A 72,089-nucleotide genomic window follows, 5' to 3' on the forward strand; every position below is an offset into this window, starting at 1 on the left:
TCTGGCTTCTTCTGTCTGCCCTCTGATGGATGAGGCTAAGAGGTTTGTGCAAGATTGGCAGAAGAGAAACTAGGTCTTGCTTTGGTGGGTAGCCAGAGTGCTGAGTAAAACTAACCCAATTGTTGGCTGATGAGTGTGGTTGTGCTTCCTCCCTGTTAGTTGTTTGGATTGAGGAAACCCAGTTCTGGAGTCTGCAGGCTCTATGATATGGTTAATGGAGATCTCCAAGAGGGTTCACACCAAGGACTGGGCTCATCTCTCAGGACTGTTGTTGCCAGTACCCCCAGTCCCATGGTGAGCCACTGCTGACCTACATCTCCACAAGAGACCCTCAACACTCACAGTTAAGTCTGGCTCAGTCTCTTATGGGGTCACTGCTCCTTTCCCATGGGTGCTGGTGCCCAAAAGATTTTGTTTGTGGCCTCCATCTCTGTATCCCCCAGTCTTGTGGAAGTCCTGTAATTAAATCCTTCTGAACTTCAAGGTCAGAATCCCTGGGGATTCTCAGTCCCTTTGCCAAATCCCCAGAATAGGCAGCCTGACATGGGGCTCAGAACCTTCAAAACAGTGGGAGAACTCTTTGGTATTATTGTTCTCTAGTTTGTGGGTCACCCACCTGGCGGGTATGGGATTTGATATGGTTGTGAGTGCACCCCTCCTACCGCCTCATTGTGACTTCTTCTTTGTCTTTGGACTTGAGGTATCTTTTTTGGTGGGTTCCAGCATCATTCTCTTGATAGCTGATCAACAGCTAGCTGCCATTTCAGTGCTTTTACAAGAGGAGATGAGCATATGTCCTTCTACTCTGCCACCTTGAACAAATATTCTTCCCATTTTTAAACTATATTTACTATTAGGGAAACTTGATCTGTGTGCTATATCTTCTTCACCTTAGTTCACTGAATGAATTTGGATAGTCTAGATCATGACTGTAGAAACAGAACAATCCTGAAATCTCAGTGGCTCATTTTAAAAATGATTTCTTCTTTCTGGCTAAGAAGACCCAGTGTGAATTGCTGGGAGAAATCCCTGTTCTACATAGCTACTCAGTGATGCAAGTTGTCAGAAACTTCAGTATCTTATACCTTCTCCATGGTCTCAGTGGCTTCAATGACACAGGAAAAGAGAGATTAGGGAGTTAAACACTGACTCCTAATCATTTCATCCTGGAAGTGACCTTTGTCACTTTTACTCACAACACATGGACCAGAATTAGTTCCAAGGCCGTGCCTACCTCCAAAGATTAAGAAATATGTGGTTGTTATGAATAGCTAATAGCCAGTGATTGTCTCTGCCATAATCACCATATTTACTTGATAGGCAATATTCTAAGATTTTTTTTTTAATGAAGCCTTTTTAAATTAGGCTTACTCCTGGAAAAGTTTAATTTTGGAATTGAGTGTCATATGAGTTTATTCTTAAGAGTATAGTTCTAGAAGAACTTCAAGAAATATAGGAATTCTAAAGGAATTCATCTTTGAGTAGATTTCTACACCAGAAAAATAGATCCTTTTCTCAGTTTAATCCTTAAAGTGGTTTTAACATAATGAAGTTTCATTTTCTTGCTGATTTGAATAAATGGCAGCTATTACAAAATTGAAACTCACCAATTCCCTGTTACAAAAATGTATCTTCCCCATAATTATCTTAGCTTTCAATTACCTTAAGTTCATTGGCTTTAGACATGCCAGCAAAACTAGTGCTATACCTTTCCTATATAGAACTATAAAACCATATATATGTAAAAACTATAAATATCATATATTCCTCCACAGGACTTGTTATACATTTTAGGACATAATTGCAGCAGATTTTGTTTTTATTACAGATATAAGCAACACAAAATTAAATCCAAACATAGTGAATCAAAGTTACTTAAGTTTCCTATTTCCTTAGTAATACACAACAGACTTGAGGAACATAATATCATGACTCTGGATTACAGATTGTCATTTGATATTTTGGGAAAAGGAGGTTTCATTGTCTTACGAGCAGTGTCATGTTATCCCAGGAGGAAATCAGATTCTGTGGGATGATATTTTTCAGGTGGCAGAAGAGAAGTGATAATGGGTTTGCTATCTTTAAAAATGCAACACTGGCTACAGTCATGAGAAATTTACTAACCTATTTTGACAAGGCTGTCCAACTAGGCCCCTTGATGAATTATAGTGCTTCTATCTACGATCTTTGCAAACTATTCCACTTCAATTTTTATTTCATTCAAAATAACTCTACCCAAAGGGGAAAAATAAATAGAATAGTAAATTAGTATTATGTGACAATTAGGTAGTAAATTAATGCTTCATGTAGACTTTTAATCATTCATCTCCCATTCAGTATAATAAGAGTTATTTAGTATTGCTGATGCCTGTCTTTAATGTAATTACTCAAATATCAGGACTTGGAAAGGATCAAGAATTAACTACTCTCATCAACATTCAGTTCAGGATTTGTAGTACAAAACTCTGAAAACATAACAAAAGTCCTTTTAGTTAGTAATATAAATTAAAAAAAACAATATTTTTTCTGTAAGCTCCGTATTTTTTAAAAATATATATTCATCTAATGTCAACAGGTAGATAATAGTGTTTATCATTATAAATTTTTTAAAACTATAATTAGAAGTATTTTAATTTTCATTGAAACCACCTCAAAATGTCCAAAAATAAACTTAAAAATATTCAGAATGCCCACTCACTAAAAATAATCTTTGCATAGTAAGGTATTCATGATACATTGCAATATAAAAAGATGTGCTGCATGACAGTTTCTGTCAATCTATATTTGCATAAGGAAAGTATGTAAGGACATACAGTAAAGTGTTTAAAGAGATATTTTGGGTGCTGATCTAATTAGCTTCATGCTTATCAGTTTTTTGTATATGATGCATGAGTTTAAGGTAGAAATTATTATGACCTTTGTTTTAATCTCTGTGATATTAACTTAATAGAAAATACTTCATTGGCTCTTAGCAGTTTGTTGTGACTTAGATTATACAATTATTCAATTTAAAATATAAAAAGAGAAAGCAGCTCAGGAATACACAGTTAATGTGTAGATGCAGTTTGTGAAGTAGCAGAGATTTTTAACATAGGCAGTCAACTTGCTTAGAAAAGCATGCTTAGAACTATACTACCTACTATAGATTGAACTATACCATTGTTTCTTAGGAAATCAAAGTATGAAAGTTCAAGGGAAAATTTGACATCCAAAAACTCTTTCACATATAAGTTTATTTCTGAAAAAGCATATTTAAGGTTCAATATAGTGCGATAAACTTTAAAACATTGTAGATAAATTTTCAATGTTTTTCTACTCCTGGTGAATCATTATATAAATACATTATTTTTGCTTCCATTTAATGTGCTTATTAACTTGGTATCTATGTTAATAGTTTTTTTTTCTTTTTTAATAAGTAGAGAGGAGAGATAAGTAATCCTTTAAGCACACTAAGTGGATTAAGGGATACTTTTATTTCTTTTTTCTTTATCTGATTAGGTTAAAAAATAAAGTATTATAATTTACATGGATAAAGACACTTTTAAAACCTTCCTGAAATTAAAAAATAAAAATAGTTTCACTAATTTGTGAAATCTGAATATTGCATTGGATGCTTTACCATAAATGATATTATGAATATAGAAAACAAAAATAAAGTAAAAGAGACTTAAATATTCTAGCAAAAGTAACCTTGCTATGCAACTATAGTTCACCTAATGGACTATGTCTTAGAATATTTGGAATAATAATAAATCAAGAAAAACAAATGAAAAGATCTGCTTCCTAACAGAAACATTTTAATCTGAGTTGAAAACATTTAGCTAGTAAGTTATTGACTTGCATTTAATTTTGTAACTATTAAGGATATTGGTAAATTTATTTGACACAGATACGAATACCAGATCACCTAACTTGCCTCCTGAGACACATGTAGGGAGGTCAAGAAGCAACAGTTAGAACCAGATATAGAACAATGGACTGGTTCAAAATTGAGAAAGGAGTATGCCAAGGCTGTATATTGTTACCCTGCTTATATAACTTATGCAGAGCACATCATGTGAAATGCTGGGCTGGATGAAGCACCAGCTGGAATCAAGATTGCTGGAAGAAATACCAATAACCTCAGATATGCAGATGAAACCACCCTTATGGAAGAAAGCAAATAGGAATTAAAGAGCCTCTTGATGAATGTGAAAGAGGAGAGTGAAAAAGCTGACTTAAAACTTAACAGTCATACACAGAAGATCATGGCATCCGATCCCATCATTTCATGGCGAATAGATGGGAAAACAATGGAAACAGTGACAGACTTTATTTTCTTGAGTTCCAAAATCATTGTGGATGATGACTTGCAGCCTTAAAATTATAAGATCCTTGCTCCTTGGAAGAAAAGCTATGACAAATCTAGATAGCATATTAAAAAGCAGAGACATTACTTTGCCAACAAAGGTCCATATAGTAAAAGCTATAGTTTTCCCAGTAGTCATGTATGGATGTGAGAGTTGGACTATAAAGAAGGCTGAGTGTTGAAGAACTGATGCTTTCAAACTGTGGTGCTAGAGAAGACTCTGGAGAGTCCCTTGGACTGCAAGGAGATCAAACCAGTCAATCCTAAAGGAAATAAATTCTAAATATTCATTTGAAGGACTGATGCTGAAACTGAAGCTCCAATACTCTGACCACTTGATGTAAAGAGCCCATGCATTAAAAAAGGTCCTGACACTGGGCAAGATTGAAGGCAGGAGGAGAAAGGGATGACCAAGGAAGAGATGGTTGCATGGAATCACCGACTTGATGGACATGAGTTTTAGTGAGCTCTGGGAGACGGCGAAGGACAGGGAAGCCTGGCATGATACAGACCATGGGTTCATAAAGAGTCAAACATGACTGAGTGTCTCAACAACAACAGCAATCTTACTTGACAACATTCTTGTTTAAAAGACTTTATACCTCACATTAATAAAAAGTTAAATTTTCATAGAAAATAATTATAGTTGGTAAGATTGTTATCTCTGGTGTTAACCATGTCAAACTTAAAACCAAGAAGGGGGGAAACAGAGATATAAGAGAAACTTCTACATATGTGAGAATGAGAAAGAAATATATTAAAAGCAATCAATTAAAAAATTAAATATAACACAAGAATTGTATTGAATAGGCAGAACAATATTTATTGAGATTATCTTAATATGGACAAAATGAATGCCCTTAAAGACAATACTCATTAAAATCAAATACAGTTCATTGGAGATAAGTAGATTAATATAGATTTGATTGGAAAATTACTATATTATTAGACTAGATATTCTTATGACAAACCTAGATAGCATATAAAAAGCAGAGATATTACTTTGCCAACAAAGGTCCGTCTAGTCAAGGCTATGGTTTTTCCAGTGGTCACATATGGATGCGAGAGTTGAACTGTGAAGAAAGCTGAGTGCCGAAGAATTGATGCTTTTGAACTTTGGTGTTGGAGAAGACTCTTGAGAGTCCCTTGGACTGCAAGGAGATCCAATCAGTCCATCCTAAAGGAGACCAGTCCTGGATGTTCATTGGAAGGACTGATGCTGAGGCTGAAACTCCAATACTTTGGCCACCTCATGCGAAGAGTTCATTCATTGGAAAAGACTCTGATGCTGAGAGGGATTGGGGGCAGGAGGAGAAGGGGACGACAGAGAATGAGATGGCTGGGGCATCAACAACTCGATGGATATGAGTTTGAGTGAACTCCAGGAGTTGGTGATGGACAGGGAGGCCTGACATGCTGCGATTCATGGGGTCGCAAAGAGTTGGATACGACTGAGTGACTGAACTGAACTGCCCTGAATCTCAACTTGATAAAAGAAGACATACGTATTTAAAATAAAAAAAATTATTCTCAGATGTCATGATTAAGATACACAAAGTCCTAACAATCATAGAGAAATAAAACTAGCAGAATAAATAACTATGTTTAGTAAAGTTGCAGGATTTGAGATCTGTATCTTGTATACTTCCATTTATAAGCATTAAAAACTATGAAATGCAAAAATTAAATATCATGTACTATAAAATCCCCAAACATGAAATTGGAATAAATTTAATAAAATATTTAAATATATACACTGAAAACTATAATTTATTAATAAGAGAAATTAAAGACAAATAAAATGTGTACCATGATTATGAATCTAGAGATTCAATTCTGTAAAGCCATAGTTTTCTGCACATCTACCTATAGATTATAGGCAATGAAAATCCAGTAGGTTTTTTTTTTAATGCAATCTCTATCAAATAAGTCAGACAAAGAAGGAGAAATACAGTATGAGATACCTTATATGTAGAATCTAAAAAGAAATGATACAAATGAACCTATTTATAGACTATTTACCTATTTGACTTCAGTTCAGTTCAGTCGCTCAGTCGTGTCTGACTCTTTGCGACCCTATGGACTGCAGCATGCCAGGCCTCCTTATCCATCACCAACTCCCAGAGTATACTCAAACTCATGTCCATTGAGTTGGTGATGGCATCCAACCATCTCATCCTCTGTCCTCCCCTTCTCCTCCTGCGTTCAATCTTTTCCAGCATCAGGGTCTTTTCAAATGAGTCAGCTCTTTGCATCAGGTGCCAAAATATTAGAGTTTCAGCATCAATATCAGTCTTTCCAATGAACATTCAAGACTGATTTCCTTTAGGATGGACTGGTTGGATCTCCTTGCAGTTCAAGGGACTCTCAAGAGTCTTCAACACCACAGTTCAAAACCATCAATTCTTCGGCGCTCAGCTTTCTTTATAGTCCAACTCTCACATCATACATGACTACTGGAAAAACCATAGCCTTGACTAGACAGACCTTTGTGGCGAAGTGATGTGTCTGCTTTTTAATATGCTGTCTAGGTTGGTCATAACTTATCTTCCAAGGAGTAAGTGTCTTTTTATTTCACGGCTGTAGTCACCATCTGCAGTGATTTTGGAGCCCCCCAAAATAAAGTGAGCCACTGTTTCCACTGTTTCTCCATCTACTTGCCATGAAGTGATGGGACCGGATGCCGTGATCTTTGTTTTCTGAATGTTAAGCTTTAACTCAACTTTTTCACTCTCCTCTTTCACTTTCATCAAGAGGCTCTTTAGTTCTTCTTCACTTTCTGCCATAAGGGTGTCGTCATCTGCATATCTGAGGTTATTGATATTTCTCCTGGCAATCTTGATTCCAGCTTGTATTTCCTCCAGCCCAGCATTTCTCATGATGTGCTCGGCATATAAGTTAAATAAGCATGGTGACAATGTACAGCCTTTAAGTAGTCCTTTTCCTATTTGGAACCAGTCTTTTGTTCCATGTCCAGTTCTAACTGTTGCTTCCTGACCTGCATACAGATTTCTCAAGAGGCAGGTCAGGTGGTCTGGTATTCCCATCTCTTTCAGAATTTTCCACAGTTTATTGTGATCCACACAGTCAAAGGCTTTGGCATAGTCAACGAAGCAGAAATAGATACTTTCTGGAACTCTCTTGCTTTTTCCATGATCCAGCGGATGTTGGCAATTTGATCTCTGGTTCCTCTGTCTTTTCTAAAACCAGCTTGAACATCTGGAAGTTCACGGTTCACGTATTGTTGAAGCCTGACTTGGAGAATTTTGAGTATTATTTTGCTAGAGTGTGAGATGAGTGCAGTTGTGAGGTAGTTTGAGCATTCTTTGGCATTACCTTTCTTAGGGATTGGAATGAAAACACCTTTTCCAGTCTTGTGGCCACTGCTGAGTTTTCCAAATTTGCTAGCATATTGAGTGCGGTACTTTCACAGCATCATCTTTTAGGATGTGAAATAGCTCAACTGGAATTCCATCACCTCCACTAGCTTTTTGTAGTGGTGCTTCCTAAGGCCCACTTGACTTCACATTCAAAGATATCTGGCTCTAGGTGAGTGATCACACCATCATGATTATCTGGATCATGAAGATCTTTTGGCAAGCCACTCTAGTATTCTTGCCTGGAAATCCCATGGACAGATGAACCTGCTGAACTAGAGCTGATGGAGTTGCAAAAATGTTGGACATGACTTAGTGACTAAACAACAACTATATATCTATATCTATACCTATATATAGACAGAGAGAGAAAGAAAAGAAAACCCTCCTACACTGTTGGTGAGAATGTAAATTGGTGCAGCCACTATGGAGAAAAGTATGGAGGTTCCTCAGAAAACTAAAGAGTTGCCATATGACCCAGAAATCCCACCCTTGGGCATATATTCATAGAAAACTCTAATTCTAAAAGATACATGGACCCTTATATTAAAAGCAACACTATTTACAATAGTCAAGACATAGACACAACCTAAATGTCCATCCACAGATGAGTAGATAAAGAAGATATGGCACATATATACAATGGAGAATTACTCAGCTATACAAAAAGAATGAAGTAATGTATTTGCAGCTACATGGATAGAGGCAGAGATCATCATACCTACTGAGTAAGTCGGAAAGAGAAAGATATCATATGACATCACTTATATGTGGAATCTAAAATATGACACAAATGAACTTATCTATGAAACAGAAAAGGGCCCACAGAGAAAGAGAACAGACGTGGTTGCCAAGGGGGGTGGTGGTGGTGGTGGCTTAGTCGCTAATTTGTGTCCAACTCCTGCGACCCCATGGACTGTAACCCGCCAGGCTCCTCTGTCCATGGGGATTCTCCAGGCGAGAATACTGGAGTGGGTTGCCATTTCCTCCTCCAGGGATCAAACCCAGGTCTCTTATGTCTCCTGCACTGGCAGGCAGGTTCTTTACCACTAGTGCTACCTGGGAAGCCCATAGCAAATCACAATGGAAAGAAAACAAGAAGAGAAAAAAAAAGAAGAAGAAGAAGAAGAAAATGACCACGATAAAGACAGTGTGATACTGGTGCATGGACTGGATATATATTGGGAGCAAAATAGTCCAGCAGTATAATTTGACTGATGTGGTAAACTGAATTTCAACAAAGGTGCTAAGGTATTTCCAGGGTAATTATGTAGTCTTTACCATAGATTACATTGTCGTACCTGAACGTTCAGATTAGGAAAAACAAATGAGCCCAGATGCCCTAACTTATACTACACACAAAAATTAACTCAAAATGGATCACTGATTAAATATGAAAGCTGGTACTATAGAGCTTTTAAAAATAAATAGGAGAAAAATTTTGTGACCTTGAAAAAGGCATATAGTTCTTATATAATATATACCCACAAAAAATGAGAACCACAAATGAGTTAGCTTTAGTAAAAATTCATAACTTCTACTCTTGTAGAGACTTAAAAATGAAAAGGTAAGCCACAGATTGAAAAAATACATATGTATGACAAAATACTTCAATTTAAAATATACGAAGAACAACTCACTGTTAATTTAAAAAAACCATATATAAATAATACAATCTTATTTTCAGATTCATGTCTTCATTCATGCACAGAGGTCATAGGGCTCAAGTGTAACTCAGAAATTTTTACAAAGATGTCATATATCTTTTTGGTATAATATATGCTGACTTGATGCTCAACTTTGTCCTTTTGTTTACTATTATTATTCACTAACCAAAGGGCTGAGAAATAGGAACCTAGCACTATCTTGTCCAGGAACTTTATTTCTTTCTTGGAGATTCTTGGTCTAATACTGCAAGTATGTTTGGAAAATCTCTAGTGAACTGAATTTTCTGTATGAGAAGAGTTGCTACTTATCAGAGTGTTGATAGAAAGAAAAAGCCATAGTACTGCTAATTAAAATAACCAGAAAAATAGAAAACATAACTGCTCCCAAAACATTAAAACATGATCTATAGGATAGTATTAGATTGTGCAAGAACAGAGAAATATGAGCCTTCATGAGTTTACTTCTAATGCTGCTTTCATATTAAACCTCTTTGTAAACACCAATATTAGACCTCTAAGTTACTAGATTTCTTTTCACAGTGATGTACTTCTTTTTATGTCATCTCAAAATAAGCCACACCTCTGTCATACATGTTAAAATAACTTCCACAGTATCTCTTCCAAGTAATCAGGTAGATTTTGCCTAAAGGATTTCATAGAGGGGACTCACAGATGTTAGATCAGGCTGCATTACTGAAAAGCTCATATCCCATATTTTTAGAAAGCTATGGGTTTCTTGTCAAATTTAGAAAGTAGAGAATTATACTGGTCCTTATAACCATTGCAGAGATTATACCGAATGAACAAAGACTAGGAACAAGAATTAATGAAATGAACAATAGAGCTATATGTAAATGATTTTTATGAATTCTATTTAGAATTAATAACATTGACTATAGAAGAGGAAGAATGGTATTCTTTGTATTAAGTCAAATCTCTATCTCACTGTCCAGTGCCTAAAACTCTACCTAGCACATAACACTCAGTAAAAATATCGGGAAAAAAAATCAGCAAAATATTTGAACAGGTACTTCACAAAGAACCTAAGTAAATGAGAAATAAGTACATCAAAAGATGCTTAGTATAATTAGATATCAGGGAAAAGCAAATTAAAAACTTTAATGAGATACCAACACATATCTATTAGAAAGTTTTATTTCATATTGACAAAATGTTGGGAAGACTTATTTATATTACTAAAGTTTTATTGCATTTATTCTGATAGGAAACTGTATATTGTAGTATCTATTTGTTGAATATACTTCCTGCCCCTAAAATAAATAATACCAACTGATTTCAAGGCAGTGCTGAATACTATGCATAAAGCTATTGACGAGAAATCAAGCTACCTGATTCCTAATCCTGGCTAAACCACTGTCTTTGTGCCCGTGAAAATGTGATGCAAATAATTAGAGCATCAATTCATGACACTGTGGAGTCATTCTAAATAAAATTCTATAATATCTAAAATAATATTTTTCCATTTTTTTTCATTGATTTTAGTAGTGGACACACATATCAGTTTATCAGGACAGAAAAATTGGAGCTTAATGACCTTTTATTATGACTAGCAATAATGGAATAGAATATGAAGAAAAATGAGTATCAAGTTAAATTTGACCAATTTGAATTAATTATTTATAAAATATTGGGCATAATTCTTTCAGATATCTATTTTTACAAATATATTTACATATACAAACACTCACAGAACTAGATATAGATAGTGCAGTAGCATGATTTGTTAATCAAGTTTGTTGTGACCTTAAAATTTAGCTCTATATCATCTTTATAATAACTGCACAGTATTTCACTCTAAGAGTTGATTTATTAATTTATTTTTCTATTGATGGATATTTAATTTATTTCCACTTTTAGATTTATAACCAATATTGCAAAATATTTAGTTACATATCCATTGTACTTTTGCCCAATTATGTATTAGAAATTAATACCTGGAAGTATAATGATGAAATCAAAATATTGAAACATGTCTCTTTCCAGAAACTCGTAACAGATTAAGCACATTCAAGCACCACTTTCCCAGTATCCTTAATAATGCTAGGGATTATAATTTTAGCACTAGTCTCTAGTTAACAACACTGCTGGGACCAGTTTTACACTGCAATGATCATTTTAGTTGGTATCATACAGAAAATAATTAGACAATTGTACCTCCATTGCTAACCTACCCAGAAATGCTGTTTTTCAAATGTCAGGGCAAGGTTTCATCACTAAATTATTCAATCTGAATGTTTTGCTTATATTTGGACATCCTCCATGGGTGAGGGATTATTTTTACCAAATATGTATGAATTAACATAACTATGGAAGGAAAGTTATGACCAACCTAGATAGCATATTCAAAAGCAGAGACATTACTTTGCCAACAAAGGTTCGTCTAGTCAAGGCTATGGTTTTTCCTGTGGTCATGTATGGATGTGAGAGCTGGACTGTGAAGAAGGCTGAGCGCCAAAGAATTGATGCTTTTGAACTGTTGGTGTTGGAGAAGACTCTTGAGAGTCCCTTGGACTGCAAGGAGATCCAACCAGTCCATTCTGAAGGAGATCAGCCCTGGGATTTCTTTGGAAGGAATGATGCTAAAGCTGAAACTCCAGTACTTTGGCCACCTCATGCGAAGAGTTGACTCATTGGAAAAGACTCTGATGCTGGGAGGGATTGGGGACAGGAGAAGGGGATGGCAGAGGATGAGATGGCTGGATGGCATCACTGACTCGATGGATGTGAGTCTGAGTGAACTCTGGGAGTTGGTGATGGACAGGGAGGCCTGGCGTGCTGCGATTCATGGGGTCGCAAAGAGTCGGACACAACTGAGCGACTGAACTGAACTGAACTGAATTGAACATAACCATGCTGTCGGTGGTGCGTTAACAAAAATGATCATAAATTGTCAATTGCTAACTATACTAACTTCACATCGCCATAGAGGTGTGAAAGGAATAGAGAAAAAGCAAAAATAAAAAGTTTAATTAATGACTAGTAACTGAGTTCATATGAAATGCTAGAATGAACTATGAGTGTAGGACTGTGAGTGGGTATCATTCCTACAAGAAAAAAAGAAAATCACAGAAAAACAATTCTAACACTGTAATAGTGATAGGAGTAAAGGGATAGAGAATCACTATAAATGTTGATTTAAGAAAGGTCTACTTCCTGCCCCCTGGTTCCATTCCCAAGGTAGTAAAGCCTTGCTAAAGTTCAGTCTTTAATTTTTGGACCTTATATTGACCACCCTACTAACTGGTAAAGATTTTCACTATCCTTATCAAAATGTTAAACATCAGTATCCACAATAGAATAGTCATTTTCCTCTTGAGATGCTTTTCCCTTCTGCCATCCTGGAGAGCTGAGACAGTGCAGGGTCCACTCCCAGTCATTTGAAGGCCCTGTCCTTTCTTTATTCATTAGGGATTTTTCTTTTGTGGGCCGAGATCAAATGGTCTGGCATCTGTCAAGATTGGTTATTTTTCTTGAACTTTCAAGAATCGAGACTTTTTAACCTTCAAAACCTCCCCTCAACACACATATATATTTTCAATATTTTCTACTTGCAACTGTTTTATAATGGGCATGGAGATCCTTTTATTGAAAACTGTTTTCCATTCTTGCAAATCTGGAATGAAATGTCTAAACTGGTTCTGACCTCAGTACAAGAACAAGCTCTCTCTTTCCTATTTTTTGTTTTTGGTGATGTGATGAGATCTAAAGCTTACCTGTCAGCTTTCCACATTGAAACAGACAGAATAAGAAATTTGGCTGCATTGTATTTAAGGTTTTAATATGTTTACCTGAATTAAGCTTCTCATTTAGAACAATTAAGTGTTCTACATTACGGTTTGAAACTAAGCCATTGGCCCTTGTTCATCTGTTTTTCCCTTAACTACTTTGCATTATGAGCAGCCAAGATGTGTTTCTTAGGTTCTTATTCATTATACAAAAGCATCTTAAAGTTACCTTTTTGTTAAGTAGCATTATTTTATCATGTTAAGCAAGAATAATGCACAGGAAATATTCAGAGACAAACTCCTTAGTAAAAAGTGAGTTTCCAGTATTGAAAGAGATCCCTAGGGTTTCTGAAAACTAGCCAAGTAGACTAGTCAAGCCAAGTAGACTCCACCTCTCTTAGAGTCCATGGGAGGAAGCAATGTTTAGCTAGAATCAGGCTTCATTTGGGAATGTTGCAAGATAGCCGAGTCCAAAGCAAATCAAGCTTCAGGGTATTAATATTCTTACTTTTAGTTTGTTGGTGTCAGGCATTGGCAGATGATGCTAAATTGGCTGCTCTCATATTCTTCATAGTTAACTTAGTTTGAACAACTGAATTCAGGATCAAGGAAGTCCATAATAGGACTAATCTCTGGGGAATGGCAGCTCTTGTTCAGAGTTTATCTGTGTGCCCCAAGGGGTGCCCCCGAGTTGGCTCCAATTCTCTAGGTACTGGTCTCTGGAAATTTGTCCCTCCAAGATTTTCTTATACTTCATTAAGATAGTCTGTACCTTTGAAACGCCTCACTCAATACACCACTGGATATGTTAATCAAAAGGAGAAAGGGATAAGGTGCTGGGCAAATAATGAGAAACAAAGTCTAAGACCCGTGGACCTCATGATCTTGTCTCTGAAGCAGAAAACGTATACTGCTTAGTGAGTTGCTATTACTTATGGCAAAACCAAAATACTCCCCTATATTTAGAAGCTCTCCTGTGTTATATTTTGGACTTCAGTCTTAAAGTCACTGAAAGATATAAGAACCATGAAAATATAACTCTTCCCCTGTGCTTTTTTATTCTTTTTTACTCTTCTTTTTTATACTAATTCTGGTCTCTGACTATGTAGGAAGCCAATGTGGTAAAGCAGAAAATTAAAAAAAAAAAAAAAAAAAAAAAGCCTGGATCAACCTCAAGGAATCTGGAAAATAGCTCGACTGCGGACCTGGATTCAGAGCGATTGTGATCTCCATAAGGCACAGCTTGTTCATCTATAAAGAAAAACCATGAGTGTTTGTTGTGAAAATAATCCAAAGACAGTAATTTAAGCAGTTATAGGATATATATATGTGTGTGTGTGTGTGTATATATATATATTCATGATAAATGAATCACACAGTTTTTGCTAGGAAAGAAATTACAATACCGTTGTTTTGGTGATATATAAAATATTATTATCTTTGGTGGTTTGTTTTATGAGTACTGAGAAAATGTGGTCATATCTAGAAAAATAAATATGTTGACATACCACAACCCACTTTATCTTGCAGAAGTATACTGAAAATCAACCAACAACTATATGCAGAGGGTTTTTGTACTTATATCAATAAATAACTCCTTATATGGAAAAGTATTATCAAATATGAATAATTATGAAAGTGAAATAATCTGCAAGAGATATATTTAATATTGTAGAAGAAAGACTGTGAGGACAGAACAATGTCAAAACCAATTATTTTGGGGTGACACAAAAGAATTAGTGTAGTAAAAGTAGCACCCGTAAAAAAGGCCAAAATATCCATTCAGTTGCCAAAAGAGATATGGAAATATCACAACAGTAAGAGATTTAGGTCATTCACATAATTAACTATCAGGACAACAGCTCAAGAATTAAGTAAATATAATCATCAGAAAAATTATGGCATTACATTGAAAAGTACATTCAAAATGTAAGATGAACTACATGACTACTTCTGCTTCCTTCTAAAACCTCACAAAGGTGATACTAAAATGATTATTTAAAAAGACAAATTACCAAAAAAAGAGAACAGGATAAGATGTGATGACAATAGTATTTTTAAACCTAGAAAGCAGAGGGTCAAGAGACAAATGATGAGTTGAGAAAAAGGAAGGCTAAGCTTACAGAATTCAGGCAAATTGCTATAAATGAGCAAGGTGGTTACCTCTATGCAGAGGTGACTGATGAGCGAGGAGCAAGAGGGAATTTTCTAGGGTGATGATACGTTATACATGTGGGGTATGGTTACACAGATACTTCTTTTTACAAAATTCATAGGGCTATCCATGCAAAATCTATTCACTTTCTTAAATATAAATGTTCAGTTCAGTCACTCAGTCATGTCCTACTCTTCACAATCCCATGAACCGCAGCACGCCAAACCTCCCTGTCCATCACCAACTCCTGGAGTCCACCCAAACTCATGTCCATCGAGTCGGTGACTCCATCCAACCATCTCCTCTTCTGTCATCCCCTTTTCCTCCTGCCCTCAATCTTTCCCAGCATCAGGGTCTTTTCAAATGAGTCAGCTCGTCATATCAGGTGGCCAAAGTGTTGGAGTTTCAGCTTCAACCTCAGTCCTACCAATGAACATGCAGGACTGATTTCCTTTAGGATGGACTGGTTGGATCTCCTTGCAGTCCAAGGGACTCTCAAGAGTCTTCTCCAACACCAAAGTTCAAAAGCATCAATTCTTCGGCACTCAGCTTTCTTTATAGTCCAACTCTCACATCCATACATGACCACTAGAATAACCATAGCCTTGACTAGATGGACCTTTGTTGACAAAGTAATGTCTCTGCTTTTTAATATGCTGTCTAGGTTGGTCATAACTTTAATATAAATGTTATAGCAATAAAAAAGAGCATATATAAAGAAAATAAAAAGAAAATACGTAAATTGTACTGGTTCCTTTCTCTCTTCACCAAGAAATTTGTACTACCAAGATAGGAAACTGGTGACTACTTTCTGAAGAAACTGACCAACCTAAAAGGAAATAACAGTTTTAAAGATTCTCCTAATGAAACCACTATTCAGAAAAACCCACAAGTCTCACCCTGTGCACATGTCATCTTGTCTACTTTTCTGTTTCTCATTCTTTAATAGGAGTGATTATTTCACAATATTCAGATATTGGAAAAGATCTCTAACAAAATATATATAGAAAAAAAAAGCAAAGCACACAAATGGATAAACAAAGTTGCAAGAAAATACACCTTACAAAGAACACAACACATGTTCTTATTAAAAATATTTAGGGCTAGAAGTGTCAGGCAATTACAATTCTGTATCTATAAAACAAGAAGTATTTGCTATAAATGTTGTGAAAAGTAGCATACAAGGAACAAATGGTGCTCTTGGAAATTAAATAAATGTAGATATTTAAAATATGCAAAATAAATCTGAAGGAGAAAATTTATCAAAGAAACCATTAAATAAAATTTAAAATGTATAGAAAAAAGTTAGTGAAAATAAATGGCTTGAACTCATCTTTGAAGCATGGAAATATATAACTAATAACTATTACATACATATTATATATCAAAAACATAAGCAGGTTTTGCCTATATTGTTTAATTATATCAACAACCCTGTAGAAGAAATATTATAAGAATATACATGCATAATCACATAGCAAGTAAGTGAGAGAAGCAGAATTTTATCAGAGCTGAAGAAATCTACTCAAATACATGTGTATAAATTCAGGTTCTCCATTATATGTGATATCATCCCCTACCCAGAAAAAACTTTCCTTTCTATATGAAGAGGGGAAACTGAGAAGGTTAAGGCCTTATTTTTTGTTATATATAGGAAAGAACATTTGACCTGATAAAATTTAGTCTTGTTAATATTACATTTATTTGGGAATCACAAACTATTGAGCCATCACGGGTCCTATGACACAGGAAAAAATAGTGACCAGACTGTAGAGATTCTAAAATGCCAGACTAAGGAAAGCATCATCCTGCAGTTACTTCAAAGTCACTTGAGTAATTATATTGCAAACAAAATCTTTTAAAATTAAATGTATTGTAAATGAATGTTCAAGAACACATACTTTGAAATGGTCATTTAGGTTGATTAATAGAAGGTAAGAGTTAGTGAATATGTGCCACTTACAGGAAGGTAAGTTCTTAACTAATAAACCCAATTTTACTAGGATTGTTTTAAAAATAAAATCTTAAAAACTGACAAAAATAAGCATTGGCAAGAACATTAAATGACTGGAATTCTCTGGGAATATAAAATGGAAAACTGCTTAAAAATTTATTTGGCAATATATATTTCTCCCAGGAGCATATTGGATACCTTCTGACCTGGGTGGGGGGTCATCTTCTGGTGTCATATTTTTTTGCCTTTTAACACTGTTCATGGGGATCTCGTGGCAAAATTACTGGAGTGGTTTGTCATTCCCTCCTCCAGTGGACCACATTTTATGAGAAGCACTTAACTATGACCCATCTGTCCTGAGTGGTCCTACGTGACATGGCTCATGGCTTCACAAAGTTATGCAAGACCCTTTGCCACAACAAGGCTGCTATCCATGAAGAGGATGATTCTGTTTAATAAAGTTAAATAGAGAAAACAAATATATAGTGATAGAACTAAAAATATTGGTTGTATTTTAGGTGATAATGACTGAAATGGGTCATAAAAATTCTTTCATCTTAACATTTGTGCACTTTGTAGTATATATGTCATACACAAATAAACACATTTTTTAAAATATAGTATTCTACTGCTATATGAGTCACCTGTGAAGAAGTAGAAGAGGGATAAATAATGGATGTACCCCAGTATCTAGCTTTTTAATTGTCTTCTTTCATTGTCAATGACTGTCAGTGGTAAATTTTGAATAATCCAGACTGTAGATCACTATTTCTGGTAATGGCTCTACATTTCTGAAAGCCTCTCTGAACACAGTGAATAAGAGTTCTATACCAAAGGCCAATGAAGAAGATAAACTAAAGTGTTCAGATCATCACACACTGTGGCTCAACTGAAATCAACCCAAAAAATAGAGATTGTCTACACACATAGAGCTTCTGTTTCCTCATTCATTTTGATAACTTTATATTACACACCTCCATTCAATTAACTTTGTGTTTAATATAACAAGACATTTGGGTCACAAGCCTTTATATACCCTCTATGTTTCCATAGGCTGTCAGAAGAAGTGAATATTAAGATAGGTATACTGCAAATGGAATAGTTCCAACTAATGACATGCTCTACCCATGGAAAGATTAAATGACATTCAGGGAGGCTATATGTGACCTAAACACCCAGTGTATCTGATTTGAAGTACTCCACACTTACTTTCTTGAAAGGTTCTTTAAATTACACTTTATTTCATTCATCTAATCAAGACTATTTACACTCTCTCAAATAACAACTTTTCTTATTCAAGTTTCTCAAAAGAAGACTGTGGTCAGTAATTCCTAAAATCTGGTTTGTTTATACATCAGTTCAGTTCAGTCGCTCAGTATAAATTCATAAAATCAAGGCAACATAATGATATTCCCCTAAGGATAAATATTTTCAATGTAGAAGATTGTAATTAACAATGAAATCATGCACACTATATTCCTTTGGTATAAAAGACCCTTTATTTTAGGCAATGACTGTGACTTTTTGAGGATATTTTTAGATTGTTACATTTATTTGGAAAAAGACAAAGTTGACTAATGGATATTGGTCCCCAATATTTTTTTGATAATTCTACTTCTTAGCTAAAACTAAAATGTAGGAGTTACTGCACAATACTCCATGAGGACTTCCTTATCTATTACCCAAGTTCTGAAAAGATATGGAATATCTTATTTAATGGAGACATTTATTGACTAGTTTATGTATTTAGTTCCCTTCAAAACTCAGTACAGGCATATCTTATTTTATTGTGCTTCATTTCATTGTGCTTTGCAGATACCGTGCTTTGCAATTTTTTGTGAATTTTGGCAACTCTGCATTGAGCAAATCTGTTGGTTTCATTTTTTTCAACAGCATTTTCTGATTTCTTGTTTCCGAATCACAATTCGATAAATCTCACATTTCAAACTTATTGTATTTGTTAAGCTGATCTGTTATCAGTGGTCCTTGATGCTATTCTTATTTTGGGAGTGCCACAAACCCCATCCAGAAGGCAAACTTAATCAATAAATGTTGTATGTGTTCTGGCTGTTTCACTGAGGAGCTTTTCCTCTGTCTCTCTCCTTCTCCTCAGGCCTCCCTGTTCTCCAAGAGGCAACAGTTTTTTTTGTTTTTGTTTTTGTTTCCACACTCTTAAAATAATAACTTTTAATATCAAATATCCACACAGCATTCAAATAACCAGTTGTCAAAACAGAGACACAGAAATAGAGAATGGATGCCAGGGAGAAGCGGAGATGGGTGAACCGGGAGATTTGGATTAGATACACATACTACTATGTATGTTGTTGTTAAATCACCAGGTTGTGTCTGTCGACACAATTTTTAAATTAGGCCAGTTAATAACCCTACAATGACTTCTAAGTATTCAAAATGAAAGGAAGACTCACACATCTCTCATTTTAAATCAAAAGCTAGAAAAAAAAAATTAAGCTTAGTAAGGAAAGTATGTTGAAAGGTAAGATAGGCTGAAAACTAGGCCTCTCATCCAGTTAGACAAGCTGTGAATGCAAAGGAAAAGTTCTTGAAGAAAAGTAAAAGTCCTTCTCCAGCACAGAACACATGCATAATATGAAAGTGAAACAGCCTGGTTGCTAATAGGGAGAAAGTTTTAATATAAGATTAAATCAGCCATAGGATTCCCTTAAGTCAAAGCTTAAGTCTAACTCACTTTAATTCTATGAAGGTTGAAAGAGAGGAAACTCAAAAGAAAATATAAGAATTTGAAAATATCAGAAATTGATTCATGTGATTTAAGAAAAGAAACCATCTCCATAGCATCAAAGTGCAAGATGAACCTAGCAAATGCTGATGTAGAAACTGCAAGCAAGTTATCCAGAAGATCCAGCTAAGATCATTAATGAACATGACTACGCTAAACAACAAATGGGAAGAACATGCCATCTAGGCCTTTCACAGCTAGAGAGGAGAAGTCAATGTCTAGCTTCAAAATTACAGAGAACAAACTGACTCTCTTGTTGAGGGTAGTGTAGTTAGTGAGTTAAAGTTGAAGTCAATGCTCATTTACCATTCCCAAAAATCCTAGGCTAAATCTACTCAGGCTGTGCTCTATAAATGGAACAACAAAGCCTAGATAATAGCACATCTCTTTATAATATGATTTAATATAAATATTTAAGCCCATTTTGAGACCTACTACTCAAAAAAAAAAAGATTTCTTTCAAAATATCACTGCTCGCTTGTCAGTACACCTGGTCAGCCAAGAGCTCTGGTGGAGACAAAAATGAGATTCATGTTCTCATACCTGCTAACACAACATCCATTCTGCAGCCCATGGATCAAGGTGTAATTTAATTTTCAAGTTCATTCTTTAAGAAACACATTCTGTAAGGCCATAGCTGCCATCAATAGAGATTCCTCTGATGGATTTTGGCAAAGTTAATTGAAAACCTTATGGAAAGGATTCTAGATGCCATTGAGAACATTCATGATTCATGAGAAGAGGTCAAAATATTAACATTAACAAGAGTCTGGAAGAAGTTGATCTTAACTCTTACGAACGACTGTGAGGAGTTCAAGACTTCAGTGGAGGAAGTAACTGCACATGTGATAGAAATAACAGGAGAACTAGAATTAAATGTGGAGCCTGAAGATGTGGCTAAATTGTTGCAAAGTTATGATAAAATTTTAATGAGTGAGGAGCTGCTTCTTATGGATGAGCAAAGAAAATTGCTTCTTGAAATTACATCTAATTCTGATGAAGATGCTGGAAAAACTGTTTTTAATTAAAACAAAGGGTTTAGAACATCATACAAGCTTAGTTGATAAAGCAGTGGCAGTGTTTGAAAGGACTGATTTCAATTTTGGAACAAGTTCTACTATGAGAAAAATGCTGTTAAATAGCCTTACATGCTATAGAGAAATCGCCCATAAAAGAAGGTGTAGCAACCTTCATTGTCTTACTTTAAGAAATTGACATAGCCACCCAACCCTCAACAACCACTACTCTGATCAGTCAGCAGCCATCTACAAAGTTAAGTCCTTCCATAAGCAAAAAGATTAAAACTTGCAGAAGGCTCAAGTGATAGTTAGCAGATTTTAGCAATAAAGTATGTTTTAGTTAAGATATGTATATTAATTTTTTAGTTAATATGCTATTGAATACAATAGACTACAGTATAGTATAAACATAACTTTTATATGCACCAAAAAATTCTTGTGACTTCTTTCATTGTAATATTCACTTCATTGTGGTGGTCTGGAGCTGAACCAGCAATATCTGAGATATACCTATATTAGTTAAGCTCTCTTAAAGAATGTATATTTTTATTGCTATTGTCTTTCTTTAAGCTGAGAATACTATTAAGTTGGGGTTCACTGTAAAAATCCACATTCTGTAAAAGACTTGGTACTTTGTTCAATTAAAGATAAACAGATATTTTGAATAAGTATAAATAAGGTGATTTGTTCAACAGCTTTCAAATTTTATGCTACACTGAAAGCAACTTCTTGTCTGATGTGGTCAAGGTCTTAAAAAATAGATTCTATAAAATGCAATGCAAAAAAAAAAACTCGTACAAAGTTAGATTTTCTTTCTTAAAACCTTAAATTCACTAAATAGTACAACATGGACATGTCCGTAGTTCACATACTGTTGAAAATAGTTTTCTCATTTAGCCTATAAAGCATACACATCCATGCATTTTACGTGCACAGTGTTTCATCAAATGAACTGCACATTCATTAAAAATATCTGGCCACCAATAGTTATATCATTTGACAGAACATATTTTAGATATATACAGTCTATTTCAGTATTTTTAGAAGTTTATACTATATACATCTGAAAAATATTATTTTCAAAATTTCATTGCTTTAAATAATTTTATAATTTACATATCTTTTAGATAAACTATTGCTGGAGTATTGTTGCTGCTGCTGCTGCTAGGTCGGTTCAGTCGTGTCCAACTCTGTGCGACCCCATAGACGGCAGCCCACCAGGCTCCCCCATCCCTGGGATTCTCCAGGCAAGAGTACTGGAGTGGGGTGCCATTGCCTTCTCTGATTGCTGGAGTATTAGTATCTCATAAATCATAAAAAAATGTGTCCCATGTACTATAAAGCCTAAAAATAAAAGATTTAAAAAGAGTAGGAGTAATAAATTCCCTCCCTCGCCATTGCACACCAGTAAATTTTAGGCAAAAACATATTGATAATAACACAAAATAAAATATTGCAAATATTTCTATTTTTTAAAAATTGTGTCTCCTATATAAAGCTCCTTAATTTATTTGATAAATAGTTTTCATTTCCATCCAAGTTTAGGAAAATTAATCTAAGCTATTCATTTTTTTCAATTATAGATATTAAACTTAAAATTTTTATAAGTAAAACATGTAATTCAAAGAGAGAGAAACTAGACTGGAAAGATTATTACTTAACTCAGGATTTAATTCAAACAAATTAAAATAATGAGATGTCAGATTTTTTCAATTGACAAAAATTAAAAATAAGCTAGAGATCCAGCCTAGGTAATAGGGCATGGGGATTTTCATACATTGCTGATGGGAATGTAAGTTGGTATCCTTCCAAAAGCTATTTGGCCAGTACATTTTAGTTCCTTCAGTTCAGTTCAGTTCAGTCACTCAGTGGTGTCTGACTCTTTACGAACCCATGAATCGCAGCACGCCAGGCCTCCCTGTCCATCACCAACTCCTGGAGTTCACTCAAATTCACGTCCATCAAGCCGGTGATGCCATCCAGCCATCTCATCCTCTGCCGTCCCCTTCTCCTCCTGCCCCCAATCCCTCCCAGCATCAGAGTCTTTTCCAATGAGTCAACTCTTTGCATGAGGTGGTCAAAGTACTGGAGTTTCAGCTTTTGCATCATTCCTTCCAAAGAACACCCAGGGCTGATCTCCTTTAGAATGGACTGGTTGGATCTCCCTTTAGTTCCTTAAATCACATGTATTCTCAGAAGAAGAACAACTGGTAGTTATGTTTCAGAGAATTTTTCCTAAAGTTATGCAGTGGACTTAATTGGCAGGATTTTCATCATGGACCGTAAACAGAACAAAAAATGTCAATCTATGTAAACATTTAACAATAGAAAATTGGTTATGTTAGCCATAAAACACATTAAGCACTAAATAAATAAGGGGGCAGAATTCTGGACAGTATACAAAGTACTAATACATCATTAAGAAAAAAAGCAGTAGAAGAGAAACACATACAGTGTAAAAACACCACATTGCAAAAAAATTAAAATTATATATGTATCATTATGCATTTATTTAATAACTATTGTGACAAATAGCTATGTGTCTATGCAAAAATACTGGAGCAGGGTGCCATTTCCAGGGGATCTTCCCAACCCAGGGATCGAACCCCAGTCTCCCCTCATTGTAGGCAGATGCTTTACCATCTGAGCTACTAGGGAAGCCCCTATGTGTCTATATAAACTGATAAATCAACTGGAAGGGCAGCTACTGATGGGTTAACAATGGTCACTTTGCAGAGAGATGAATACAGGGGGCATTATTTTCACCTTTAATTTTTACTTATAACTTTTTTAAACAAATGGAATTATTTTGTAGTAAAAAATAACATTTCATTTCAAAATAAATCAATGAAAGAATTACAGATATTTCACTTTTATAGAGGGCATGTCTTTCTAAAGTATGACATCTTAAATGTGTGGATTCATGTATTTTTATGCCGAAACAAATATATTTCTGAAAACATAGAAATAAGAAGGCTCCCTGTAATATTCCATTAGTTTTAAAAACTGCTCCTTTCTGCAGTCCATATGTTTTATATATGTTCTTATTAATCATCTTATTATACCTTTATGATAAGTAGATGGTAAAAGCTATTCAAAATCACTCACTGCAGAATAGAATAATTAGATAATTAGGACATGTGTGAACATGAAGTACACACTAGGGTAGGGAAGTACAAATAATTGCCACAAAGGACTATGACAAAATTGTCAGCTTTTTATATCTACTAGCAAAATGTTATAAGCAATGGATCCAAGATATTTTTTTGCTTTTCCAACAATATAGGCACCTCGGGAAGGGGGGGGTCCATTAACAGTTTCCTGCAGTGTGTGAAAAGGGAGAGGGGAACTTCAACCCATTTCTTTTAAAATAATTATGTTTTCAAGGACTACAATGTAGTATTGGCTCACTAAGAACTGGGAAAATATCCAAACACACAAGTCTGCCTCTCTTGACTTTCAGATTACCCAAATAAAATGAAAAGCTAAAGAAAAGGTAAGAGGAAAAAAAGACATGGAACTCTCCAATGCTCTAAGAAAATTCTACATGTGGTTTGGAATTAAAGGTCATTACTTTCCAAAGTGGCTTTTCACAACAAAATAAATAACACTGAATATCTACATCTTTTATTCTGCCTGTCTCTGTCTCTATCTCTGTCTCTTCTAAGTCTTTCATTTTATTCTATGCAAAAGGACAAACAATTATTCTAGATACATGATGAAGTATTCCTTTCTGGGTGAATGCTGCTGGCCTAGGGTGTCCAGAAAGAGTAGGTGATTAACTTTTCATTGTAAGCTCATCTTCTCAATATCTAGGACAATGGTTTTTTCAAAGTTAGCAGGGTTTGGTTCCATTTTTCAATAATGCTTTTCTGAAGAACAAATGATTAGATTGCTTTAAATCTATATCAAGAATTAAATAATTTTAAAATTGTTAAAGAATCCAAAATTCTTTAGAGAACTTATAAGACTAAAGAAAACACATGCATCTTTGGAATAAAAAATATTTATAGAAAGAAGTTATATAGGACTGAAATTCAGGTATTAATTTTAGTTAAATTGAAGTTATTCTCAGTTATTTACCCTTAAAGACGAAAAAATAAACAAACTAGAAATAAAATGAACCTTCCTCAATCTGGTAAAGAGCATCAACAAATAAACTTCAGTAACATTGTAATTGATGTGAAAGATTGAAAGCTTTACTTTTAAAATTAAGAACAAGACAATGATGTCTGCCCTCACCACTTCAATTCAACATTATTAAAGGTTACAGATGAGCACTCATCCAGAGCCAGACATCCTGGAATGGGAAGTCAAGTAGGAAGCATCACTATGAACAAAGCTAGTGGAGGTGATGGAATTCCAGGGGAGCTATTTCAAATCCTAAAAAATGATGCTGTGAAAAGTGCTGCACTCATTCTGCCAGCAAATTTGGAAAACTCAGCAGTGGCCACAGGACTGGAAAAGGTCAGTTTTCAATCCAATCCCAAAGAAAGGCAATGCCAAAGAATGCTCAAACTACCACACAATCACACCCATTTCACACGCTAGCAAAGTAATGCTCAAAATTCTCCAAGCCATGCTTCAACAATACATGAACCATGAACTTCCAGAAGTTCAAGCTAGATTTAGAAAAGGCAGAGGAATCAGAAATCAATTATAAACATCTGTTGGATCATCGAAAAAGCAAGAGAGTTCCAGAAAAACATCTACTTCTGCTTTATTGACTATGCCAAAGCTATTGACTGTGTGGATCACAATAAACTGTGGAAAATTCTGAAAGAGATGGGAATAACAGACCACCTGACCTAGCTCCTGAGAAGTCTGTATGCAGGTTGGGAAGCAGCAGTTAGAACTGGATTTGGAACAACAGATTGGTTCCATCGGGAAAGAAGTACATCAAGGCTGTATATTGTCACCCTGCTTCTTCAATTTACATGCAGAGTACATCATGCGAAATGCCAGGCTGGATGAAGCACAAACTGGAATCAACATTGCTGGGAGAAATATCAATAACCTTAGATATACAGATGACACCAGACTTATGGCAGAAAGTGAAGAAGAACTAAAGAGCTTCTTGAGGAAGGTGAAAGAGGAGAATGAGAAAGTTGGCTTAAAGCTCGACATTCAGAAAACTAAGATCATGGAATCCGGTCCCATCAGTTCAGTCGCTCAGTGGTGTCTGACTCTTTGCAACCCCATGAATCACAGCATGCCAGGCCTTCCTGTCCATCACCAACTCCCAGAGTTCACTCAGACTCACGTCCATCGAGTCAGTGATGCCATCCAGCCATCTCATCCTCTGGCGTCCCCTTCTCCTCCTGCCCCCAATCCCTCCCAGCATCAGAGTCTTTTCCAGTGAGTCAACACTTTGCATGAGGTGGCCAAAGTACTGGAGTTTCAGCTTTAGCATCATTCCTTCCAAAGAAATCCCAGGGCCGATCTCCTTCAGAATGGACTGGTTGGATCTCTTTGCAGTCCAAGGGACTCTCAAGAGTCTTCTCCAACACCACAGTTCAAAAGCATCAATTTTTCGGCACTCAGCCTTCTTCACAGTCCAACTCTCACATCCATACATGACCACAGGAAAAACCATAGCCTTGACTAGACAGACCTTTGTTGGCAAAGTAATGTCTCTGCTGTTGAATATGCTATCTAGGTTGGTCATAACTTTTCTTCCAAGGAGTAAAGGTCTTTTAATTTCATGGCTGAAGTCACCATCTGCAGTGATTTTGGAGCCCCAAAAAATAAAGTCTGACACTGTTTCCACTGTTTCCCCATCTATTTCCCATGAAGTGATGGGACTGGATGCCATGATCTTCGTTTTCTGAATGTTGAGCTTTAAGCCAACTTTTTCACTCTCCACTTTCACTTTCATGAAGAGGGTTTTTAGTTCCTCTTCACTTTCTGCCATAAGGATGGTGTCATCTGCATATCTGAGGTTATTGATATTTCTCCCTGCAATCTTGATTCCAGCTTGTGTTTCTTCCAGTCCAGCGTTTCTCATGATGTACTCTGCATATAAGTTAAATAAGCAGGGTGACAATATACAGCCTTGACATATTCCTTTTCCTATTTGGAACCAGTCTGTTGTTCCATGTCCAGTTCTAACTGTTGCTTCCTGACCTACATACAGATTTATCAAGAGGCAGATCAGGTGGTCTGGTATTCCCTTGACTTTCAGAATTTTCCACAGTTTATTGTGAAGCACACAGTCAAAGGCTTTGGCATAGTCAATAAAGCAGAAATAGATGTTTTTCTGGAACTCTCTTGCCTTTTCCATGATCCAGCAGATGTTGGCAAGTTGATCTCTGGTTCCTCTGCCTTTTCTAAAACCAGCTTGAACATCAGGAAGTTCACGTTTCACGTATTGCTGAAGCCTGGCTTGGAGAATTTTGATCATTACTTTACTAGCATGTGACATGAGTGCACTTGTGTGGTAGTTTGAGCATTCTTTGGCATTGCCTTTCTTTGGGATTGGAGTGAAAACTGACCTTTTCCAGTCCTGTGGCCACTGCTGAGTTTTCCAAATTTGCTGGCATATTGAGTGCAGCACTTTCACAGCATCATCTTTCAGGATTTGAAATAGCTCAACTGGAATTCCATCACCTCCACTAGCTGTGTTTGTAGTGATGGTTTCTAAGGCCTAGTTGACTTCACATTCCAGGATGTCTGGCTCTAGGTCAGTGATCACCCCATTGTGATTATCTGGGTTGTGAAGATCTTTTTTATACAGTTCTTCTGTGTATTCTTTCCACTTCTTCTTAATATCTTCTGCTTCTGTTAGGTCCATACCATTTCTGTCCTTTATTGAGCCCATCTTTTCATGATATGTTCCCTTGGTATCTCTAATTTTCTTGAAGAGATCTCTAGTCTTTCCCATTCTGTTGTTTGTCTCTATTTCTTTGCATTGATCACTGAGGAAGGCTTTCTTATCTCTTCTTGCTATTCTTTGGAACTCTGAATTCAGATGCATACATCTTTCCTTTTCTCCTTTGCGTTCTGCTTCTCTTATTTTCACAGCGATTTGTAAGGCCTCCCCAGACAGCCATTTTTCTTTTTTGCATTTCTTTTCCATGAGGATGGTCTTGATCCCTGTCTCCTGTACAATGTCACGAACCTCAGTCTATAGTTCATCAGGCACTCTATCTATCAGATCTAGGCCCTTAAATCTATTTCTCACTTCCACTGTATAATCATAAGGGATTTGATTTAGGTCATACCTGAATGGTCTAGTGGTTTTCCCTACTTTCTTCAATTTAAGTCTGATTTTGGCAATAAGGAGTTCATGACCTGAGCCACAGTCAGCTCCTGGTCTTGTTTTTGTTGACTATATAGAGCTTCTCCATCTTTGGCTGCAAAGAATATTATCAATCTGATTTTGGTGTTGACCATATGGTGATGTCCATGTGTAGAGTCTTCTCTTGTGTTGTTGGAAGATGGTGTTTGCTATGACCAGTGCATTTTCTTGACAAAACTCTATTAGTCTTTGCCCTGCTTCATTCTGTATTCCAAGGCCAAATTTGCCTGCTACTCCAGATGTTTCTTGACTTCCTACTTTTGCATTCCAGTCCCCTGTAATAAAAAGGACATCTTTTTTGGGTGTTAGTTCTAAAAGGTCTTGTAGGTCTTCATAGAACCGTTCAACTTCAGCTTCTTCAGCATTACTGGTGGGGGCATAGACATGGATTATTGTGATATTGAATGGTTTGCCTTGGAAAAGAAAAGAGATCATTCTGTCGTTTTTGAGATTGCATCCAAGTACTGCATTTCAGACTCTTTTGTTGACCATGATATCTACTCCATTTCTTCTGAGGGATTCCTGCCCACAGTAGTCGATATAATGGTCATCTGAGTTAAATTCACCAATTCCAGTCCATTTTAGTTCACTGATTACTAGAATGTTGACATTCACTCTTGCCATCTCTTGCCAGTCCCATCACTTCATTGCAAATAGATGGGGAAACACAGAAACATTGACAGACTTTATCTCTGGGGGCTCCAAAGTCACTGAAAATGGTGACTTCGGCCATGATATTAAAAGATGCTTGTTCTTTGGAAGAAAATCTATGACCAACCTAGATAGTATATTAAAAAGCAGAGACATTATTTTGCCAACAAAGGTCCATCTAGTCAAAACTATGGTTTTTCCAGTAGTCGAGTATGGATATGAGTGTTGCACTATAAAGAAAGCTGAGCACCAAAGAATTGATGCTTTTGAACTGTCTTGTTGGAGAAGACTCTTGAGAGTCCCTTGGACTGCAAGGAGATCCAACCAGTCCATCCTAAAGGAGATCAATCCTGAGTCTTCATGGAAGGACTGATGATGAAGCTGAAATTCCAATACTTTGGCCACCTGATGTGAAGAACTGACTCATTTGAAAAGACCCTGATGTTGGGAAAGATTGAAGGCAGGAGGAGAAGTGGAGGACAGAGTTTGAGATGATTGGATGGCATCACTGACTCAATGGACATGAGTTTGAGTAGGCTCTAGGAGATGTTGATGGACAGAGAACCCTGGCAGTCCATGGAGTCACAAAGATGATGATTGAGATGTGAAAAAAAATCAGGGATGATTGAGTGACTGAACTGAACTGAACAGACTGGGCATTTAAAAAATAAAAGTAAATACATAAAGCATGTCCAGATTAAAAAGGAAGAAGTAAGATTATCTCTATTTTGAGATCCATGATATTATATATAACATTTCCTAAGAAACTGGCAAAAGAAAAATTGTTAAAATTAATAGTTAATCAAGACTGTGAGACATAAGATTAATATAGAATATGAAAATTTTTCTATAAACTAGCTTATGAACAATCCAAAAATATAATTAAGAAAACAAATCAATTTATACCATATCAAGAAGTATAAAATACTTAAAAATAAATTAAAAAAAGAAGCAACACAAGAATTGCACACTGAATACACAAAAGACTCTTGAAAGTAAAGATCCATAAGAAGATGTATAAATAGAAATATAACTCATGGTCATAGCTTGAAACACTTAATATTAAGAGGACAACACTCCTCAAATTGATCTACAAAAATAATAACAATAATCCTTTTCAAAATCCTAAGTGGCTTTTTGGCAGAAAACTACAAACTGATCCTAAAATTCATATGGAACTACAATAGGTCCAGAAGAGCATGAACAATGTACAAAGAGAAAAACAAAGTAAGAAGACTCACACTTTTTGATTTCAAAACTTACTAAAAATCTCTTGTTATCAGGACACTGTGGTCCTCGGATAAGAAACAGAAACATCAATCAATAGAACAGAATTGAAAGTCCAGAAGTATATTCTTACATTTATGGTTAATTGAATTTTGACAAAAGTGCCAAGACAATTCAATGGTAAAAGAAGAATCTTTATTTATTTATTTTTTTTAATTTATTTATTTTTTTTTAAATTTTATTTTATTTTTAAACTTTACATAACTGTATTAGATTTGCCAAATATCAAAATGAATCTGCCACAGGTATACATGTGTTCCCCATCCTGAACCCTCTTCCCTCCTCCCTCCCCATTCCATCCCTCTGGGTCGTCCCAGTGCACCAGCCCCAAGCATCCAGTATCGTGCATCGAACCTGGACTGGCAACTCATTTCATACATGATATTTTACCCATTGCTTATCTCATGCTATATATAAAAATTTAATTTAAAATGTATCAAAGGCTCACATATAGAGAGTACAAATATAATACTCTTACAAGGAAATATAGGAGTAAATACCTCAGATTTAGCAATGGATTCTTAGCTATAACACCAAAATCACCATCTACAAAAGAATAAATATACAAATTAAACATGCCAGTCCAGGTTCGATGCACAATACTGGATGCTTGGGGCTGGTGCACTGGGATGACCCAGAGGGATGGAATGGGGAGGGAGGAGGGAGGAGGGTTCAGGATGGGGAACACATGTATACCTGTGGCGGATTCATTTGGATATTTGGCAAAACTAATACAATTATGTAAAGTTTAAAAATAAAATAAAATTTTAAAAAAAAGGAAAAAATAAAAAATAAACATAATCTGAATTTTAAAAATTGTGCTTCAAAGGGAACCATCAAGAAAAAGACAACTCATAAAAGGGAGAAAATATATTACATATTTTCATCAGATACGATACATCTAAGATATTTGATAATGGACTTATATCAAGAATATATAAAGAATCTTACATCTCAGTGTCAAAAAGACAAACCAGTTTAAAAACGTGTTATGGATTTGAATAGAAATTTCTCTAAAGAACATATGCTGTTAACTAACACAAAAATAGAAAGTTAACGTGTACCCCAATGTTCATCACAGCACTGTTTATAATAGCCAGGACATGGAAGCAACCTAGATGTCCATCAGCAGATGAATGGATAAGAAAGCTATGGTACATATACATAATGGAGTATTACTCAGCCATTAAAAAGAATACATTTGAATCAGTTCTAATGAGGTGGATGAAACTGGAGCCTATTATACAGAGTGAAGTAAGCCAGAAAGAAAAACACCAATACAGTATACTAACGCATATATATGGAATTTAGAAAGATGGTAGCAATAACCCTGTGTACGAGACAGCAAAAGAGACACTGATGTATAGAACAGTCTTATGGACTCTGTGGGAGAGGGAGAGGGTGGGAAGAGTTGGGAGAATGGCATTGAAACATGTAAAATATCATGTATGAAACGAGTTGCCAGTCCAGGTTCGATGCACGATACTGGATGCTTGTGGCTGGTGCACTGGGACGACCCAGAGGGATGGAATGGGGAGGGAGGAGGGAGGAGGGTTCAGGATGGGGAACACATGTATACCTGTGGCGGATTCATTTTGATACTTGGCAAAACTAATACAATATTGTAAAGTTTAAAAATAAAATTAAATTTAAAAAAAAATAGAAAAAAAAAAAAAGAAAGTGAAAGTTGCGTCTGATTATTTGTGACCCCATGGACTAATAGGCCATGGAATTCTCCAGGCCAGAATACTGGAGTGGTTAGCTTTTCCCTTCTCCCGGGGATCTTTCCGACCCAGGGATCAAACCGAGGTCTCCTACATTGCAGGCAGATTCTTTACCAGCTGAGCCACAAGGGAAGCCCAAGTACATTGGAGGGGTTAGCCTATCCCTTCTCCAGCAGATCTTCCTGACCCAGGAATTGAACCAGGGTCTCCTGCATTGCAGGCAGATTCTTTACCAACTGAACTATGAGGGAAGCCAAACATACAAAAATGTGTTCAATCAAATCATTAGTCATTAGGGAAATACACAGAGTACCCAGTGAGATATGCCTTTCACTCATAACTAAAATCAAAAATATGGAAAATAACATGTGTTGGAGAGGATGTGGAGAAATTGGAACACTTAAACATCACTAGTGGAATTGTCAAATAGTACAGCTACTTCAGAAAAAAAGTCAGTAGTTCTTTAAAATGTTAAAAATAGAGTTATCCTATTATCCTTCAGTTTCACTCTGAACAACTGAAAATCCCATGGACAGAGGAGCCTGACAGGGTAGAGTCCATGGAGTCCCAGAGTTGTACACGAATGAGCCTGAGTGTATGCATGCACAAACAGTTAACAACATAAATGCATAAAAACCTCTATGTTACTATCCACAGCATTATTTATAATAGCCAAAAAGTGAAACAATCCAGATGTTCATCAGCTGATATACAAAATGTGTCATATTCCTTAAATGGAATATTATTGGATAATAAAACAGAATATTATACTGTTACATGCCACAACATGGATAAAACTACAAACGTCATGTTAACTGAAAGAAATTGGTCATGTTTAGGTCTTTAAGCATCCAAACTACCTCAGCATGTACGTGTACAATCCACAGTGACAAAAATCAGATGAGTAACTTTAACCACTAATTGGGCTTCCCACGTGGTGCTGGTGGTAAAGAACCCATCTGCCGATACAGGAGACACAGAGATTCAGGAAGCTTAAAAGCTTGGCTCAGGAAGATTCCCTCGAGGAGGCCATGGCAACCCATTCCAGTATTCTTGCCTGGAGAATCCCATGGACAGAAAAGTCTGGCAGGCTACAGTCCATAGGGTTGAAAAGAGTTGGACACAACTGAAGCGACTTAGCACGCACCACTAATTAGTATGTGTCAGTAATATTATGTCTTAGTGGTACTGTGAAGAACAGGGAAGAAGTGACTGCCATTAAATATGGGTTATCTTTTGGAAGTGATGCAACTTTTTTCAAGTTAGGCAGTCGTGATGATTGGACACTATGAATAGCAAGCACACTGAGCTTTATACTTTAAGAGGGTGAATTTTATGGCATAGAAATTATATCTCAGTAAAAAAAAAAGGTTTCTCTAGCTCTTTAAATTGATCTTGTTTTTTAATCTATATTTATAATTAATTTGAGGGGGGATATTAGTAATGGTATCCCTGTGCGGATACCATCAAAAAGACTTTAAAATTAAGCAGAAACCAGATTACCTGAATTGTAGTGTTCCCATCTATGATACAGCATTCAAATTCTAAGGTTGTCATTAAAAGTGTTATCATTAAGCCTACTCTGTCTCTTTATTTGGTTTCTTTCCCCTCTCTGTGTGCTCCAGTGAATATATTCAACTCTCCTCAATTGTAACCACTGTATTTCCATCTGAAAGTGTTGACTCACCTTATTTTCTTAGGAGGAAAACAGTCTTCCCTCATATGTACTTTGTGGAAATAGATAAATGTCATCTTATCTATATAGCTTACTTTATTTCACCAAACATAATGATTTTCACAAATTCATGTTTCTATAAACACTTAGCATCTCTTGTCACGTTTATTAGATTGACCTTATTATCATGAAATACACAGTAAATTTTAATCAAATAATATTTCTCATGAATACTTAAGAAACAAAACTAATAAGTCTTAAATTATAATACCTTAAAATTGAAACAATATTTTAAAAAACAGTGCTGACTTCTTTTTAAACCTCCAACCCCAGCATTTTCTTGCATTTCCCAACAGGTTAGAAGAAAGGCAAGTCATTTTTACAGCCCCATTGATTCAACAATCATATTTTTTTTTCTGTCACAACCAAGGCAGAGTTTGAGTATAATTGTTCAGGGACTTTGTGTCTCTGCTGGACTGGGTCAGCCATCTATCTAAAAAATGAACTGGACAACCTTCAAATAGCAATGACTTCAATTCCTTTGGGATGTGAATTGGCCATAAAGCTAACAATAAATTGTTGTGAATGTAGTGATTTCCTGTTGCCAAGTTCCATGTACTTTTCAAATATATCTAAACTTAGATGGAAAAGATCATTATTGCCATTCAAAGACTGAGAAACTGTAACATACAGCCATTAAAGGTGCTGAGCAAGGTCAGAGAGTATATGATTAGTGAAAATGAGAACATCTCGAAGTCTCCAAATTTTGGTCTATCTACCAGGAGACATAATTTCTTGGTAAACACTCATCGCTTTGCTCTGGGGTACTGAGAATCACAAGCAAACTCTTTCAAATTGATGCTGATGTCCTCAAAATACAAATCTTCAAATTACACTATAGCACACCAATTTCACATTTTTAAAGAAGCTACTCTCCAATAATTTTCTGAGAACCCAGCAAAACACTCTAAAGGCATAAAGACAATACACTGAGTTTAAACTCTACTTACAAAATACCCTTCAAACTATTATTCAGAGTCCACTTTAGATCATCATCAGTTCAGTTCAGTTCAGTCACTCAGTCATGTCCAACTCTTTGTGACCCCATGAATTGCAGCACGCCAGGACTCCCTGTCCATTGCCAACTCCCAGAGTTTACCCAAACTCAAGTGCATTGAGTCAGTGATGCCATCCAGCTATCTCATCCTCTATTGTCCGCTTCTCCTCCTGCCCTCAATCCCTCCCAGCATCAGGGTCTTTTCCAATGAGTCAGCTCTTCACATGAGGTGGCCAAAATATTGGAGATTTAATCTCAGCATCAGTCCTTCCAATGAACATCCAGGACTGGTCTCCTTTAGGATGGACTGGTGGCCACCTGATAATCTGAATGTAATAATCTACAGTAAAGTAGCAGCAAAATTGTAGGGAGAAAATATTCTATGAACAACATGTTCTTTCAGTTTTGCCTTAAAAATATATTCGTTGCTTCTATTTCTCTTCCTATTGCTACTTGCCTGCCTGGACTCATACAATACCTTTCCAACTGGTCTCCTTTTCACTTTTATTTTCATATTTCCATTCTCCACTCAGAAGACTGACTTGTCTTTGTATAAAAGTGACTACATCATCCCTATGATTTAAGTACATCCGTGCTTCTCATTGTAGTTGGATAATATTCATCTTCTTGTGACAGGGTCCTAGGACTTTATGATCTGCACCACATCCAGCCCAACCCTCCTTGATCATTCAGCTTCAACAACCTCTCAGTTCCTCAAATTCAGCACATTTATGTCCCCTTCTTCATCTTTCCTCTGCTTGGCTTCTGCCTCCAAAATCCTTACCTCTCAGAGATTAGCATCATGAGATCTTCATCACCTACTTCAGATCAGATCAGACCAGTCGCTCAGTCGTGTCCGACTCTTTGCGACCCCATGAATCACAGCACACCAGCCCTGCCTGTCCATCACCAACTCCCGGAGTTCACTCAGACTCACGTCCATCGAGTCAGTGATACCATCCAGTCATCTCATCCTCTGTCGTCCCCTTCTCCTCCTGCCTCCAATCCCTCCCAGCATCAGAGTCTTTTCCAATGAGACAACTCTTCGCATCAGGTGGCCAAAGTACTGGAGTTTCAGCTTTAGCATCATTCCTTCCAAAGAAATCCCAGGGCTGATCTCCTTCAGAATGGACTGGTTGGATCTCCTTGCAGTCCAAGGGACTCTCAAGAGTCTTCTTCAACACCACAGTTCAAAAGCATCAATTCTTCGGCGCTCAGTCTTCTTCACAGTCCAACTCTCACATCCATACATGACCACAGGAAAAACCATAGCCTTGACTAGACGGACCTTTGTTGGCAAAGTAATGTCTCTGCTTTTGAATATGCTACCTAGGTTGGTCATAACTTTCCTTCCAAGGAGTAAGCGTCTTTTAATTTCATGGCTGCAGTCACCATCGGCAGTGATTTTGGAGCCCCAAAAAATAAAGCCTGACACTATTTCCACTGTTTCCCCATCTATTTCCCATGAAGTGGTGGGACTGGATGCCATGATCCTCGTTTTCTGAATGTTGAGCTTTAAGCCAACTTTTTCACTCTCCACTTTCACCTTCATCAAGAAGCTTTTCAGTTCCTCTTCACTTTCTGCCATAAGGGTGGTGTCATCTGCATATCTGAGGTGATTGATATTTCTCCCGGCAATCTTGATTCCAGCTTGTGTTTCTTCCAGTCCAGCGTTTCTCATGATGTACTCTGCATATAAGTTAAATAAACAGGGTGACAATATACAGCCTTGATGAACTCCTTTTCCTATTTGGAACCAGTCTGTTGTTCCATGTCCAGTTCTAACTGTTGCTTCCTGACCTACATACAAATTTCTCAAGAGGCAAATCAGGTGTTCTGGTATTCCCATCTCTTTCAGAATTTTCTACAGTTTATTGTGATGCACACAGTCAAAGGCTTTGGCATAGTCAATAAAGCAGAAATAGATGTTTTTCTGGAACTCTCTTGCTTTTTCCATGATCCAGCGGATTTTGGCAATTTGAACTCTGGTTCCTCTGCCTTTTCTAAAACCAGCTTGAACATCAGGAAGTTCACAGTTCACATATTGCTGAAGCCTGGCTTGGAAAATTTTGAGCATTACTTTACTAGCATGTGAGATGAGTGCAATTGTGTGGTAGTTTGAGCATTCTTTGGCATTGCCTTTCTTTGGGATTGGAATGAAAACTGACCTTTTCCAGTCCTGTGGCCACTGCTGAGTTTCCAAATTTGCTGGCATATTGAATGCAACACTTTCACAGCATCATCTTTCAGGATTTGGAATAGCTCAACTGGAATTCCATCACCTCCACTAGGTGTGTTCGTAGTGATGCTTTCTAAGGCCCACTTGACTTCATATTCCAGGATGTCTGGCTCTAGGTCAGTGATCACACCATCGTGATTATCTGGGTCGTGAAGATCTTTTTTGTATAGTTCTTCTGTGTATTCTTGCCATCTCTTCTTAATATCTTCTGCTTCTGTTAGGTCCATACCATTTCTGTCCTTTATCAAGCTCATCTTTGCATGAAATGTTCCTTTGGTATCTCTGATTTTCTTGAAGAGATCCCTAGTCATTCCCATTCTGTTGTTTTCCTCTATTTCTTTGCATTGATCCCTGAAGAAGGCTTTCTTATCTCTTCTTGCTATTCTTTGGAACTCTGCATTCAGATGTTTATATCTTTCCTTTTCTCCTTTGCTTTTCGCTTCTCTTCTTTTCACAGCTATTTATAAGGCCTCCCCAGACAGCACCTACTTAGATTTCACTTAAAAATTGCCTCTCAAAAGGTGATATCCTTCCTTACCAGCTTACTCTCTATTGGCCTAATCCCTGGCATTTCTATTTTGTTTCCTTCAAAGTGCTTGTTACTAAGTTGAATTATCTTGACATGTATGTCTCTTGTTTACTGTCAGTCCTTCCTCAGTACAGTATAAGGTCCCTGAGAAGAGTGACTGTATCTTGCTCAGCACCGTACCCTCCATGTGCAGAAAAATGTCTAACACAATGTGAATTTAATACATGGTTGAAGAAATGAATCAATTGATTACTTACGGTCTAAAAATAATGAAGAATAAAGAGTAACCATGAAATTGATATAGAACAATTTAATTAACACCATAGAATTCCACAATAACCTGCCATAGATAAGTATTATGTCAGTCCAAGCCCTTGAGTATATAAATATTTTACAGCACCAGCAATAATTGATATTCACAGTTATTACCATGTGTTATCAAGAAAATTTGAGTAATATTCTATATATGTCATAGCAGGGAAGTATATTTATTTAACTTTCCATTAGAAAATAATTAAAACAAAAGATTAGGTATTTGGCATTTGGAAATTAAATTATCATAACTAGCTTTTTATCCCTTATTTTCTATACACTATCTCCTCAAGCCAGAAACCTGAGAATAATCCTAAGTTCTTTTATCTTCCTTGTCTTCACGTCTAATAAATTGGGTATTTTCAGTTTTATTTCCCAACTGTTTCTTGATAATATTTCTTCTCTAATATTCCTATTACCAATGTATAATTTATGTTAACATCATTTCTTACCTGAACTATTACTGACAGATTCTTACTCTAGACTTATAAATCATAAAATATAAACAGAAGTATCTAACAATAACTTAATTAAGCACTCCATTAGATTACTATTGCTTATAGCAAAATTTCCAATGATGTCATTAGGACATGCAAACATTTTCACAACTTGAACCTCCTCTATCCAACCTACTTCTTTGTTTTACATCATAGTACTGTTCTTTTATAGCTTTCTACCTTTATCATCTATTATCTTTTCCTAGGAAGATATTCTGATTTTTTTTTTATCCAGGTAACTTTTATGCATCTTTCCATCATTACTAAAACCTTGTTCAATTTTCCAGTATGGGGCAAGAGCTCCTTTATTTTATGCTTCTTCAAACCTCAAACATATTTCATTGAATTCATTAGAATGTTTGAGTTGCACTTGTCAAAGAATCCAACTAAATATAGTTTATTCAATAGAGTTCATTACCTCCTATAATAAAATGATTTGCAGGAAATCATTTCAGGTTTGTTGGGGACTGATTAATGTTAAGTATCTGGGTCATTTTTTTCCTTTAAATTTCTTATTCTTAACATGGCTACCATAGCTCCAAACCTCATATGTTCCTCCAACTCTATTTAAAGGCAGAGAGGAGAAGGAAATAGCTGATGGATTGGTAACCAAGAACATCAGCAATATGTAACACTGATATCTCTGTTGATATGTACATTTTTCCCATGATTTTTTAAAATTCTTCATGAATATATTGCTAAAGGCTATTATTTTGTATATCATGACATTAATAAAAGTTGATTATCAATAAAAGCTGACATAAATGCTGATCATCATTAACATCAAAATGTCAAATCAAAGTAAACTAAAACAACATTTCCTTATCACTAAGTTGAAGCTATATTAGTTTCCTAGTGATGTCATAACTAAATACCACAAACTGAGTGGGTTAAAACTATAGAAATTTATCCTCTCACAGGACTGGAGGCTAGATATCTGAAATCAAAATGTCAGCATGGCCACTGTCCCTCTAAAACTGTAGGAAAAACTCTTTCTTGCCTCTTCTAGGTTCTGGTGGCTGTGATCAGTCCTTGGCCTGACTCAGCTTGTAGATGCATCTCTCTACTCTCTGCCTCCATCTTCATATGGCCTTCTCCCCTGTGCAGCTGTGTCCCTGCGGCCAAACTCCCCTCTTCTTATAAGGACACTAGGCATATTGAATTTAAGGCCCATCCAAATTCAGTGTGGCTTCACCATAATTATATATGCAAAGACCCTGTTTCTAAATAAATCACAATCAGAGATTCCAGGAAAACAGGAATGCTTGGATATTATTTAACCTAACATCCATGGACCTACTTAAGGCACTTAGAGGCTATAACATCTCTGTGCTTCCACATAACTTTCCACGCTAAAACAAAACAGGAACTCTCAGATAATATTTGAGTCATTTTCCTGATTTGATCTGGAATTTCTACTTAAGCTCAAACAATTTTCCATTTGACTAAAGTCATAATTTGCATATTACATATAAATAATCTTCAGAATAAGACTCTATAAGAGCATAAGGTTTTAAAGGTGCATCAGTATTCTGAGGTTGGTTAAGTGCTAATTAAGTGCTAATTAATGGCTAAGTACATTTATTTATTTTTGAAGACATTCTTAGCTATATTAGCATTGGTGGTGGTGGGCAAGTGGCTAAATCGTGTCTAATTCTTACAACCCCGTGGACTGTAACTCATCAGGCTCCTCTGTCCACTCAATTTCCCAGGCAAGAATACTGGAGTGGGTTGCCATTTCATCCTCCAGGGGACCTTTCCCAACCAGTGATCAAACCAAGGTCTCCTGGATTGCAGGCAGTCTCCTGCTTTGCAGGTGGATTCTTCATCGACTGAGCAAACAGTTCAGTTCAGTTCTGTCATTCAGTTGTGTCAGGCTCTCTGTGATCCCATGGACTGCAGCACGCCAGGCTTCCCTGTCCATCACCAACTTCCGGAACTTCCTTAAATTCATGTCCATCGAGTTGGTGATGCCATCCAACCATCTCATCCTCTGCTGTCCCCTTCTCCTCTTGCCCTCAGTCTTTCCCAGCATCAGGGTCTTTTCCAATGAGTCAGTTCTTCACATCAGGTGGCCAGAATATTAGAGCTTCAGTTTCAACATCAGTCCTTCCAACGAATATTCAGGACTAATTTCCTTTAGGATTGACTGGTTGGATCTCTTTGCAGTCCAAGGGACTCTCAAGAGTCTTCTCCAACACCACAGTTCAAAAGCATCAATTCATCAGTGCTCAGCTGTCTTTAGGCCCAACTCTCACATCCGTATAGGACTATTGGAAAAAACTATAGCTTTGACTAGACAGATCTTTGTCAGCAAAGTAGTGTCTCTGCTTTTTAATATGCTGTCTAGGTTGGTCATAACTTTTCTTCCAAGGAAAAAGCATCTTTTAATTTCATGGCTGCAGTCACCATCTGCAGTGATTTTGGAGCCCAAGAAAATAAAGTCTGTTACTATTTCCATTGTTTCCCCATGTATTTGCCATGAAGTGATGGGACCAGATGTCATGATCTTTAGTTTTTGAATGTTGAGTTTTAAGCCAGCTTTTTAACTCCCCTCTTTCACTTTCATCAAAGTGAAAGTTCTTCTTCACTTTCTGCCATAAGGGTGGTGTCATTTGCATATCTGAGGTTATTGATATTTCTCTGGGAATCCTGATTCTAGCTTTTGCTTCATTCAGTCCCCCATTTCACATGATATACTCTGGATATAAGTTAAAAAGCAGGGTGACAATATACGGCCTTGATATACTCCCTTCTAAATTTGGAATCAGTCTCTTGTTCCATGTCCAGTTCTAACTGTTGCTTCTTGACCTGCACACAGATTTCTCAGGAGGCAGGTAAGGTGGTCTGGTATTCCCATCTCTTCAAGAATTTTCCACAGTTTGTTGTGATACACACAGTCAAAGCCTTTAGCATAGTCAATGAAGCAGAAGTAGACATTTTTCTGGATTTCTCTTGATTTTCCTATGATCCAACAGATGTATGCAATTTGATCTTTGGTTCCTCTGACTTTTCTATATCCAGCTTGAACAACTGAAAGGTCTCAGGAACCAGGGAAGCACATATTAGAATTAAAGAGCACTTGTTAGATATCTGAGACTTTGGGAATTATCCATAAATAGAGAAGAACAAGATGAGGGGAGAATGAGAGAGAAGAGAGGCATACAATTGCAACACTATCTGATAACTACTACAGACTATTTGTAGGAATCTACCAAGCATTAAGAGAGCTTAAAGAATGCTTCACAAAAAGAGGATTTTGTTTGGGAAAGAGAATTGGGGAAGAGCCAAACGAATAGCATACATACTATCTTTGCATGCATTGGAGGGAAGAAGGATTGTGCGGGTGCAGAACAGAGAGGAGAGAATGAAGAAAGAAGGGAGAATAGGAGATGATGCTTTAAAGTGAGAATGGGGCAGTATTGAATGACATCAGTACAAAGTAACTCCACGATTATAAGCAAAAATTGTTTACCCTCAAAAACAGAGGATGCCAGAGTTTGTTTCTCCCTGAGAATAAACAATTTGGGATATTGAGCTTTGAAGAGATGGCCTCCAGGGTTTAAAGAGAAACTACAGTTTTGCTGGATTTAGAAAAGGCAGAAGTATCAGAGATCAAACTGCCAGCATTCATTGGATCATAGAAAAAGCAAAGGAATTCCAGAAAAACATATATTTCTGCTTAAAGATTTTGACTGTATGGATCAAAAAAACTATGGACAATTCTTAAAGAGATAGGAATACTAAAGTACCTTACCTGCTTCCTGAGAAACCTTTTTCAGGTCAAGAAGTAAAGTTAGAACTAGATATGGAAAAACTGACTGGTCAAAGTTGGGAAAGGAGTATGTCAAGGCTCTATATTGTCACCTTGTTTATTTAACTTTCATGCAGAGTACATCGTGTGAAATTCCAGGCTGGATGAATCACAAGCTGGGATCAGGATTTCTGGGAGAAATATCAATAACCTCAGCTATGCAGATGACACCACCCTAACATCAGAAAGCAAAGAGGAACTAAAGAGCCTCTTCATGAAGATGAAAGAGGAGAATGGAAAAGCTGGCTTAAAACTCAACATTCAAAAAACTAAGATTATGGCATTCAGTCCCATCACTTCATGGCAAATAAATGGGGAATAAGTGAAAACAGTGACATATTTTATTTTCTTGGGCTCAAAATCACTGTGGAGGATGACTGCAGCTATGAAGTTAAAAGACACTCCTTGAAAGGAGATATGACAAACCTAGACAGCTTATTAAAAAGCAGAGACATCATTTTGCTGACAAAGGTTCATATTAGTCAAAGCTATGATTTTTCCAGTAATCATGCATGGATGTGAGAACTGGACCATAAAGAAGGCTGAGCACCAAAGAACTAATGCCTTTGAATTGTGGTGCTGGAGAATAGTCTTGAGAGTTTCCTGGACTGCAAGGAAATCTAACTAGTCAATCCTAAAGGAAATCAACCCTGATATTCATTGGAAGGAGTGGTGATGAAGCTGAAGCTCCAATACTTTGGCCACCTGATGCAAAGAGCTGACTCACTGGAGAAGACCCTAATTCTGGGAAAGACTGAGGGCACGAGGAGAAGGGGATGACAGAGGATAAGATGGTTGGATGGCATCACTGACTCAAGGAACGTGAGTTTGAGCAAACTCTGGGAGATAGTGAAGGACAGGGAAGCCTGACATGTTGCAGTCCATAGGGTTGCAAAGAGTCAGACAGGACTTAGTGACTGAACAGCAACAACAAATAGTTTTGCTAATCACCTACTTCTATAATAATTATGATCTTTTAACTCATTTCTCGAATATAATTTCACACTGCTCTTTCCTCAACAGCCTACTGACAAACACTGAGTGACAATAAAATAAATTGGAGAATGTCAAATTCCAATTTATCTGCAGTACAAATACTGAGTGACAGTATAATAAATTGGATAATGTCAAATTCTAAGACATTATATTTGATTCTCAATTCAAACCACAACTCAAAACAGTCACCTGTTTATTTTGTTTAGCATCAAGTTTATTTAACTAAATCTGTCTTCTGTATTTAAATAAGAATAATTAGATTTGAAGTATCAATGTCATAATAAATCAAGCATGCCTTGGGTTATAAGTATAAAATGTACACATTTTTGGTGAAGCAATTATCAGGGAAAATATATCCTACGATATCAGATTTTTTTTTCAAATTCTGCTATGATACATGGGATTATATAATTGTGTTTTCTTTATTACAAAGCAAGTATTCTATATCTTCAAACTGTTATATAAAGTAAAATCCATAGGGTACCTACTTTAATGAAAAAGATAAAAATGTAGAGAGGATACTATGAGTCTTCTGTAGTAATAACTAAGTAAAACTATCAGGTTTAACAAAAAGGGTCTGTGCAATCAGACCCAAATAATAAAATATGTCTCATATAGCTACTGGCAAAACGGAAGAAACAATATGAGGAATAAAGTAGTCAAATGACTTGTCTTTTGTTTTGAGCAACAGTTTTTTCTCTAACTCATAGAAACAACAACAAAATATATTATTAGCTCTGACTAAAAAGCTAGAAAGAGATGAGGCTTAATTATCAAATTTCAATTTCTCTATGAACTCAAACCAAATATATAAAAGAAGGATGGTTAGCCATTTCAAAGGTGAAAATGCAAATTCTCAATTGCACTTTAAAATTAAATTATTTTAAAGAACTTGCAATTAACAAGCCTTCCCATAAGCAGACTCACTATTCTCCACTATTCAAAAGACTTGATCCTTCCTCTATAATACCTTATCTGGTTTTAATTTATACTGAGTCCCTCTCCTTTGTAGTAATTCAGACAGCTGACTGGCTTGGACGCTTGGGAGGTTTTCTTGGTTTTCTCTTAATTTACTATAAAATATGCCTGGAATTATTCTTATAAAGAGCATTAATATGAAAATAAAAGACATGGAAGAAACTGACAAAAAACCATCAATTATCTCTTTCCAACACAAAGTAATCATTTTTCTTATAAATTATTGAGTTCTTCTAACACATTAAATTACCTGAATGTCATGGGGATTAGAATTTCTCATTCACCGTAGATGAATCTGATGCAACTCTCTCCTGTGTATGTTAATGTAGGAGGGGGTTCTGAGAACACAATATACCCCAGTGAGTAGTAGTCCCTAACCAAGTCTTGGACAGATGGGTTAAATGTTTAAATAACATATTTAGCAACGAATGTACTCTGCGCTTGCACACCATGCATTACTAATTCTATTTTGAGAAAATTACTTTGCCTAATTGTGTTCTTGTTTCAATTCAAAGCCAATATATGATTTAGAAAATAATTCATAACTGTTCTTTGGGTGTGCAGTAGAAAGGGACTATTCCACATGGAGTTTTTACATAGTTTTCAACTTTAATAAGTAGGAATATGTTTTTCTTTTCTGATGAAAAATAAAATAGCATATTTTTGCTTCCAAAAATAAATTTTGAATGAGGGAGTAAATAAAAGCAAAAGAAAAATACATTCAGGCAGAGAGGAAAATTTGTTTGTAAAACAAAAGCCATGAATAATAATAACTTTGTGTCCAATTTAGTGTAAAAGCTCAAAAACCTTTTTTGCTTCACTATATTCTAAAAAAGATAGCAACTTAATGCAATAAATTAATAAATAACAACCTCAATTAAACAGAGTCAGGAGACAGAAGGGGGAGTCCTCATGCTCTATGATGGTAGCAGAGCCCAAAAGGAGGAAGGAAGACTTCCTCTTCTTGTCTGTCTAGAGCTTAGCCAATGAAAGTCTATCACAACCAGACAAATGAAAAAACCACCATATTTCAAACCCCCATTCCTTCAGTGGACTGTTTGTTTACTATAGCCCTTCCAGATTCCTTTTCCCCTTTCCAGAGTATCAAAGCTGGGTCCCCTGCATTGCCGGCAGATTCTTTACCATTTGAGCCACTAGGGAAGCCCTTTTTCCCAGTATTTCTCTCGTTTCGCTGGAGCTTTGCATGTGGCTTGCCACAATTAAGGACTGCAAATTGCAACTTTTGCTGATTCTGAATAAGCTGATTTTTTGCTACAGAAATAACTCTCAACGTATTGGTTTCAGATCAACATCTTGACAGCCCATATGGGGATCCAGAGAAGACCCCAGACAACTCCAAGGCTGGTGAACAAACAGGTTTTGTATCCACATGGAGCACATTTGTTGTTCACTGCTTTTCTTGCCAACCCTGGCATTTGACAGTAAGTCTTTCTACTGATTTCAAGCTCTTACCTTTTTTGTCCTGTGAAACTTCTTAGGTTTTATTACAGGTTTACTTGAAGACTTCCTCCTTTCTGATTAAGGCTTTGTTCTGTATGCGAGTACTCATTTGGCACTTGGGCCTGTTGAAATCAGGCTGTCTCAGTTGAAAAGTGTGCTAGCCTTCAACCCATTGCCCTTTGGAACAAAGGCATTACTTCTGGAACAAACTGCCTTTGACCCAGCCCTTCAAAAACAGGAGATGTTTCACTGGAATTGTACTGGTTTGGCCCTCAGCCCAATTCCTTTGGAAATAAGAGCAGCTTTTGGTCTGGCTCCTAGGGGACTAGACTGTTCCCTTGCAATTTGCTGGTATTAGGCCTACAGACTGTTTAAGCTGTTTAAGCAATTTGAAAATTATTCTTGTACTCTAGAAAAGAAGTTCTGAGAAATGGGATTCCAGTTATCTAAACCTTTTGAGAGCATCTCCCCTACAGGATCCCCAGGCAGTTCTGTGTTTAAATCGTAGTTCAGGAACTTATGGTTACCTGTCGGGGAGAGAAAGTTAGGGAGTTGGGGATATACATATACATGCTGCTATATTTAAAATAAATAACCAACAAAGAAAAAAAAAAGAAAACTATGGTTCTTCCTCATGGACAATTCTAACTTAATGGACCAACCTCAACGAAGGCCATTCTGAGGAACTTTTGAAAGTCCCACACTTAATTTTCTTAAAATCAAATTGGGTAACCAAAGCTCCAAATTTTCCAAAACTGAATGAATACTTATTTAGTCAGTATTTTGGGGCTTCTAAATGTTTTCAAGAATCTAAAATTGCTTTTCTGCAAAATAAGATGTTTAACTGAGTCAAACAATCAAAGAAAAATAACATGGCTTTAGAAGCCTCATGGCCTTTTTCCTTAACTTCTCAGTCTCAGGTTCCAGCTCTAGACCCGGCTTTCTCCTTTTCTTTTATGTAGCCTATACCTCTCAGTTTCATCATACTAATTCTCTCACTGAACTTCCTTTTTCCCTCTGAAGCTCTCCCCACTTTCCTTTCCTCGAACTTATCAGAACCCATCATTTTAAAATTAAGCCTCCTGAGAATCTAGAGGCTGAAGCCTTAATTTCTTATTTTCCCTAGACTAAAACTGAACATTGGTCCATAAATAAAGACCTTCCCAAAGTTACTAATACCTCACAGATTTGCTGAGGAATTTAAAATTATACAGCTTATAACTTATATGCAGAGTACATCATGAGAAACGCTGGGCTGGAGGAAGCACAAGCTGGAATCAAGATTGCCAAAAGAAATGTAAATAACCTCAGATATGCAGATGACACCACCCTATGGCAGAAAGTGAAGAGGAACTAAAAAGCCTCTTGATGAAAGTGAAAGAAGAGCGTGAAAAAGTTGGCTTAAAGCTCAACATTCAGAAAACTAAGATCATGGCATCCGGTCCCATCACTTCATGGCAGGTAGATGAGGAAACAGTGGAAACAGTGGCTGACTTTATTTTTCTGGGCTCCAAAATCACTGCAGATGGTGATTGCACCCATGAAATTAAAAGACGCTTACTCCTTGGAAGAAAGTTATGACCAACCTAGATAGCATATTGAAAAGCAGAGACATTACTTTGTCAACAAAGGTCCGACTAGTCAAGGCTATGGATTTTCTAGTGGTCATGTATGGATGTGAGAGTTGGACTATATAAAGAAGTTTGAGCGCCGAAGAATTGACGCCTTTGAACTGTGGTATTTGAGAAGACTCTTGAGAATCCCTTGGACTGCAAGGAGATCCAACCAGTCCATCCTAAAGGAGATCAGTCCCAGGTGTTCATTGGTAGGACTGATGTTGAAGCTGAAACTCCAATACTTTGGACACCTCATGTGAAGAGCTGACTCTTTGGAAAAGACCCTGATGCTGGGAAAGATTGAGGGCAGGAGGAGAAAGGGACGACAGAGGATGAGATGGCTGGATGGCATCATCAACTCAATGGACATGGGTTTGGATAGACTCCAGGAGTTGGTGATGGACAGGGAGGCCTGGCGTGCTGTGGTTCATGGGGTCACAAAGAGTCGGACATGACTGAACAACTGAACTGAATGAATGGCAATAGAATTGAATCTAGAAGAACAGATCATCTGTCCCTATTGAATAAAATCAGCTACCATCCTTATTATAATAAAAGCCTCCAATTGATACTAGCAAAATTTACAGTGCACCATCCATTAAAATCCAAATAGACTTCTCAAAATCCATTCCAGAGTTAATCAATATTCTCTAAGTAAAGATGCCATTCAAGGTATAAAGTTTATGATATAAGATTACAAGACTCAAGGCCTCATTATCCTGTAAATAAGTATCTATAATACTCTTATTTTACCAATGAGAAAACCTAAGAACTGAGGGTGGAGGCTTGTTTAGGACCTCTGAGCAATAAACAGCATTGTTATTCCTTGACACCCTGTTGTTTGACTGTTTGACCCTTATACATTACTAACATCCATTTCCATTCAAAGCAAAGTCTTGACTATAACTGATGTATACAGTACTTTCTTTAGTATTCTAGTTGATGAAGCTAACCAATAGCTTTTCCTCTTTACTTGGGAAGAAGAGTAATTCACCTGGACAGTAATAACTCAGAAACTTAGTGAGAGTCTTTCTTATTTTTCACAAATCCTGAAGGCTGATCTGGATGACATTAAGTTCCCTAGAGGATCTACTTTTTTGCAATATGTGGATGATTTGCTTTTTTGCTGCCTTCTAAAAGCCTCCTCATTGTAAGGCAGCATCCACTTGCTAAAGCCTTTAACTTTAAAGGGACATGAGGTTGCCATGGAAATTTTGCAGTTTCCCCAGGTATGATATTTATGGTATCTGATATCAGAACAAGGACTTCACTTAGATTCAGATGGACTTCATGGTGTACTAAAGCCCCGAAACCCCAAACCCCAAACTAAGCATCACTTATTGAAAGGTTTTCTTGGTCTGATGGGTTATTGCTGAAATTGGATTCCAAATGTTTCTCTTATGGCCAAACATCTGTATATTTTGCTAAAGAATAACAGCAGTGACATGATTTTATGGGAAGAATCAGATAACACAACTGTTAATGACTTAAAGGAGAGCCTCATAAAACCACCTGCTCTGGGGAATCCCAGTGATCAGAGTCCCCTTTTCTTTTTTGTATATGAAGAGAAAGGGAATGCCCTTGGCATACTCATCATAACACACAGGCCCCATCATTAACCCACAGATTGTCAAGATTATAATCAATAATATTAACTGCAGCTGCAACTGGAAGCTTGTCTTAGGCCAGTACCGCTACTGTCATTTTGGTTAAGATCATCAAGAAAATCCTTGTGGGATCCCCGTTAGCCATTTTTGGACCTCATACAGTGGAAGCTTTCACACTTAATATTTCTCAGTCAGCCACCTCACCCGCTATGAGGTCCTTTTGCTAACTGCTCCTCACATAGGTCTTTTATGTTGCAATAACCTTAACCCTGCCCTCTCCCCTTTATCTCTGTTGCGGTTCCTCACAGATGCTTAATGCTGACTGATCACCTTCTGACTTTTGGTGATGACTTGTAGGATATTCCTTTGGGTAACACCAACTTCCCATGGCTCACTAATGATTCTTTTGTAAAAGGTAACAATGGCAAATATTGTGCTGGGTGTGATAATTGAACTCCTTTTGGGTATTGTTGAGGTAGAATCTTCATCTATGGCTGCTTCAGTCCAACAGGTTGAATTATACACACATACACTGGGCTTGCACTTTAATCAAAGAGAAAGTTGCTAATATTTAAACTGATAGTAGATCTACTTTCAGAGTAGCTCATGATATTGGAATGTTTTGGAAGCAATGTAGGGTTTCCTTATATTTAGTGGAAATAAAATTTAAAATAACATCTTTGTTCAGGAATTACTGAATGCAATAATCTTACATCCTGCTTTATCCATTAAGATTCTGGGGCATTTCTAAACTTGACTCTCTGGAAGCTAGGGGAAATCACCTTGGTAACATTTCTGCAAGAAATGTTTCCTTTAAAGAAACCAGTAACAGTCAAACTTCTGTCATAGTCCAAAAGGATATTTCCCCAAATGATAACTCAGAAACACTGGCTAGAGAAGCCCAACAATGCGCCTCAGAAAAAGAAAAACATGATTGGAGATTCAACAATTGTTGGTTTGATAAAAAGAGAAAGCTTTCATTTGGACCAAATAATAACCCAGTCCTACTAGAGACGCTACAATCCTTACTCATAATCATAGTACATACATTAAGTCATTGGTCTACTGATAAAAATGATAGCATAAATACATAAATATGTATTTATGAATACATATTGATGGGAAACATTAAAAAGGCTACTAAAAGTGTCTAGATCACTTGTTCCACTTGTCCAAACACAGCCTAGGAAACATGTTTGTTCAGCTTTTAGACATGAAAAAGTTGGCTTAAAGCTCAACATTCAGAAAACAAAGATCATGCCATCTGGTCCCCATCACTTCATGGCAAATAGATGGGGAAACAGTGGAAACAGTGTCAGACTTTATTTTTTGGGGCTCCAAAATCACTGCAGATGGTGATTGCCCCTATGAAATTAAAAGACGCTTACTCTTTGGAAGGAAAGTTATGACCAACCTAGATAGCATATTGAAAAGCAGAGACATTACTTTGCCAACAAAGTTCCATCTAGTCAAGGCTATGGTTTTTCCAGTAGTCATGTATGGATGTGAGAGTTGGACTGTGAAGAAAGCTGAGTGCCGAAGAATTGGTGCTTTTGAACTGTGGTGTTGGAGAAGACTCTTGAGAGTCCCTTGGACTGCAAGGAGATCCAACCAGTCCATTCTAAAGGAGATCAGCTCAGTCCTGGGTGTTCATTGGAAGGAATGATGCTAAAGCTGAAACTCCAGTACTTTGGCCACCTCATGCGAAGAGCTGACTCATTGGAAAAGACTCTGATGCTGGGAGGGATTGGGGGCAGGAGGAGAAGGGGACGACAGAGAATGAGATGGCTGGATAGCATCACTGATTCGATGGATGTGAGTCTGAGTGAACTCCGGGAGTTGGTGATGGGCAGGGAGGCCTGGCGTGCTGCGATTCATGGGGTCGCAGAGTCGGACACGACTGAGCGACTGAACTGAACTGAACTGAACTGTCACTCTCAGTAAACGCATCATCCTTAATTCTCTAGTTTGTTCAAATTCACAAAAAACATTATTAAACCTCAGCTGGCAAAGTTTGTGAAGTCTTTCAAATAACTTAGACAAAACCATTGCTGGTCCTTCTAAATCTTAGACACCCACTGAATGCATTTGGCTTCTTCTGTTGTTGTCTCACAACTGAAAAGGGAGAGATATTCTAATATTGTAAAAACCTGACTGCTTCTATCAAAAATAGCCATGTTTTCATAAAATAGTCTTTTCACAGTGCACACCTAGCGGATGAAGGTCTTATAACCTGGAGTTTTCCTCTTTTGGACAAGATACTTCCAGAAGGACCTCTCCAACCTCACTGAAAAGACTCCTATTAGGTACTATTAATCCTCCCTTGTGCTGCCAAACTCCAGAAAATAGACTCTTGGATTCATGTGCCACATCTAAACAAAGCACCAAACCCTGACTTGACCTGAACACCATCTGGTAGCCTGAAAGCAAGGACTTCTGGAACTGAAGCAAGCAACATCTGAGATCACTGTCCTGAGATATCTGGATCAGGCCTATTGGAAGTTTGTCTGCCAAAACTCTGATGATTCTTTAAGACTTCAATTGATCTCCAGTGTCTATGATCTTGATATGGACTTTAGATAATAAGCCCCTCAGAATTCTCCCTCCTTTCCTTCCCTGTTTCTGAAATGTGACCTCATTAGGTTTGCAATCTACAGTTTCCTCTGATGTGGGCCTCTACACTCAAGATAGACCCTTCCTGATACTGATAGACAAAAGGCCTTTGAAACCAGAAAATCTGACTCTTGATCAGTGATGCTTTCAGATAAAGATCTTAATCAAAAGGGGAAATGTTTAAAAAAAAAATTAATAAAGGGAACCTCAATTAAATAAAGGGAGACCAGAAAGAGAAGTGCTCACGCCCTGTGATGGTAGCAGAGAACAAAAGGAAAAAGGAAGACTTCCCCTTCTTGCCTAACAACGGCATAACCAATGACTGTTACACTCAGCCAATAAAAAGCCACTGTTCTTCAAACTCTTAATTTCATTAATGGATTCTGTGTTTCCTATTGGAGAAGGAAATGGCAACCCACTCCAGTATTCTTGCCTGGAGAATCCCAGGGATGGGGGAGCCTGATGGGCTGCCATGAATGGGGTCACACAGAGTCAGATACGACTGAAGCGACTTAGCAGCAGCAGCAGCAGCAGTAGCAGCAGTGTTTCCTATAGCTCTCTCAGCTTTCTTTTTTTTCCTCTAAAATGAGTTCTTTTCATTTTTGCCAGGGACTTGTGTGGGTTCACCATGGTTGAAGATCTCAAATTGAAATTCTTTGCTGATCTTGAATAAACCCATTTTTGTTGGAGAAATAACTGGCAGTCTGTTTCATGTTAATAACTTTTATAAGTAAATTATTTTCTGCCAGGATAAACAGAAGAAAAACAATACTTATTTCTACTCTGGATATACTATAAAAATAAAAAATTTAAGACTCATTTGCACTAAAAAATTTACCCTCAAATATTGTAATGTACACAATTAATAATAAATTAGAAAATGCTTTAAAAATACTAAAATGTTATAGGTTTGTCAGCTTCTTAACTCTTATATGTAGTTCATTAGTTAGCTGTATGCCACGTTAAGTAATCATTTGTTCTAGGAATCATTTTTCACCTTCTACAGAGTCTGTAACTCCATGTTTTCTATCTATATCAAAGAACCCTATTACTCTGCGCAGTGAAGTCAGATGATACATACTTTCTATGTGTCTGTGATCTCGCCCCATTTTCTTCCCAATTTTGCATCTGATAACAAAATATGTTATGATAACAGAAACATATTCCACTTTCTTTAGATGTAGTTACCAGATGCCTTCTGATTTCCTCATTCCTTCTTTCAAACACTGAGCCTCTCTTCAGTGTCTCTGGAGCCAAAGTCTGGCCCTTCTACTTGTAAACTAGATGACCATGGCCAAATATATAACCTGTCTGGGCCTCACTTTCTTCTTCTATAAAATGAAAATACCAATAATATGTAACCGATGGAGCTATTATGAGGAGTAAATTACCTACCAGTATAAAACATATAGACCGGTGCTTGTCACTAAAAATAATATCCATTGTAATTATTACATCTCTTATGCTGTGCATGCATAAATACCTATACATATTTTCCCCAGCCCTGATTTATAGAAGATTTGACATTAAACAAAGTTGTTGGTAGTCCAGTATTCTTGCCTAGAGAATCCCATGGACAGAGGAGGCTGGCAAGTTATAGTCCCTGGGGTTGCTATAGTCAGACACGGCTTAGTGACTTAACCACCACTATAGAAAATATTACATGAACAAATGTTTTAAATAGCATTGACATACAAATAGATTAACAATGAAAATGTGCTATAATTTAGCTCCAAGATTTTTATAATCTTCTGACTGTAAATTTTAAGGTCTATATCTAATGTAACATCCATTTCAACTCTCTTGACTCAATTCTTGAAAGCTCTTTCCAAATAGCTTGGATTTCAAAGGAGTTTTAGTAATATTTTCTTGTAGCTAAATTTCCAAGTGGGGAGTTAGTACCTGTGAGATTAACAAATTCATTACAATGGCCTCTTACCTGTTCTTTATAGATATCAGATCCTTTCTTGCCTCAAAGTCTTTGAATTTCCTCTTTCTAATGATAGGATCATTCTTTTCAGCTTGTTCTCTCACCCCCTCTCACTCATTAATAAAATGCCACTTTTTCAACATAGCCTTCCTTTGTCACTTCATTTAAAATGTTAATTTCACCTCTATACTCCCTACAGGGCTTCCTCAGTAGCTCAGCAGTAAAGAATTTGCCTGCAATGCAGGAGACCTGGGATAGATCCCTGGGTCTGGGGGATCACCTGGAGTAGAAAATGATAACCTGCTCCAGTTTTCTTGCCTGGAAAATTCCATATACAGAAGAGCCAGGTGGGCTTCAGTCCAAGGAGTTGCAGAGTCAGACACAACTGAGTGTGCATGCAGGATACTCCCTATCGCTCTCACTTGTTAGCACTTACCACTAACCTTCCTCTTTTTCCTCTTTCCTCCCTCCCTTCTTTCTTTCCTCCCTATTATCTATTTCTAAGGATTGTTTCTGTCTTCCCTCATTAGAAGGCACAGGTTTTAATCTGTTTTGCATATTTTTTTACCTGTATAGCCTAAAATAATTTCTGACACAGTGGATTCAAGGCTCAGTTTCCCTTTACAATTCTGCTTCAAACACATAGCAGAGACCTTCAACAGCTTCAGGTTCTTTGGCATATCATTTACAGGGAAATGCTAGGTTATAATGTGTGAAAATTCTTCTGCAATTAGACCATTACTAATACTTGCTAGTATTTTCAGGGCATCATTGAACTAATTGAATCCCTAAAGCCATAGCAAAGGTACATTACAATTGTTTTAGAGACTAAATAATTCCCTGAAGAAATAAAACTGGTTCATATGTTGCTGCTGCTAAGGCGCTTCAGTCGTGTCGGACTCTGTGCGACCCCATAGACAGCAGCCCACCAGGCTCTGCCGTCCCTGAGATTCTCCAGGCAAGAACACTGGAGTGGGTTGCCATTTCCTTCTCCATTGCGTGAAAGTGAAAAGTGAAAGTGAAGTCGCTCAGTTGCGACCTACTCGTAGCGACCCCATGGAATGCAGCCCACAAGGCTCCTCCATCCATGGGATTCTGTAGGCAAGAGTACTGGAGTGGCTTGCCATTGCCATCTCTGGTTCATATGTTAACAGGGCATAAATAAAAATTCATCAAGCTTGGGTGATTTGTTAATACTTTTCCAGAATTCTGTTTTACATGAAGGCATGAATCTAGTAAGTAACTCAGAGATTCTTCGCAGCAAACTGATCAGCGTAAAAACCAAAGCAATAAGAAGGCCAGATCAGGACTCTGAAGTATAAGTATAGTAAACACATTTTTAAGTTAAGAAACAACCAGTCCTTTCTCTGCTGTCATTAATACTAAATTAAAATTTCATATACCTGTAAATTTTAAAAAACTAATAATCAATTCAGTTTAATACAGCCTAATTTTGACAAAAGTAAGAGTAGAGTGAAAGAAAGTGTATGGTAGAAAAGCAGTTGAACTGACAATATCATACAGGCCAAGAGATAATTTGTTAGCTGAATATGCCTCATTTTTCAACTAGTTTTATTAATCTTGTTTACAATTAGAACTAGTGAAAGATTTTTTTTAGAAAACAGAGCTCATGAAAACAAAATCTGAAAAGCCCAGGTTCTATGAGTATCCAAGTAAAAAAGATATCTTTACACAATTTTCTTAAAACCTCTCAACCAAGCCCGTTAAAGCAATTAGAAATGCAATTCTTAACAGTTAACTCAATTTTAACTTTGAAATTCTTACTTTAAGTATAAATGAGCACATAGAACTTTGGAAATTGGCCATGTAATTTTGGTATTAACTCATCAGATTCTCCTTGCAAGTATTTTTAAGATATCTTTTCATAAATTTGTGAAATAGAGATTTAATCTGATTACAATAACCCCTCAAAATATGACTGGAGTAGGTAAAATACTATTCATTGCTGTAGTAAAGTAAGACAAAACTGATATAAACCAACATGTGTTCTGAAATATAGCTAGAGAAATTTGCATCAAAAAGCATATTAAATTCATAATTTTGGAAAAACTTACAGGATGTCTGGGAATGCAGAAGCATTCCAGTGGCTAACGAACAATAGTCAAAAGTCTGATGGGAAATTTGTAAAGACAAACAAAAAATGCTCTGATGTCAAAATTTGTTTTCTGGTGACTTTGAACTCGACAATGGCAAAGTCTGCTTTTATAATCTGTTTATTTTTTCAAATAACTTAGGAAAAATTATTAGTAGAATTAATTAGATGAATTTTTCATTTTCATATGCAAGTTCCTCTTTAATATATCAAGAACTGAGTAGTATTTGACTTTAGTGAATCAGAATTTAAAATATATGTTCAATAGGGATTCTAGTCAGTTCTCAAGTAGATCAGACAGTGAATATTTCTCAGGCTAGTACCACAACAAAGTGAAATAACAAATCCAGGCTTCCTGAAAAAGGACTTCTGCAGACAGCAAACAACAGTTTTAGGATACATGGATGAGAGTTCAAAGCAAGCAGAGGCTGAGAACCAGATACAGAAGATAGCTGAGAAAACTGTGGTCAAAACAGAAGAGAATTAGTTCACAAGTTCAGCACAGTGTGGGAAACCCCAATATATGGGCAGAGGTTCCAAAATACTGAAGAAACATCAGTTACAAAAACTAGGCAAAACAATAAATTAAGAATATAGAAGGGACATGGGAAAGGAAAAATGGATTGCCTAAGGGCTAGGAAGTAAGATTGTAGAAAAATTTTATTCATTTAGCTAATTAATGTCTTCTTTGTATGTGTGTGCATACTTAGTAGCCTCAGTCATGCCTGATTCTTTCTGACCCATGAGTCTGTGACTGTAGCCCGCCAGGTTCCTCTGTCCATAAAATTCTCCAGGCAAGAATACTAGAGTGGGTTGCCATTCCCTTCTCCAGGAAGTCTTCCTGACCCAGGGATAGAGCCTGTGTCTCTTATGTCCCCTGCATTGTCAGGCAGGTTCTTTACCACTAGTTACCTGGGAAGTCCAAATATCTTCTTTGAGTAAATATAAACCTCATTCCACAGGTCCCAGAAATTGTTAGGTGAAGCAGTTAGGTAAATCCTTGAGAACAAGTCTCTATCATAATGTCTTTAATCCCCAGGGCATGCTTAGCATAGTGCTCACTGTATAGGTAGTACCCAATAAATATTTATCAAATAAGTGACACAAACCATGGATTTCTTGATGTCAGACTCTATTTTGTATAGCACTGCATTATCCACAGCCCCAAACACTGTGCTCGTCAAAGCTCGGTGACTATTTGCTAAAAGAATGACAGTGATGAACATTCTTTATTCAATCCTGTCTTCAAAGATTAATTTCACAAGATTTTCAAGGTGACAATCTATCCCTAGTCTGCTCTGAACTTATTGACAAGTTTTGTAAACCCTACCCACTCTGACAAGGAGTATTCAATCCTTACCTCCCTCTATTAAAAATCTGATTGTCAAAATGCAATTATTTCTCACTGGATTTTAACTCTGAGACTCTCATGTTATTTATTTGATAATAAAATTAAATTTTTACATAACTATTTTCCAGTAAATTTTATTTTCTAATCCTCCCCGTAATTGCCTTAGAGTTTGTTTTCTAAAGTTAAACCAATTAAAATTATTTCTTAGATTGGAAAGTAATACAACTCAGAAAATTAAACCCAGAGCCATATTCAAGCCTCTTAGCACTATGGCCCTTTTGGGGACAGTGCTACAAAGCTGAGGGTATGGGTCGTATGCTCAATCATTCTTTTAACCAGTTATTGGAACACTTCCACCCTTATCCCAGCAGATGTGCATTTAACAGATATGTATTCTTTGTCACAGTTGGCTTAAGGTGTAGAGTCTGGATGTAAAGAGTAAAAACTCATTCTCACCAAAAGAAAAAAAAAAAGTGGATGTCCTATTAATGTTGGAGCAATAGTTTAAATGAGCACCCCACATAGTGATATGCTAAAAGCATATTCATTTGATTTCCACTGAATTCACCAATCTTGGAACAGAGGAGGACTCTGTTTGATTAACAAGTTCTGTTTTGTTTTGTTTTCTAAATAAGTAAATAATACTGTACATGCTTGCAGTAAATTGGAAGCATACTCCCACAGTAAGAAATTGATAATGCTTGAGAAACTAATTTTTCAAAACATTGTCTCACTTATTTGTTTTATGTTCTCTACAAATAATGGACTTTGCTGGCTGCAGAATCACTAAAGCATTTTCTCCTTGAAATATTCTAATCGTCTCCTCATTACAATATTCAACACAACGTATGATTATATCCTATCAAAAATCCTTAATCAAGATGCTGAACACCATTCTAATTCCATTATCCTCTAATTCTCTGCATCGTTCTGATTTTTCCACGGGACAGGACCTACGAGAAGATCTGGCAGTGAGACTAGCAGAACAAGCTGCCACACACAAGGCAGCCTGTCTGTGCTGCTGGCATCTTTTGCCAGCCTGCACACACACGGCCTGGTGAGTGTCGGACAATCATTACTTGTCAGTCAAGCTTTCAGTGTGAAATGGAGCACAGCTGAGCCACTTTGTAATATGAAAACAAATGATTCACTGGCAAATAAACAGAAAATCAAATAAGCCAAACCTGTCATGTACCGTGAGTATACAGTATACCTCAGGTAGAAACGGCAGCACAACCCGTCATACTGATTTTTATTAGCAGGTAAAGCGGAGTGAAAGGAAACAAAAGAGCTTCCTTTCAATCTTCATAACAAATGCGATGCTTTATAAACAAAAGATTTTGGTAGAGTGATTGATAAAGATTTGCTCCAGTTTTGTGAGGCCTGTTTCTAGAGCACGTAATCTAAATTCATATTTATCCCCCCTCTCTCTCTTTCTCTGTCTCCTAATACAGCTATTTTGATGCCAAAGTACTGGACACAGAGATAGGAGACTTGGAAGAGACAGATAGTATAGTAGATCTGGGTGTTGTGTTTCAAATTCTTTCCCCCTCAAAATTCATATGTTGAAATCCTAATCCCCAGTATCTCAGTATGTAACTGTATTTAGAGATAAAGTTTTCACAGAGGTATTAAAGTTAAAATGAGGTCATTACGGTGGGCCCCGAATCCAATATGACTGCTAGCCTTATAAAAAGAAGACATTTGACATGGACATGGCAGACAGGGAAGATGATCCCATAGAACAGAAAGAAAATGATCAATCTACAAGCCAGAGACAGAGGCCTGGAACAGATTCTTCCCTCGTGCCCCCCAGAAAAAAATCACTTCTACTGACAGATTGATCTCAGAATTTTAGCTTCCAAAACAGAAAATAAATTTCTACTGAAGCCACCTAGTTTGTGGTATGTTTTTAGGCATCCTTAGAAGACTAATACACTAGGCTTTACAAGATTAATTATTTATCCACCGATAGTAAAGTTCTAGAGTTTTTCCAAATGAAATGATCTCGACCTGAGGGTCAAAGTACATTTCTAATGAAGAAAACACTTTATATTCTGGTGCCTATATTGAGTTGTTGAAGACAATTTTGCAGGCAAGGTGTATAATTGGCATTCTGAATATTATTTATACCCCAATTCTGATTTTAATCTTCCTTTGGATAAATCTGGAAATTTAAACTTACCAATAACTAGAAAAGGAGTAGATATCCACATTGGTAAAAAAAAAAAAAAAAAAAATCAAGCAAATCTTCTGCCTCTAGAGGGATGAGCAATCAGAAGTAGTTACTATGGCAGATTCTGGATGATCCCTGCCATCCAATGGTGGAGATCTCATTTCCTTACTGACTGAATGTGGCCACACTAATAGAATATGATGGGAGCAACATTATGTTGACTTTTATTTATTTATTTTTTTACTATAAAGTGTATGTTTCCTTCTCTGCTTACTTTGGGGATATATATTAGCAGACTAAAACTGTATATTATGTTTAATTTTTCAATTCTGACATGGTCATTTTGGTGACTTGTGGTGAAGTTTTGTGATGTTTTTTATATATATATATATCTTTTTTTTATTTTATTATTTAACTTTACAATATTGTATTGGTTTTGCCATATATCAACATGAATCTGCCACAGGTATACACGTGTTCCCCATCCTGAACCCTCCTCCCTCCTCCCTCCCCGTACCATCCCTCTGGGTCGTCCCAGTACTTTGGCCACCTGATGCGAAGAACTGACTCATTGGAAAAGACCCTGATGATGGGAAAGATTGAAGGCAGAAAAAGAAAGGGACAACAGAGGATGAGATGGTTAGATGGCATTACCAACTCGACAGAGATGAGTTTGAGCAAGCTCCAGGAGTTGGTGATGGACAGAGAGGCCTGGTGTGCTAAGTCCATGGGGTCGCAAAGAGTCAGACACAACTAAGCAACTGAACTGAACTGAATATTATGTTAGTTCCAGCCTAATATTTAAGAAAACTGGTGGCTTCTGCTTCCTGCTCTTGGAAGGCAGTCAACATGTAAGAAATCTAACTACCCTGAGACTGCCAAGTTGTAAGAAGCCCTCTCCACCTATCCACAGATAGAGAATGGGCACATGAAGAAGCATTGAGTCACCAGATATGCGAGAAAAGCCCTTTCGCCTTTCCAGCCAGCACAGCTATTAACTAAGGCCACGGGAGTGACAGGCCTCAGCCAACTGCAAGAACTAAGATTCTACAAACACGGTCCCAAGTAAGGAAGCCCAGCCAGTGTGCTCAGGTGTTTGAGCTATCCCAAGTGAGACCCCTAAGGTCATGAGGAGAAGTGAGCCACTCTTATATTTAGATCCTCAGACTTGTAAGAAAAATGAAACGATTGTTGTTTAAGATGCTAAATTTGGGGTAGTTGTCTTTGTGCAGAAATAAGTAACTGAAGCAGTCTTAAATAAGCTCTTGAGACTTTATGGAAATGTATTTAGGGACAAGGATGTTATGCTGTTTATCCAAAAGAATATAAAATTTTGGATCAGAGAGAAAGAAAGCCTTTGCTAAATTAAAAATGCTGACCAATTATGAACTCTAAATAATCATGAATTTTTATTGTACGCAGTCTTGCTCTTTAGTTCTGCAGTGTTAAACATTACTTACAGTAGTATAATGTTCCTCTAGAAGCATTACAGTTCTTCCATCAACTTGGGGACTTCCATAGGAAAATTTCACTGCCCCTTAGCCATAGAGGACAGCTTGGAGATTAGTTAGTTCAACTCTCTTATTCTACACAGTGGAAACAAGGCTCAGAGATCTTAAGTAACCTCCTCTATGTCACAGAACCAGTATTTGATTAGGGCATGATCTCAGATTTTCTGACACGCAGCACAGTGAACGCACTCTGCGATATCGCTTTTAATGAAATTTATAAATTATTAATTATTTTTGTAATTTCCATATTTTAGTTATTTCTGTATTTTAAAAAGTCTCACAAATCCAACATTAGTATCTACTTACTTTACTTTTGTAGCACAGTACCTTTTCTGTAGGTGGCGCCAGTGGTGAAGAACCTGCCTGCCAATGCAGGAGATGTAAGAGATGCGGGTTACATCCCTGGGTTGGGAAGATCCTCTGAAGGAGGGCAGGGCAATCAAGTATTCTAGCCTGGCAAATCCCATAGACAGAGGAGGCTGGTGGGCTACAGTCCATAGCATTGCAAATAGTCAGACACAACTGAAGCGACAACATTCAGGCTCCTTTTCTATATGCATAACTTATATGCAGAGTACATCATGAGAAACGCTGGACTGGAAGAAGCACAAGCTGAAATCAAGATTGCCAGGAGAAATAACAATAACCTCAGATATGCATATGACACCACCCTTATGGCAGAAAGTGAAGAGGAACTCAAAAGCCTCTGATGAAAGTGAAAGAGGAGGGTGAAAAAGTTGGCTTAAAGCTCAATATTCAGAAAACAAAGATCATGGCATCTGGTCCCATCACTTCATGGCAAATAGATGGGGAAACATTGGAAATAGTGTCAGACTTTATTTTTTGGGGGCTCCAAAATCACTGCAGATGGTGACTGCAGCCATGAAGTTAAAAGACGTTTACTCCTTGGAAGGAAAGTTATGACCAACCTAGATAACATATTGAAAAGCAGAGACACTACTTTGCCAACAAATTTCCGTCTAGTCAAGGCTATGGTTTTTCTAGTAGTCATGTATGGATGTGAGAGTGGGATTGTGAAGAAAGCTGAGCGCCTAAGAATTGGTGCTTTTGAACTGTGGTGTTGGAGAAGACTCTTGAGAGCCCTTTGATCTGCAAGGAGATCCAGCCAGTCCATTCTAAAGGAGATCAGCCCTGGGTGTTCATTTGAAGGACTGATGCTAAAGCTGAAACTCCAGTACTTTTGCCACCTCATACGAAAAGTTGACTCATTGGAAAAGACTCTGATGCTGGGAGGGATTGTGGGCAGGAGGAGAAGGGGATGACAGAGGATGAGATGGCTGGATGGCATCACCGACTCAATGGACATGAGTTTGAGTAAACTCTGGGAGTTGGTGATGGACAGGGAGGACTGGCATGCTGAGATTCATGCAGTCGCAAAGAGCTGGACACGACTGAGCAACTGAACTGAACTTATGTATGAATATGTTTTTCTGTATATGTATGTATATATATATATATATGTATCCCAAAAGCAAGCATACTAATTTTGCTATTAATACGGAAATTAATCTGTGCATACTATATAAGCATTATGAAGTAGGATACAAGGAAAAGTCACTCAGTTGTGTCCAACTCTTTGCGACCCCATGGACTAAACAGTCCATGGAATTCTCCAGGTCAGAATACTAGAGTGGGTAGCCGTTCCCTTCTCCAGGGGATCTTCCCAACCCAGGGATTGAATCCAGGTCTCCCACATGGCAGGCGGATTCTTTACCAGCTGACCCACCAAGGAAGGAAAGTAGGATACAAATCACAAAGTGTTTCAGAAAGTTGGATTCCGTGGAGATTAGTAGACTATTAATATAATGAAACCCAGTTGTATCAGGCATTATCAGATGGGGAAGAAATGCTCTGTCAGTTTTAACCCAGTCTGCAAAGGCAATCAGCCACGTGAAACCACCAATGATATGTTCCACTGTGTGATGCCAGCTGGAGCTCTGGAGATACGTCCCTTACTGCGATGTGAGCCAGTGGAGACCTCTGTGTAGGCAGACTGCAATTACTTCCACATTAGAGTGAACACAGAAGAACAGAAATCTTATTAAACACAGATTAAGTCCATTATTGTATAAATTCCTCCTTGGAAATTGAGCCTAATCCTCTCCCAAAATATTAAACATGGCACTGATATTACATTAAAGATAGAAATAATACCCTCTTCCTTATCTTGGCTCACCTCTGTCATATTAATGAGGAAAACGTGTAATAGCTGTAGTTGCTGCTTGTGTAAAAGAGCCGCTGCCAACTAGATCCAGAGTCAGATTCCTCTATCTGGTTCGCTACATGATATTTCCCACAAAATCTTTTCAGACTGATCTTCACTCGAAAGGCCTTCAGTGCAAGCTAATCTGGAGTTTCATGTTGCAAAGGTCTTGGATGGCAAACATTATGTTTGCATTCTCCAGTAATTGTGTTTGACCGAAAACACATTTGTAACTGGCTCTGCTCTCAGAGTAGGAACTCCCCAGGGCCAGCGTCAACGCCTCAGTAAGGCTGTTCAATTGAAACAGGATTGGAGAGCAGCTTGGCTCTATGCACACCTGCCTTTTTCCAATTAAATACATGTTTTTCATGGATGCAATGAAATCTTTTCTATTTTCAGTTATGTTTTAGGGTTTTCATTCAACGCTATGTTTTCCTGTTAGAGAATTTTATATGAATGTTTTGTATAAGGAACTGTCCAGTAAAACTAACTCAAACCTGGGTCAACTTGCAGAGAAAGCTTAAAATGCAAAAGTATAATTTCAATACCTATTATGAACTGCCTCCATATCTTAGGGAAAAAAATCATTTTGACTGATATTTTATATAATTGGAAGAGAAAAGGGGATTGAAGAGTAATCAGAAAACAGAGAAAGAGGAAAAAAGCAAAGAAAACAAGACAGACAATTTATGAATAAAGGCCAGAGAACCAAGATGCTCTCAGAATTGAATTATGTTCGTTTTCCCTATCAGATGCTTCATTACTGCCAAACCTTTTCTCAACCTGATTTTTCCATAAACTATTAGGTTGATGCAAAACTCACTGTGGTTTGTACACTGTTGAAATTTGCTGTTTGATATTGGAGTATATTCTTAATAAATGTAGTTATGTAATACTTTATTTTAATCCACATTCTTGCTTTATTTATTTATTTATTTATTTTGCTAATGACTTATTGCTTGTGTTTATATTTATTTTAGACTCTAGAAATGATGTTAGACAAAAAGCAAATTTGAGTGATTTTCTTATTTGAGTTCAAAATGGGCTGTAAAACAGCGGAGACAACTCACAAAATCAACAACACATTTGGCTGAAGGACTGCTAATGAACCTACAGTGGAGTGGAGGTTCAACAAGTTTTGCAAAGGACATGAGAGCCTTGAAGATGACAAGTGCGGTGACTGGCCATCAAAAGTTGACAATAAACAACTGACAACAACCAGCAAAAAAAATTTGCTTTTTGTGTAACATCATTTCTAGAGTCTAAAATAAATATAAAGTATACAGCAAGTAATAAGTCATTAGCAAAAAAAAAAATTATTGAAGCTGATCCTCTTACAACTACAGAAGTTGCCAAAGAACCAAACATTGGCCATTCTATGGTCATTTGGCATTTGGAGCAAATTGGAAAAGTGAAAATTCTCGGTAAGTAGATGCCTCATGAGCTGACAGGGGAAAAAAGAAAAAAAGCATTTTTTAAAGTGTTGTCTTCTCTTATTCCATGCAACAAGAATGAACCATTTCTTAATCGGATGTGTGATCATGATGTGATCGCACAACTGTGACATGCCACAAAGGTGGATTTTATATGACAACCAGTGATGACTAGCTCAGTGATTGGACTGGGAAGAAGCTCCAAAGCACTTCCCAAAGCCAAACTTGCACCAAAAAAAGGTCCTGGTCGTGGCTGGGTCGTCTGCTGCCAGTCTGCTTTCTGAATCCCAATGAAACCATTACATCTGAGAAGTATGTTCAGCAAATCAATGAGCCGCACCAAAAACTACAATGCCTAAAGCCAGCATTGGTCAATAGAAAGGGCTCGATTCTCCACCACAATGTCCGACCGCACATGGCACAACCAATGCTTCAAAAGTTGAATAAATTAGGCTACAAAGTTTTGCTTCATCTGCCATATTCACCTGACCTCTTGCCAGCTGACTACCACTTCTTCAAGTATCTTGTTGATTTTTTGCAGGGAAAACGCTTCCACAGCCAGCAGAATGAAGAAAATGCTTTCCAAGAGTTCAATGAATCCCAAAGGATGGATTTGAATGCCACAGCAATAAACTTATTTCATGTTGGCAAAAAAAATGTGTTTATTGTAATGGTTCCTATTTTGATTAATAAAGATGTGTTTGAGCCTAGTTTTAATGATTTACAATCCATGATCCAAAACTGCAATTATTTTTGTACCAACCTAATATAATTGTTAAAATAACACAGTAGGAGGGCCCAGACAGAGAGGCCAGTTTTTTCCCACTTATCTTAATTAATGCTCAAACTTCTAACAGCTGGGCTCATACAAATTGATCAAACAAGTAATAGCCTCCTAATCTTTTATTTTACCTATTTTACATTTTATTTTACCTTTTATTTTACCTATTCAGACATAACATAAAAGGCAGTTTGCTTGAAAGTTGTCATGGATATTAAAATCAACAAATGTCAGAGTGAGAAAAAAATCAAATGATATCTCTTCATCTATAAACCAATACACTCTATGAGAGTCACTTTATCAGGCTATTGCCATTTGTACAAGAAAATTGTAACTTTATGTAGAATGATGTCTTCTATTATTGGTTCTTGTTTAGGGGGAAGTTGGTTTAGGGGAAAAAAAAGAAAATTGCAGATATTTCATGAACAGATCTAAGTGTCTTCCAGGTCACAGGCAAAAATTGTAAGGCTTTTCTTAGTCTCCATGGACTAATTCCTATACATTATTACTGTACATTTTCTCATCTCCTGGCTTCTAGGTTTATAGACAAATGAGATCAATAAAAGTGGGCAATAGCAGGGCCTCAGATAGGTAAGCCCACTGACTGCACACAAAGACATTATCTGTAATCATACAATCAGGGATCATTTTCTTCCTATTTACCCAGACAGTTGTACCTGCCTTCCTCTTCTTAGCTATTTTCAGGCTATAAAATTTCTATCAGCCTTTCAGTTGCAAAGATTTAAGTTGTATCTTAAATACAACCCTTCTTTCTAATTATGAAAGTCAGAAATAATTTCTCCTTCCTCTGAACTCTTATAATTCTTAAAATAGAAACACTTTAATAAAATAAAATTTTCAAGAAGAAAATTGAATCTAGAAACCAAAAATTAATAAATTTGAATGTATAAAGACATACAACTTTTCTCTGAAAAATGTATGCAACACATGACAAAGTAGTACTGTTGTTTTGTTGTTTATTTTAATTAAGAGTTTGCAAAAATTACTAAGAAACTTGAGTAACTCCATGCAAAACCACACAAATACTGATATATGACAAAGTAGTTTACAAGAAAACAGATATGGTAAACAAAACAAAAAATATACTTAATTTCACTTATTAAAAAACAAAAAAATACCCTCTGAATGACTCTTTGTTTTCACTGGTCATATTAGCCAAAATTTAAAAGTTGGTAATACCTACTCTTTCCTGCACTATTAACCAATACGATAGAGTGATTAAGTACCCAGAGCCTGGAGCTGCATTGCCTGAGTTCACACCCTAGCTCTGTTATTTATTAGCCAAACTATTTTGACTAAGTGACTTAGCCAGTCTATTGTGTCTCAGTTCAAAATCTATAGAATGTGGCTAAGGATAGAGTAGCTAGCTATGTGAAGAATAAATGAATTAATAAATGTGTAATACTATATATGGTAATTGACAGAGTTAATTCTTAAGTAGGCTGATAAGAAGTCTGCAGAGGAGGAAGAGGAAGAGGGAGGAGGAGGAGAGAAGAGGAGGAGGAAGGGGGAGGGGGAGGGGAGGGGGGGAAGGACCGGGGAACACAGAAGAATACACAGAATACACAGAGGGAGAATACACAGAAGAATTGTACAAAAAAGATCTTCATGACCCAGATAATCATGATGGTGTGATCATTCACCTAGACCCAGACATCCTGGAATGTGATTTCAAGTGGGCCTTTGGAAACATCACTAGGAACAAAGCTTGTAGGGGTGACGGAATTCCAATTAAGCTATTTCAAATCTTAAAAGATGATGCTGTGAAAGTGCTACCTTCAGTCTGCCAGCAAATTTGGAAAACTCAGCAGTGGCCACAGGACTGGAAAAAGTCAGTTTTCATTCCAATCCCAAAGAAAGGCAATCTCAAAAAATGCTCAAACTGTGACACAATTGCATTCATCTCACGTTCTAATGAAGTACTGCTCAAAATTATCCAAGCCAGGCTTCAGCAATGTGTGAACCGTGAACTTCCAAATGTTCAAGCTGGTTTTAGAAAAGGCAGAGGAACCAGAGATCAAATTGCCAATATCTGCTGGATCATTGAAAAAGCAAGAGAGTTCCAGAAAAACATCTATTTCTGCTTTACTGACTATGCCAAAGGCTTTGACTCTGTGGATCACAATAAACTGTGGAAAAATCTGAAAGTGATAGAAAAACCATACCACCCGACCTGCCTCTTGAGAAATCAGTATGTGAGTCAGGAAGCAACAGTTAGAACTGGACATGGAACAACAGACTGGTTCCAAATAGGAAAAGGAGTACTTCAAGGTTGTATACTGTTACCCTGCTTATTTAATTTATATGTAGAGTGCATCATGAGAAATGCTGGGCTGGATGAAGCACAAGCTGGAATCAAGACTACTGGGAGAAATATCAATAACCTCAGATATGCAGATGACACCACCCTTATGGCAGAAAGCGAAAAGGAACTAAAGAGCCTCTTGATTAAAGTGAAAGAGGAGAATGAAAATGTTGGCTTAAAACTCAACATTCAGAAAGCTAAGATCATGGCATTTGGTCCAATCACTTTGCGGCAAATAGATGGGGAAACAGTAGCTGACTTTATTTTGGGGGAGGGGGCTCTAAAATCACTGCAGATTGTGATTGCAGCCATGAAATTAAAAGATGCTTACTCCTTGGGAGGAGAGTTATGACCAACCTAGATAGCATATTATAAAAAGCAGAAACATTACTTTCCCGACAAAGATCCATCTAGTCAAGGCTGTGGTTTTTCCAGTAGTCATGTATGGATGTGAGTCCAGGTATGGATGGACTATAAAGAAAACGGAGGATTGAAGAATTGATACTTTTGAACTGTGGTGTTGGAGAAGACTCTTGAGAGTCCTTTGGACTGCAAGGAGATCCAACCAGTCCCTCCTAAAGGAAATCAGTCCTGAGTGTTCATTGGAAGGACTAATGCTGAAGCTGAAACTCCAATACTTTGGCCACCTGATGCAAAGAGCTGACTCATTTGAAAAGACCCTGATGCTGGGAAAGATTGAAGGCAGGAGGAGAAGGCGACAACAGAAGATGAGATGGTTGGATGGCATCACTGACTCAATGGACATGTGTTTGGGTAAATCCGGGAGTTGGTGATGGACAGGGAGGCCTGGCATGCTGTGGTCCATGGGGTCGCAAAGAGTCAAACACTACTGAATGACTGAGCTGAACTGAAGTGATATTCAATCAAGGCTAAAATAATTAGAACATTTCAGACCCAGACAGAAAAATGGTTATAAATACTCAGAATGATTTGTCAGCATTCGGCAGATAAAATATACCCCAACGAATGCACCTGCTGTCATTCCTTAAACCTTCACTTGTACCTGAGCAGGAAGGAAAGAAACCCTTGTCATCATCAGGTGTAGTTGCTCTTTTTCACTATCCAGCAGCCAAGGGAAATCACCCAGCTATCAAAGCTATCAAAAGCATTTGACATCTGGCTATATGAAAGTGTGAGGGAAAACCTCAGGCCTAAATTTATTAAACATGTCAAATTTGACTCTCTTGTACCTGCTTAGTATCTATTGCAACTGTGCCATCCTTTCAGTCTCTTGAGTTGAAATAGGCATCTTTAATCTCTTGAAATAGCTACCTTTAATCCCTTCAGAAAGAATGAAGGGATGGAGCCAAAGCAAAAACAATACCCAGCTGTGGATGTGACTGGTGATAGAAGCAAGGTCCAATGCTGTAAAGAGCAATATTGCATAGGAAACTGGAATGTCAGGTCCATGAATCAAGGCAAATTGGAAGTAGTCAAACAGGAGATGGCAGGAGTGAACATTGACAGTCTAGGAATCAGCGAACTAAAATGGACTGGAATGGGTGAATTTAACTCCGATGACCATTATATCTACTACTGCAGGCAGGAATCCCTTAGAAGAAATGGAGTAGCCATCATGGTCAACAAAAGAGTCTGAAATGCAGTACTTGGATGCAATCTCAAAAATGACAGAATGATCTCTGTTCGTTTCCAAGTCAAACCACTCAATATCACAGTAATTCAAGTCTATGCCCCAACCAGTAACGCTGAAGAAGCTGAAGTTGAACAGTTCTATGAAGACCTACAAGACCTTTTAGAACTAATTCCCAAAAAAGATGTCCTTTTCATTATAGTGGACTGGAATGCAATAGTAGGAAGTCAAGAAACACCTGGAGTAACAGGCAAATTTGGCCTTAAAATACAGAATGAAGCAGGGCAAGTACTCTGCATATAAGTTAAATAAGCAGGGTGATAATATACAGCTTTGACGTACTCATGCAGGGCAAAGACCAATAGAGTTTTGCCAAGAAAATGCAAATAGGAAAAGGAGGGAGTATGTCAAGGCTGTATATTGTCCCCTTGGTTATTTAACTTCTATGCAGAGTACGTCATGAAAAACGCTGGGCTGGAAGAAGCACAAGCTGGAATTAAGATTGCCGGGAGAAGTATCAATAACCTCAGATATGCAGATGACTCCACCTTTATGGCAGAAAGTTGAAGAGGAACTAAAAAGCCTCTTGATAAAAGTGAAAAAGGAGAGTGAAAAGATTGGCTTAAAGCTCAACATTCAGAAAACTAAGATCATGGCATCTGGTCCCATCACTTCATGGGAAATACATGGGGAAACAGTGGAAACAGTGTCAGACTTTATTTTTGGGGGCTCCAAAATCACTGCAGATGGTGATTGCAGCCATAAAATTAAAAGACGCTTACTCCTAGGAAGGAAAGTTATGACCAACATAGATAACATATTCAAAAGCAGAGACATTACTTTGTCAACAATGGTCCATCTAGTCAAGGCTATGGGTTTTCCAGTAGTCATGTATGGATGTGAGAGTTGGACTGTGAAGAAAGCTGAGCGCCAAAGATTTGATGCTTTTGAACTGTGGTGTTGGAGAAGACTCTTAAGAGTCCCTTGGACTTCAAGGAGATCCAACCAGTCCATTCTAAAGGAGATCAGCCCTGGGTGTTCATTTGAAGGAAGGATGCTAAAGCTGAAACTCCAGTACTTTGGCCACCTCATGCAAAGAGTTGACTCATTGATAAGACTCTGATGCTGGGAGGCATTGGGGGCAGGAGGAGAAGGGGACGACAGAGGATGAGATGGCTGGATGGCATACCGACTCGATGGACGTGAGTTTGAATGAACTCTGGGAGTTGGTGATGGACAGGGAGGCCTGGCGTGCTGCAATTCATGGGGTCACAAAGAGTTGGACACAACTGAGTGACTGAACTGAACTTGACTGAATCTCTTACCTGGTTACTGGATAAATGAAAGTTGGAGGATCCTCCAATATGTGTAAAATAAATTATCCTTGTTCATTCAAGACAAAGTTGAAATATTAAAAAAAAAAAAAAAGGTTCAATAGGAAGCACAAAGAAACCAAAACCTCACAAACATAAACATGACAATATAATGATCCAGTGATAATACACTAGATCCTGACCTTAATTTTTCATTTAAATTTTTTCTAGACAGAATACTGAGAATGAGTGCTACTCTCTCATATTCAGCTCTTAGGATATCCAAGAGTATGATCCTAAAAACACCTTTCACACAATTTAAAACATGCTGCAATCCCTGTTGTTTATCCCTGCCTCCAATTTTATATTCTATTCCTTCTCATTCTCTAGGTTTGAAGATCAACTTACTGCTACACAGAGTACCAGGAATTACTGGTCCTTAATTTGATTTCGTCTGTCGCAGACAGAACTTTATCTTTCTCAGTGATATTTTAGGGCACTAGTTCTCAGGCAGTCCTCACTTAGCTCCACTTCAGTCTGTCTTCTGCTTGCTAAGGAACCTTCAGGAAGCAGTTCTACATTCAAAGTATTGTTTTAGGGTGGTGTATTTATTCCTTAAGGCTGCCGTAACAAAGTACAATGACTTTAAATAAGACTGTATGACAAAATAACAGAAATGTATTTTCTCACAACTCTGGAAGCTACAAGTCTGAAGTCAAAATGTCAAGAGTGTCACCCTCTCTCTAAAACATCAAGGAAAGGATCTTTTCCTACCTGTTTCCTAGCTCCTGCCCTTTAATCTTGGTGTTCCTTGGCTTACAGTTGTATCACCCCAACTCTACCTCTATCTTCACATATCCTTCTTCCCTGCCCCTCTGTGCATCTCTGTGCCCATACTTCTCCCTTCTTATAAAGACATCAGTCATTGGATTAGGGCTTTCCCTAATTCACTATGACCTCATTTACTTGGTTACATGTCCAAAAACCCTATTCCAAATTAGGTCAGCTTCTGAGGTTTCAGGTGGACAGGAATTTTGAAAGGACATTATTCAACTTAGTGCAGATAGTATTTGGAAATGGCACCATTAGCTTGTGATCTTAATTGAAGATGCATTTTTATTTTCTCTACAGACCACCTGCATGGAATCAGCCCTCCAAGGTAACTAGCAGCAGGATGTTTCCTTTGATATATTTCTCTAAAGGATAATCTCTATATTGCATGACTTCAGACTTATACCATCTCAGATACCTGAAACATTTAAAAGTAATAACATAAATAAATTACACCTATATAGATATAAAACCATGCATTTATATTATTTTATATTTTAATAGTATAAGAACATAAATAACTACAGCTCAGTTTTCAATTATTCCATAAATTTGATGATTTGTGAGCTGACTTGTGATATAATTTTTTTTCCCCCAAAGAGAAAAACTTTCAAAGGCTGAGGTCCACAAAATCTGCTTTTGTTTTGGATGGTTAGACAATGAAGCAATTTTAACATCTGGTGCTATAACCGTAAGTGGAAACTTCTTTAAACTAGAGTGATGAGCCTAATGCTGCATGGAAGACAATATATTATACATATATATATATATAATTTGGTAGCTGAGACAGTTACTCATTTCCCCAAAGGAAAAAAAATATAGTACTTTCATAAACAAGGGAAAGATCTACAACTCAAAGTGACTTTCTGTAATAAAAGTTATGGTTTAGGATGCAAATAAATTAACATGTGGGAATTTCTGCCAAGAAATAGAAACAGAATATAATACTACTCTAGAAACATACAGAATGAAAGGAGAAATTTTCAATAATCTAGTCAATTTCTACAGTGTTAACAAGGAATTTAAATCATTTTGGCTTCATTCTTTTTCACCCATTAAAATTTTTTTTTCTCATTTATTGTCATTCATTTACTTCTCAATTAAT

Source organism: Bubalus bubalis, chromosome 9 (assembly GCF_019923935.1).
Source record: "Bubalus bubalis isolate 160015118507 breed Murrah chromosome 9, NDDB_SH_1, whole genome shotgun sequence".
NCBI classification, from domain to species: Eukaryota; Metazoa; Chordata; class Mammalia; order Artiodactyla; family Bovidae; genus Bubalus; species Bubalus bubalis.